The sequence below is a fragment of the Orbicella faveolata genome, unplaced genomic scaffold (assembly GCF_042242905.1).
Source record: "Orbicella faveolata isolate gen_17 unplaced genomic scaffold, um_ofav_v1 contig_34, whole genome shotgun sequence".
NCBI lineage: Eukaryota > Metazoa > Cnidaria > Anthozoa > Scleractinia > Merulinidae > Orbicella > Orbicella faveolata.
In genome coordinates, this window is record NW_028301563.1 from 32871816 (window position 1) to 32940000 (window position 68185).

Below are 68185 nucleotides of genomic sequence, written 5' to 3' on the forward strand. Positions count from 1 at the left end.
ATCTCTACCACTTCACAGGAGACTGTTGTCTGCAACTGCGACTTCTATTTTTATATTTTCTCAGAAAACTGTCCATAAATGGGCATTCTTAGGTCAAAGACTGTTCTGTCACAGCGTGCCTGTTATTCTTTGGGCTGCAATAATACTAAGAGGATTTCGGATCAATTTTGGAACGTTTCAATATCTTTTCAGGGTGTCAATCTCAGAGTGATTTTACTTAACCTGTAAAACAATTGCTACAAAATTAGATCATACTATTAGATTATAATTTCCTAGTTTCCTTTCCTAAATATTAGCTATATTTCACGGGTTAAATAAAATCACTCTAGCAAGAAAAATGTCAAAGAATTGAATTAAAATGCGTGACGATAAAAAAAATGCAGCAATGCAAGCTGATTAAAGAGGCGAGCGCTCATGGCACGGGTACAAAATTTAAAGAGCTTCTACAAAGAAAAAAATACGGCCTAACCTAGGGCATGATTTTAATCATTCATGAACTGACAAACTATAAAACTGCGAGAAAGAAGAAAAATAGAAAACCGTTCTTTTCTACCCTCCCTTAAACACTTCCTCAATACTATGTTAACTAGTCCACGTGAGTACCTAGTGCATCATCAAAATGCAACAAGCTAAGATAACCACAATTAATTAATAAGCACGGTGGAGTTTCATCGGACACCAGCCCCAACGTAGAGGCTTTCTGATTGTCTCAGATCCATACAAACACTCAATCTTTAACCTTGCATAGGTTCTTTCGTCACAGCTCAATTATTTAGTGGCCCCACTGAAGGTCACCGCTTACAGAAAGTTCGCTCGCTTATGTATTTAGTTAAATCCACGCAAACTACAGTCAAAATGAAATAGAACACACATCAAATGAATAAACAAACTCACAAATGATCAAATTAGCCAAGAAATACATCAATCAATTGAAATCCATCTCCTAATGTGATGACCTGGTGTCTTGAAACAATAATTAAGAACAACCGAAGAACTTAAGAAGGTCTAAGAACAGGAAGAACAACAAGCGAGTCTGATGACAGCAAAATAAATGACGACTCTGACGAAAATAACCCTTTTCAGATGATTTTATCATCTATGGAAGAAAATGATCGAAGAGAACGCCTTCGTAACTTTCAAATCTCTGGTCACTTTACGAGTTTTCCTCTTTAAAAAGATTAGCTGGAATTCGACATAATTTCCTCTATAACTGGGTTAAAATTAGATTGGCATGAAAACAATTCAAAATAGAAATGAACTGAAAATTTGCTGCAAAGCGTAAATTCGAAAAGCGAAAATAAAAACGTTAATCGATCAGAATTGAAATGCGTAAAGTTTAAACCGCAAAATTTGATAAACATAAATTTTGGTTTTTTGTGAAGTATCCGTGGGCACCGTGGATGACTGGGCAGAGGGGACATGGGGCAGGAAAAAAATGTATCTCTACCACTTCACAGGAGACTGCTGTATGCAACTGCGACTTCTATTTTATATTTTCCCAGAAAACTGTCCTTAATTAAATGGGCATTCCTAGTTCAAAGACTGTTCTGTCACAACGTGTCTGTTATTCTCTCGGCCGTAATAATACTAAGTGGATTCAGGATCAATAAGGTGTCAATCTCAGAGTGATTTTACCTAACCCGTGAAATAGTTGCTGCACAATTAGATGCTATTGAATACCAATTTCATGGTTTTCTTTTATTAGTTATGACTTTTTTGACTTACTGCTACAGTAGATGTTGTTTCACGGGTTAAATAAAATCACCCTCCTGCGGAAAAACTTTACAGAATGATTAAAATGCGTTACCATAAAAACAAAAGGGAAAAAAGCAGATTAAAGAGGCGAGCGCTCATGGCACGCTTTCTTACTGTTACAAAATTTAAAGAACTTCTACTTGCACAAGGAAACAAAAACCACCCGACACTTACAGAATGAATTTAATTATTCTTGAACTGAATAACTTTACGACAGCCGAGAAACAAGGAAATAGAAAACCGTTCTGTTAAACTCCCCTCGAACACTTCCGCAAAGCCTCTCCAGCCGCAAAAAAAAAAACACCTGATTATGTTCAGTAGTCCACGCGAGTACATAGTGCATCACCAAAGTACAATAAGCTAAGATAACAACAACTAAACACAGTCGAATCCCACTGCATACCATAACCCGTAAGTAGACGCTTCGCGATTGTCTCAGATACATACAAACACTGAATCTTTAACCTTGCATAAGCTCTCTCGTCACAGCTCAATTGTTTATTAGTGGCCCCACTGACGGTCACCAGTTACGGAAAGTTCGATTGCATATAAATAAAGTTAGTCCACATTTCTAGCAGAGTTGAAACTAGATTTTACAAAAAAGCTTTCAATGAATACAAAATACAAAATGCGTCAGAGGAAGGTAAAGGCAAATTCCGCCATTAGCTTCGATCTAGATTAAAAGAAAACGAGACTCGGTCAAAATGACAAAAAAAAAAAAAAAAAAACCAAAAACCTAAAATGAACAAACTGGCAAATCACCAAATTAGCTAAAAAAAAATACGTCAATCAATTGAGACCCAGCTTCTAATGTAATGACCTGGCATGTTCAAACAATAATTCAGAACAACCGAAGAACTTAAGAAGGTCTAAGAACAGGAAGAACTAAAGCGAGTCTTAACACAGCAAAATAAATGACGACTCTGACGAAAATATCTTGCGGCCCTTTTCAGATGATTTTATCATCTATACAAGAAAATGATGGAAGAGAACGCCTACGAAGCTTTCAAATCTCTTTACTTTATGAGTTTTCCTCTTTGAAAACATAAGCTGAAATCCGTCATAATCCCCTCTATAACGGGGTTGAAATACAATTTCCATGAAAACAATTCAAAATTGAAATGAACTGAAAAAGCATAAAATAGAAAAGCGAAAACCGAACATTAATCGATCAGAATTGAAATGTGTAAAGTTCAAACTGGAAAATTTGATTAACTTAATTTTGGATTCTTGTGGAGGATACGGGGGCACTGCTGGGAGCTGGGGAGAGGGGACATGGGGTGGGGTCGGTAGTTTTCATTCACAAAGCAACAGCGATAATGATCAGTACAGTGTTATTTAAAACAATTCTTGTATTGTAAATTGATGGAAATAAAATACGCTCCTCGGATAGGAGAAGTATCGTCAATTTCTAAGGAATCCGTCATATTTTTTTACACTGGTCATTTTCCTTCTGCCTGTCATCCTCAACCCGTCACTTATATGCGTCACCCCCAAGATAACTCATTTTTGTGAACGTGCTGTTTAAAATTTGTTAATATCCTATAATTCGACATGTCCTAACAGGTACATTCCAGTCACGCATTGCCCTTGTGATGACTATAATGTGCATGAGAGTGAAATTCCCTTTCAGTCGGAGCAAGATGTCGTCTGAGCACCAATACGCGATGCACTTCTTTCTCATTGTTTTGTTGGTTTGCCTGGGCGCTCCAGCCACTGAAGGTATGGTATCTACTCTCAGTTGCATTCTCTGAATGTAAACCTTAATTCAACTTCTCACGGCAAGCTCAGGCGTTTTTATGTCTTGTTGATCAGAGAAGAAGCGAACTGAAAGACGGGGGAGGGGCGCACAGATCAAGGAAATTGAGAATTAAATCTCTTCCTAAAGCAATCAACATGTCCATTCCTAGGATATCGGCTGCGCATTCAGTTAAAACTTTGTAAGTGCGATCATTTTAAAGAAAAAAATTTTACTTATTCCTTTACAGCACTCGGATTCAAGGCCGGAAAAGAAAACGTAACAACAAGCTCACCAGGGCTGTTCGGTTGTAAGAAGATTTACTTCCAAACGCCATTTTACGGCGGACAGCAAGTAACGGTTCTCGCCTCAGTTGGCCATACCATGAAGAACCAAACCCCTCGGAACGGCGCTGCAGTCTGGGTAGAAGATGTTAAAGCGAGTGAATTTACAATCTGTGTTCTCGAATATGCTAACGGTTCAAATAAGTCCATTGAGGTAAACTATCTTGCGTTTGAAACGAAACCCCATGGATCTCAAACTGGCACCACATCCTTAAACTCTTGGACAACTGGAACGGAATGCAAGAGGATCGATTTCCAGCAGGTTAGAATTTGTTTTGTTAAGTGATATAGAAAGTAAAGAGATATATAAAAATTTCATGAAAAAGGGAGCCTCGATTGCGGATATGTGGACGTAAGAAAGAAAAATACAAAATACAAAATATTAATATCGTCAGTTAACCCTAAAAAATGATGATTGCAGTATACCAGTTAATCTAATCAGTATGACAAAAGATGAAGAAATAGTGTGTAGAAATTGTAGATCAAAGAATTAAACCTGGCCATCCACTCAGAAATTCCTCAAAAATGCAAAAGAGACAAACAAAGAAATGCCAAAAAGTTGCCAAATATTGGCAGAAACTGCCTAAAACGGTTTGCCAGTCTTTTTTGTGTGCAGAATATGTCAAAAAGTTGCTAATATTTTTGAAAGGAATTAGTGCGAAGAGAGCTTTACTTTACGTAAGGAGGTTGTTTACAGCATCAAAAGCGCCGATCTTGGTTACCAAAGCGAGGTATTTAGCGTGAAATTACGACTCTAAAAACAGGCCCTAACACTGAAAAACGAGAGTTTGCGTGATTGTTCACTGGTGCGACAGAAGAAAAAAACAAAAAAACAAAAGTGACCTTTTAATCGTGTTGCAAAATCATTGCCGCAACCTACGGAGCTAGAAACAAGCACAAGTCTTTTTCAAAGTGAAAATGAAGTTTCTCCCTGCTTTGAACTGAAGTACAACTTTTTAGAGAGATATAAGAAGCCGCTTACGATTCCGAGTACCAGAAAACGACAAAATCATAACGGCTTGGACAAGAAAATGGCCGAATCCAACGAAGGAAATCCGCAAGGCAAAGTTCAGCAGCCGAAGCAGCTCCAGTGCCAATTGTGACATATGTAGAAGACGAAATGGTAGCTTTCAAGGCGAACATTACTTCACCAACTACTAAGAAAAGCACAGCTACAGTACAGCATTCATTTTGAGTATGTAGGCCATCCCATAAGGGTCACAGTGTTCCAGTTAAGAAACCATCATCAAATATCTTGTATAAGACGGTTCCTCTCGGCCGAAATACACTTGAAAAGAAGACGAAGGACATCGCCTCAACCCCGTCCCTGGATGGCAAATTCACAAACTCAAGCGGCCGTAAAACAGCCATACTCAAAGCCTACGCGACGACTTTCATCCGCTTAAAATCTCGGAGCTGAAAGGTCACGCTAACCCAGATTCAACTGCAAGTTACAGCGTCTGGAAAAACGACGAAGGATGTCAAACAAGCTGGCTGGGTTTGCATTTAGTGCTACTTCTTAACTGGGGCATCGTTTAACAACTCCCCAGTTAACATTTCTATCAACTTCCAATCTGGTACAACGGCAGTTCACGATCGGTAAGCTTTTCTGCTACGAGAAATACATTTCGACTTTATATTCTTGACTCGATGTTATTTCGAAGAACTTGAACACTGAAAATTTGGCTGGTATTGAAATTTTAATTTGAGTGTAAAATAGTTCTTACTTAAAACTGTTTGCTCAACGTTGTTGAATACCAGTCAATGCTTTCTGGTTTCACTTCACGATTTGTGCGATATCGGTTCCTCGCGTGAAATTTAACGTGGAAATCACGAGTCAGGTAATCAATCTTCTTTACTGAAACTTGTCAATCATCTGCCCTTTTCAAACGTGACTTGTGCAAACGCTGACCATTAAAATATAGCGTGATAGCTCAGCAGAAAGTATTGGAAACAAATAGCGTCAGGGGATAAATATCTAAATTCGGGATATTTCTCAATAACTGAAGAAACACACTAAAGAGTCGCCTCTCTTGATGAGAGCTTGCCTCAAGTAAAACAATTGTAATTCAAAAGTTGCCAAGCAACATAAGGCTAAGCCTAAACAGAAAACTGTTTCAATGCAATCGCAAAACTTGATGTTACTTTGTTGAAATTTGTTGAAATTAAGAAGGACTTATCAATTGAGACTAACTACAAAGATTGTTTTTCCTTATTAAACACAAATGTTCCTAATGCAAAAGATCAAAACCGATTAACAATAAGCTGATTAGTGGTTTTTGGACTTAAGCGTATTTTTCTCCTTTGAATAATTAAAATATCATCGGCGGGCTCTCATTGTGAAAACATTTACACTTTCTGCAGCGTGTAGCGGTTTGCGTGACTCATCTTTGAATATTAATTTGTTATTTGAGGCATTTTGTATTTTTACCATCTTAAACGTTCCGTCAGATTTTCAAAAGATATGTTGCAATCTCAAAATGTCTGTAAGTTGAAGAACCTTGGAGGGCTCAAGCAAGTATTAACTCATTCTCCCATTATCGGTCATTTTCTTTTCCCTGATCTGTTCATTCGGTCATTCACCCACTCACTCGCTTAATTTACTAATCTTAACTTCTCTCATTATTTCATTTCAGCGGTTTTCGACTCCACCAACCATATTTGTAACTGCTAGTCACCAAGTTCCCAAGAGACCTCAAGATGCCATGGCCGTGTGGGTGGAGGAGTTGCGCGTGGACAATTTCAAAATTTGTCTCAGAGAAGCAAAGATTTTCGATGGACCCCATAAAGGCGTAAAGATAGTGAGTAAATTTAAATTTCGTTTTCTGTCACTCGTCAGTCTAATGAGTTGGACTCTGCCAAAGATATGCACTTCATCAAAGTTGAATGAAAATCATGATGACCCCTGACTAAAGAGCAGCATTCTGAAATGTTTACATGCGTTACGATGTTACCAAATATATCAGAGGTCAACTTCCCATGTGACGTGCCCGATCGTCTTCCATTTTCAAGCTGTTCAAGATGAGTCTTTTTTGTACCAGCATAAAACATCAATCGTTGGCTTTCAAAAGAAAATAATACAAAAAAAATATGCTTTTGGTAACTCTTTGATAAACCTCTAGCTACTTGTAGAAATCATGTGGTAGAAACCGTTGACTGGAAGAAGCTGAATGCAAACACAAGGAGAGTTGCTTCTTTTGTAGATTTTTTCCTGAAAAAAGGCTAATTATCAACATCTTACTGGGTTTGCGTATCTTGCCGATAATTTCATGTACTCTTGTACGTTGGTTAAAACAGTCCTTAATTGTGCATGTTTTTGTTTCTTTAATAATTGACAGGTTTTAACTACAATATCTTTTATTTCTTCTGCAGAATTGGATGGCGTTTACAAATCTGAGTGTCGACAATTTTACCATAACCGATAGTCTCGTGTTTACCAATACAAACTCACCATCTGATCAGGATAACTACGCTTTCTGTCAAGTAAGAATAATTATTGCCAGCCCGCGGCATTATTGTTTCTTATCTAAATCCTCTTTATAATAGGGCATCAAAAGGGCAACAACAGCAATGCTATCATAACAATGGAGGAAGTTAAAATTGACTGTTAACATGGACCTATTTGAACTGTGGGCCCACAAAATCTGTCATAAATAGTTTCTGAGACCCAATTTCATTTTCGGTGATCAATTGATCAAACATACTTTTCCTCTTGTTCAAACAGATGACCTGTACCTCATTAAAACTTCTATTTGGGTTCATTCTTGTTTATCTGTACCTCTTTTGTTTCTAGGGCTAGGGGCATTGTTTGTGTTGTATACCTATTGTTTCGTTTGGCCAATCATGAAAACCCTTGTAAACAGTGCAGGTCGGCCCTGTTCAAATCAAACCCGCTTTGGTTTCAAATCTAAACATTAGAATCAGCGTATTATAAATACCAATACGAATTATTTATCAACCTTACCTCTACAAGAGACTCGCGGAAATACAGTCGATATTAAATTAATTTTGTCTTTTACATTGTAGACAGTGAACTTCACAAAACCATTTTATGCTCGTCCTGTTGTGTTAGTGACGCCAAAACGCACCGACAACAACAACAAAGCTAACCTTTCTGGGTCACGTTGTAACGCTGTCACCGGTTGGGTTGAGGTAAGGAATACCTGTTGTGATCTTTGTGTGATTTTCGCAAACACTCAGGTAATGGCACAAATATCCCAAGTTCCTCGGGACCCATGAACTTTATATGACATTGCGTAACAACGTAAATATAACAGTTTGTATGGGAACATATACATATAACAGCTCGAGATATAGAAACAATAAAAACAATTAGTTTAACTCTTCTGTTTGTTACTTGTGTTTCTATGCTACTTTGGGGCCGTTTCAAAGCGATTTCAGTAACTTTTAGTTTCACTGTAACTTTCGTTTATATGAGTTCTTTAAAACTAATCGGGCGGTATAGCAACTTGAACCAGGCCGGGTTTAACTCATCTTTGATTTTATTCAGTATACATCTACAACTGACGCACAAGTGTGTGTGAAGAATTACAACAGCGACTCCAACAATAAAGATGTTATCACTGTCGACTACATTGTCACTGGAGGTAGGCAAAAAGATTCCATCTGGAGATAGAAAAAACACTTGGTATATTTAGCATTCTCTTTCCTGTATCCATTTTCCCCCTCTTCAATGTTGCTCATTGGAGATATCTTTGTAAAAGCTTGCAAACCCACAGTGGGAGGGCAGAAGTGTGTATAACTATCAAGCAAGTGTGTACTAAAACAACATCAGATCGTTTCGTGACAATTGTTTATATCTCTTGCCAGACTTGGATCCTTGCATAGACGTGACATGTCATTATCACTGCCTGTGTAAAGCGTTTGGACCAAATGATGCTCGCTGCGTTGCTGTTGACAGTTGTCCATCCTACCAAGAACCAGTCTGCTCATCAAATGGCACAACATATGACAATGAGTGCTTGTTTCGACAGGAAATGTGCATTCAGCGACTGAATTTCTCTGTGCAACACCCTGGTAGTTGTGAAGGTTAGAAATTGTTTTACTCTGAAATTTCTGACGATGTCGAAGAAGATGATGATGATTACGATGAAAAAACCTGGGAAGTTAATTAAAATTTTTTTTGTACTGATTTATGTTTTGTACTGTTATTTTCTTGAAGGATTTCCTTTCCAGCGAGGTCGCCGTCACATGCCACACATTCCTTCACTCGGATATTCTCACTGTGAAGTAATTCGCCTCAAGCCTTATATGTTTTATCCTGACAAACCACTTGAAGTTCAGATCACTGTCAATCATATTGACACCAGTGACAAGTCATATGTACATGATGCCGCTGTGTCGTGGGTCGAAAATGTCAGTTATGATCGATTCACTGCATGTGTGATGGCGGCAGGCTACAATGAGCGGAAATCAAAAGCTAACGTGACAGTTGATTGGATGGCGTATCAAGGGGCTCCAGTGGGTGGTGTTGCCGGGGAAGTACGGATATCACAATGGTGGACTGGAACGACTTGTAAATCTGTCAATTTTCCATCGGTAGGTACTTTCTAGTTTCATTTTACAACTCAAGTTCACGAAGAATAAATTCGAATAGCTTACAGTCATCGGAGTTAGTTCAATATAATATGATTTCCTTTGGACCAATGGAGCTAAAATGTCACGTATCACTCAACCATGAAAGCATTAGCCATCCCTAGATTTCCAAATCTTCGCTAATGTTAAACAGCAGTAAGGCAACAAGAACAACAGTAGTAGCACGAGTAACATCAACAGTAACAGCTTGTGCGTTTTCTTCTATGCAGGGGAGGTTTTCAGTGATACCTTCAGTGTTTGTTACCGCAGTGCACTATCGTTTAGGACTCAAGCGTGACGCTGCCAGTGTGTGGATTGAAGACGTCACGCAATCCTCGTTTAAAGTTTGTTTGAGAGAGCTTCAGAACTACGCAGGATCTCACGACGATGTTTATACTGTAAGTGTCTACACCTTTTTTACGTACCAAGCATAAGGAACTAATAGATCCTTATCACTTACTTTAGCCTCTTAACACTGGTCTTTAGCATTGGCAGCTAATTCTCTAACATACTTTACCATCAGCATATCATACATCAAGAAAAAATATAATCTTGATTTAGATCTTTTCTTATGGTTAATTGTCTTGTTAACATTTATTTATTTTTCTCTTTTAGAAATGGCTGGCGTTTTCTTCTCTCCACAAGCCTCTTTTTACAGAACACAGTTCAGTCTATTTTGCTAACGCCCAACACCCACCTGCAGATTACAACAATGCCTATTGTAAGGTATACGTATACTTTTTTAAAAAATTTCAAGAGTTAGTGTACAGATCCTACAGAACAACGTCAATTTAAACAAAACTGACTCAGTAGGTTATTACAAAATTCCGGTTTGGTAGTGGTTAAAGCTAATGGTCAAAGTTGGATTACACTCCGCTTACCTAATGAGAGTTTTTCTTTAGGATATCCGCTTCACTGAAAAGTACAACAGCACCCCGAATGTGTTTGTTTCGGCGAACCATTCATCTAGCGGTGGAAATAAACAACCAGTACACAATGGAATAACTGCTTGGGTGGAGGTAATTCTGTTTCTTTACTTCTTTAGGCATTTCCATAGAAACTGCATTTTTGACAAGCCAGTCGAACCAAATCTCATCTATTTGACAGAGTTCTTGGTTTCTTTGAATTTTCTTAAACGTCGATACAGAATTAGTATCGTACCTTTTTACAGCCATTATTTTCCATCAAATTGAATGCCGGGAAAATCGTAAAATCCAAGATGGCGTCTCCAAGACGGCTGAAGTCATAATCGACAAAACGTTAATTTCATGTTGTACAGAAAGTTGAGGAATATCTGCTACAGGCAAATAATATGATATTGATATGTCTTACCAGGACAAAAACCCAAGGGAGGTATAAGTTTGCTTTTTCTCCCGATGAGTAAATAATATTCAGAATATTACCGGAAGCGAAGTGAAAATTATCTTTTGGACTAAAAGTTTAGAAGACCACTGATTATATTTGTTCTTTTTTTGCAGTACATCAATACAACCGATGTGCGAGTTTGTTTAAAAGAGTTGTATGACACAAAGTATGATCCACTGTCTATCTCATACACTGTCCTGTCAGGTACGGACAAAATAGTTCATTTTTAATTTTATTATTCTCTAGATCGGTAGTTTAGCTTTTTTGATATTCATATTTTATTAACTTCTATCTCCTACGCTTTTTAAAGGAGCTACGTCACAGTTTGCCCATGTTGAAAAGTTTAGGTTAAATATTTCAAATCCGTCGTTTGTAATCCGTGTTAACCTCCATTCTGGCCATCCTAGTTCCTTGATTGTTTATTATTACCTCTTTGAAGCCTGTATCTTAGTATACGACGATTTTCAGGTCTCTTTCAATTTAATGGTAATTTTTTACGTGGCCAAAAATAACTCAAGATACTGTGACTGTGGCCCTTTAAAAATAAGATCGTATCAGCCTAATTTTTTTCTAGTTTGATGGTCAGAAGTTGATTTCATAACAAACGAAGTCCAATGTTTCAGTCAGGAGTAAAGTGCCAAAACATGTGGAGGTTTCTCAGAAAAATGACAAGCAACGATTTCCTTTAAAAACACTCAAGACATTCTTAATGATTTCTCTTACTTTTTATGGATTTATTGTTGTTTATATCTACAGACATTTGCCAGCCAGGATGGACTTACTTTTGTGGTTATTGCTACTTTTCAAGCCCCGCATGCGCCACATGGTTGACTGCTGAGTCAAACTGTTCTGAGATGAACTCTGATCTGGTTACAGTGCACAACCAGGAGGAAAACGTATTTATTCAGCACCGTCATGCTGGCGATAGATCATGGATAGGGCTGAATGACCGCAGTGTTGAAGGCTCTTTTGTGTGGACAAACAAAGAAATTAGCAGTTTTAGGTTCTGGGCTCCAAAGCAACCAAACAACTGGAACAACGAAGACTGTGTGCACACTCTTGGCGTGAGGCATGGATATACTTGGAATGACGTGCCATGTGATAACTGCTTCAACTTTACTTGCTTTACAGGTGATAAATCTCTTGCTCAGTGCGGTTAAAATACATTGTAAACTACTAATAAAAAATGGTAAACTTCCCATAATTTAGTCAGGATAATCTTTCGCGCTCAAAAAGGTTCCATGGTTCATTTTCAAAATAATTTATTATAAACCAGTACTGTAAACACTATTCATGAATTTGATGACTATTTCATATTTTTTTTTTCCTAATTTAATTTTTGCAGATCTGGAGGAATGCTCCACCAACACTCATAACTGTGACGTGAATGCAGATTGTGTGAATACCGTGGGCTCATATTCCTGTAAGTGTAGAGCTGGATATACCGGAGACGGACAAACTTGCAATGGTAAGAAATCTACCAACCAACCATCAAACAAACAACATATTAATGTTGATACTGAATTTAATAACAATCTCACTTTATTTTCAACAACTATGAAATTTCTCTTGCATTGATAGGTTTAGAAACAACTGTAACCAACCGCACTTATGCAATAAGAAAGCTGATAGAAAAAAAGGTTCAACCCTGTAATAACTTTATTTTTTAAAAGTTTCGAAGACTGCGACAGTGGTTATAACAACGGTAATGTAAATCATCCAAAAGCAAAGAATGAGTCAAAACGAGTGGAAAGTAAAATTAATCGGTTTTTTTTTTCATTAAAATATTCTGTGCTTACCGTAAATTTTCGACGGATTGTTCTCAAGCTGTATGTTTCTTTTTCAGTTTCGGTGAAATGGTCAGACTAACGATAACTCAACGTTTATCCATTTTTACTCCTTTTCACCTTGTTTCAGACATAGACGAGTGCTCTTCAAACTCTCATAGCTGTGATGTGAATGGCGTTTGTAACAATACTCGTGGATCTTACACTTGCGCGTGCAAACCTGGATACTCAGGCGATGGCAAAAATTGCACTGGTAAGTTATATCTGCTTAACAAGAACTAAAACAATACTGCGAAATGAAATGACGCCACATGAAAATCAAGTTATACGCCTACGGTGTGGGACGAGTTTTCTTCTGGTCCTAAGTTTCGTGATTTTCAAGTTGCATTTTTTTCCACGCTTCGCAAACGAAATTTTACTCCATTGTCGAAATTACACAAATAAGCCTCACATGCAGAATCTTGTTGAAGCCATTTATTTAAAACGTCTCTTTAAACAAAACGATGAAATTGCCCATGGTACAAGGCAGGTGTGACGTCATGCGTAGTCACATGACTCTCGGACCATGTGCTGTGTTGATTAAAACATGGAGTTGTTATTCTTATAAAGACTGTTTGTCGTCTTTATTACCTCTTGTTTGCGCTCTCCACTAGCGTAAAATTACAGCAGGTGTAGCTGCTAAAACTTGACAAAAAAAGATCATCTGAAGGCACTACCAGCCACACTGGGGCAGGACGTAGTTGTTCCAGAGTGACTGGCTACTCGATTGCCGTTGGGGTAAAGTCTCTATACGAGCCACTCATGCTACCGGGCCAGAGCTTATCCCGGTTTCTGCGTAACAAGAAGCGACTAGGAATATTTCCATTCACCCCTCTACGGGACGCCAGTCCATCGCAGGATTAACCCCAACATTTAGTTCGCCGGCGGTACCCATTTAAACACCTTGGTGGAGAAGTTAAGTGTCTTGCCCAAGAACACAACGAAGTGTCTCCGGCCAGGTCTCGAATCCGGACCGCTCGATCCTGAGACGAGTTCATTACCCAGGCATGAGTCTACCGTGTCTTACCCTCCCTTACAACTTACCATGTAGTTCAACTTAAAACGCAGCAAATGCAACTTTCTCGACATTACAGAATTCACGGATACCCAGCACGAAAAACCAGTCTTTTACCATCCCAAAAATTAGTTCCCGCAACAACGAGCAAAATATATCGCAGATCCGAAAAATTAAACTCCCCCAAAAATGTCGTGCCACACGGTAACCAATTTGTAGTATGTAAAATATATTTATGATTTTGATTGAGCTTAGTCTCGTTTTGGATGTAACATAACAAAAGAGTGGATATTTATTTTGGCTCTATTCACGGAAAAAACCTCAAGGGTATAAACCATAGATCCCAAAAAATGACATTTCTCATGCGTTCTTTGGGAAACGGGTTCTTTTAATGTGCAAACATGTTCTATTGACCAGGAACATAAATATGGTTGCCACGACAAGGCTCTACAACAAGGATTATTTGCCTTGACAGGTTTCATTAATAAACATGGTAAACGTCTAATCACGACACGTACTATAAAAATTACAATAATTCATGTTTGTTTTCTTTCTTCTTCCCTGTCCATTATTACCCACAGATATCGATGAATGTGTCAGCGGTGTACACGACTGCCACCGTTCCGCTTCATGTACAAACACTGTAGGATCCTACACATGTACGTGCAACCATCCTTTATCAGGAGACGGAAAAACCTGCAGGTACACCGCGGCAGGTGAGTATTTCACGTTGATTGTGCCCAGGAGCCATAATCGGGGACGGAGACCGTAAGTCTCGGGATTCGCGCGCACCTATGATATGGGACAATTTTTCTATTTTTAGAAGAAATTGCGCCATCCTGACGTCATATATCCGCGCGGATTCACGCACATGTCGGGGGCTCTCGCGTGGATGTTGTCACGTTGCGTGATCAAATGGTGAGAGTTGAGAGATTCTCTTGCGTATTTTTCACAGCGATGGCAAGGAATAAGGCAGGGAATACGAGCCAGGGCGCTTATATGTAGTTTAATGCTCTGAGCTAACGGAAAAGGTGGGTTTTTCTGGGTCGAAAACAAGACTTCAATCTCGCGCTGGGAACGGAATAATAAGATCTGCTCACGCTAGTTGTAAGCTTACGCGTATGTTTTTGTGTTTGTTCTGACTTAAGAATATAGCAAGAAAACTCTCTACTCTGGTATCGAGTTAATTTGTGAGTTTCTCAGACAATGGTTCATCATAACCAAAAAATGTTTTGATGGTTTCTTATTGTTTCTGCTTGCATTGTTTGGTGAGTTTGCAAAAGTTTTTGAAAGGAAAGTCTGACGCGTACAATTAGCTCATTTGCATAGTGCAGCTCGTGCACTTTCAAGTCCGAGTCGGTGCTTTCAATTGTCAACAAATCTTGACAAAGATTTCTTTCGTTATCTTTTGTGCTGAGATGCTGTAACAAATTTCACGAACGCAAAAAAGGCTACTAACATCATGTGTGTTTCTTTAACATAAGCATAGTGAAGTTTTACGCTGCGAAAATGAAAATAGACAAGGAGTTTTGATATAAACTCGATCAACAAAATCGAAATCGTTATTCCAAGTTGATTAAAGAAAGCGTCATCGTAACTTTGCTGATTATTTCTGCTTTATTCACATATTTTCAGCTTAGCTTTTAATATGTTCTCAAACATTTATCAATCTTAAACATATTTAAAAACTATAGTTATTGTTTGAGTTCGATGTACGCTTTCACACGAAAGTGCGGCGGAAGTACAATTTGTCATGTTTACTGACTGTACAAAACACGCATCGGCGGGCGCTCTCATTCATCGACAACAGAGAATTTACTGGATTTTTGCACGAATAAAACTGAGCAGTGTCTACGGACGTAAAATTATTAGGCCTTGATGAAACATCAAGCGTTGCTTACAATTCAAAACAAACTCAAACTAGCAATTATTTTGTTTTACTTTTCGGTCGCGATAGACTGACAAATTCCTCGCAAGCGTGTGGCAAGAGGAGCTAGGAAACTATGAAGTCCTGAAACTCTGCTATATCTAAATATATCCAGCTAGTTTTTTACTGTGTAATGGAAAAGCTGTTAATCTTCAACATATGTGAAATTTAAAGTGGAGTAATGTATAGCTCATGTAAAAGAAGCATCCGTCGGAATACAACTTGGTCAGCGATATATATAAGCTCACAGCGGAACATACCTAAATTCGACACTGCCTTACTTCACTCAGACTGGAGCAGCTTACGACGAAAATACTTAAGCAAAATTCCAACAGACGTAAACGGGTTGAGTTGTGGGCCAAAAACGTGAACAATTTCGGGAATTTCGGACGCCATTTCCCCCGCGCGACATCCGCAAAAATCCTCGCAGCATGTACGCGCGTGTGCCGTAGGCGATGGCGCAATTTGTTCTAAAAATAGAATTATTGTCCCATATCATGGGGACAACCCCAATACTAGAAGTGGCGCGCGCTTACGGTCTCCGTCCCCGATTATGGCTCCTGTTGTGCCTCAATTCAGGTTGCAGTGGTTAGAATTAAGTTCAACTTGTCCACCAAAAATTATGTCAAAAAACAAAAAAAGACACTGAGATTTCGCCTTCACTAATTCATCTCAGCTGTCGATGTTGCAAATTCGACCCGCTCAGGGACCAATCAGATTTCTCCTTTCCATCTTGGATCAGTTTGTCATATTGCAACGACTGTTAATGTTGCAATTAAAAGGAAACGCGACCCAGAAATGTTGTTTGCCACCTCCTCGCTACTACAGACACGCTTTGACATTAACATTAACCACACTTAGAAAAGACAGGGGTGGGGTGTGGAGTGGAGAGAGTCCACGTGGACATTAAGGATTAAAAAAAAATTTCAAAATTTAAATATTTACAAAAGCTGTCAAATTTCGTGACTTTATCTGCCGCTGGTTTTTCCATTGAGAATTCTGAGGTCGGCGCTGAGCATTAGTGATGATATTACGTTTTCCTGATAAATATCATACGAATATTTTTCTGTTCAGGATTTAAAATGATCTATTAAGAGTATTGATCACTGCGACCCAAAATTTAGAACGAGATATTCCAGATAAAAAAAAATATTTTAAGTTGCACGGTGACATATAACGACCACATACAAAATATGTTTCCGAACAAACAGTACATCTAGTTTAGTTAGCGTCACATTTATGGTGCAAGCAATGATGGTCACTTTATAACTGGTGAAGATGACAGTGTTATTTATTCAGTTAGCAAAACTAACTTTCAACATGGTCCACTAAAACAAATGCTAGGTACAAAATGGATCCAAAGAACGTTCTTATATGTTATTTTTGCAGCGGGTCTTAAATATTCCAGCATTGTGGGAAACAGCCAGAATTTTTTGACATGGCTGGAGAAATGGTTAAAGCCTGTGACTCGCCAATCTTCTTACTGGAATCGCTGTTACCAGGCAACTGTAAATGGCTGGTCATCCTATACCTTCCACTCAAAGTGTGACGGCAAAGGTCCATCTGTCACAATCATCCGTGTTGGAAAATATATATTTGGAGGATACACAAGTCTGTCATGGAGTAAGTGACATAATCCATTTCATGTTATCACAGGCCACCCACGCTCAAGCTGTGAGTCAGCCATGATCATATAACACAATAGCGGTCACGTAGAAATATGGGAAAAGAGTTTGGAAACGAATTTAAAAAAAGCAACATTTACAATATGGTTTGGGATGGTTAAGTGCTAGAAAATTCTTAACAAAGTGCCTTATCCTACTTCCATGGTGTATTACTTGCTGTGTTTACGCGCCTCTTTTCTGATTCGTGACGGTTTTAGGGAGATATCGGGATGGAAGAACTTTATAGGAAGCGGTACAACCGCTTCGAATCATTAAGCAGGGAAACAAAGAAGGGTAATACCAAAGAATGGCAAATAAGTCAATAATACTAAGAATTTCCTGGATAACTCATCGAGGTAAGCAGGCCGATAGAAACACTAGCATTTTATACGGCATGGTGTTCCTGGCTAACTTACAGCTTTACAGCTCGACATTAATTTTGTGAAATTTATAAAATAGGGCATGGAAATTATGTTCAGTCTGGTATGGGGGAGCAGTTTTCAGTCTCCCACCGGGCTTGCTTATCCGAGATTTGAAGTCATTAAAACCTTCAGGAGACGTTTAAAATACAGGAACCAGAGAACTTAAGATTAACACTACAAGAAATAATGACGAGCTACGGATAATAGTAAAATTTTGCGAGCCAATCAAATTAACGTTGTCGATAATGCGTCATTAAGAAACAGTCCAATGTAAACATCATTAATGTTGGACTTCTTTTTCCATTGTGTATTTCAAATTAGGTTACAGTTGTGGATATCGCTACGATTCAGCAGCCTTTCTCTTCTCATTGGTTAACAAGCCTGGTTTGCAGCCACTAAAGCTAGATCAAACAGGAACGTATAGTTATACTAGAAGCTATTCCATCCACAGCTGCTCTTCCTATGGACCAACATTTGGAGGAGGATTCGATATTCACATTGCCAACAACGCTGCATCAAACACCAACTCAAACTCAAACCTTGGACACACCTACAGCCCGCCAGCTGGTTACAGCTATGGATCCTCCTTCACACGATCATTCCTGGCGGGTAGGTACACCTTCACGCCTGACCAAGTCGAAGTCTTCTATGAAACTACCTGAAGAAATCGCGGAGCTTGCAGTCTTAGTTTTACACACCCTGTACAGAACAACTAAACCTTTGCAATTATTCAAGTATATATAGAAACTGTTGGTAAATTATAGAAGCGCAATATAATCAGAAAATTTCAATATCGCCGATGATATCTCAATCAATAGGTTAATACAAAATCGAGTAGTTACGTATCCTTAGTCGAAGATAAACAGTTTACTTTGAGCGGCTTACTTGTTTGGTAATTGCCATTAAAGGATGGTTTCATGGCTCCGTGTTATAACAAGCTATAACGTTAGCCGAGCTACTGACTTCTGCGAGAACTGAATTTCCTTTCAGACTTTCCCCTCAGTCACAATAACACGGTGATAGCAGTAATGTTTCTCATTAGAATTTCTTACTCTATGTTTTAATTAATACCTTTATTGTTTATCCACCAATCGAATAAAAGTAGATAACGTGTGTGTGTGTGTCCAGAGTAAGACGTTAGCCGCCGAATGAAAAAGTTTAACGGTTAACTGACTAAACTGAATTCGAAGTTTTGCTTGATAAATCCGCTGACATCTTGATAAAATTTGGGCATCAGTCTTTCTGGTTTCACAAATTATAGTCTGTAGTTGCTGAACTACATGTGGCTCAGTAAAAAAAGTGAACAAGGTAGTAGTTTATAGTCACGCTATAACTTATACACGCGCTGAACCGTGAAATTATCCCTTAAGAAGGAGAATCTTGATGCTGAGTTTCAATTGATTGAATTCCACGAACATCATACCAGGATAAGTTGCAAGTTACAGGTCTCCAGCTGGTTTTGATTTCTTATTTTATTCAAGTAAAGGGGATTTAGAAAAAGGATATTGAGAAAGTATGATAGAGTAAGCATTTTTTTGTTTTTTTTTTGTTTGTAGTAATTATGAATTGTCTTTTAAGAGTGCTAACGTAGAAAATAAATACGTGTCAGGCACACCGTTATAAACGCTTGTAACAATAAAATAGAGCAGGGTGAAAATAATGCGTTGTTTTGTGTTTGTGTTCGTTCTCATCTAGGCGAAAAGAAATCTTTTTTATCACTATTATTGAGAATTGTCAAAGTCTAATTGCCTCTGCTAAACCTGCCTTTAGGGAAATCATGGTAGTTGTGTTTCATTGCCTCTGTGAAACCCGCCTTTAGGCAAATCGTAGTAGTTGTATTTAAAGTTTGCAATGAAGTCTTGAACTTGTTTCGGTACAACATATGGAAACAACTCTTCAGACGGTGATCAGAGTGATCACTGTGTCAACAATCGCTGAGATAGACCTCAATTCTATCTCAGCGATCGTAGCGCGACGGTTGACCATGTAATTTATCACCAAGTGTTCTTAACTTTTATAGCAAGTAAAAGTTTAAAACTTTATTTTATTTTAAATTTTGCATCAAAACTTGCCTACGACTTAACAACGATTTCAAATTGACTTGTTTAGTTCTCGACGTCGTGCGTCAGAAATTTAAAGCCGTTAACAAATGAAAGTGATGTTAACAACTTCCACAAAAGGCTTTTCTTGGCGTCATGACACTAAACTTTGGACACTGTCGCCTTCTACGGGAGGAAACCGCTCGTACGAGCTTACTTGCCGTCGATTTAAAAACAACAACAACAACAACAATAAAACGATCGACACCAAGCGGGGTTATAGCACGAGCAATGACGAACAGAAGACAACGAAAATTCAGTAAAGAAAAACAACCGGATCTTATTACAAAAGATCTTGGAGAAATATAAATAGCCAGCTTAACAGTTCGCCCGCCAGGATGTCGTGAGAAGAACTGCCTTAGCTTACCGGGAAATGCTCGAAGATTCTCTTTGCCCATTTAATAACAGTTCAAAATTCAATTGAGACATAATAACCAAAAGCCTTCTGGTTCGGTCTATGCTTTATCATATCGCTGAACACGCGTTACAGCGAGCAAATGATTTCTCTAGTAAGTCGATCCCTTGTCACTTTGTTATCGAGGTTTCAATCAAGTTAAAAATTACATGTGTTCGTAAGCTAAACAACTCCTTAAACTATGCAGTCGACGTCATAAAGTGCTTTCTTTTCTTTCACTAAGCTTCGAAAATATGTGCTCTATTTCTGGCTTTTAAAATAAGTAATGTCTTCCAAAATGTATCTCTACCACTTCACAGGAGACTGTTGTCTGCAACTGCGACTACTATTTTTATATTTTCTCAGAAAACTGTCCATAAATGGCCATTCTTAGCTCAAAGACTGTTCTGTCACAGCGTGCCTGTTATTCTTTGGGCTGCAATAATACTAAGAGGATTTCGGATCAATTTTGGAACGTTTCAATATCTTTTCAGGGTGTCAATCTCAGAGTGATTTTACTTAACCTGTAAAACAGTTGCTACAAAATTAGATCATACTATTAGATTATAATTTCCTAGTTTCCTTTCCTAAATATTAGCTATATTTCACGGGTTAAATAAAATCACTCTAGCAAGAAAAATGTCAAAGAATTGAATTAAAATGCGTGACGATAAAAAAAATGCAGCAATGCAAGCTGATTAAAGAGGCGAGCGCTCATGGCACGGGTACAAAATTTAAAGAGCTTCTACAAAGAAAAAAATACGGCCTAACCTAGGGCATGATTTTAATCATTCATGAACTGACAAACTATAAAACTGCGAGAAAGAAGAAAAATAGAAAACCGTTCTTTTCTACCCTCCCTTAAACACTTCCTCAATACTATGTTAACTAGTCCACGTGAGTACCTAGTGCATCATCAAAATGCAACAAGCTAAGATAACCACAATTAATTAATAAACACAGTGGAGTTTCATCGGACACCAGCCCCAACGTAGAGGCTTTCTGATTGTCTCAGATCCATACAAACACTCAATCTTTAACCTTGCATAGGTTCTTTCGTCACAGCTCAATTATTTAGTGGCCCCACTGAAGGTCACCGCTTACAGAAAGTTCGCTCGCTTATGTATTTAGTTAAATCCACGCAAACTACAGTCAAAATGAAATAGAACACACATCAAATGAATAAACAAACTCACAAATGATCAAATTAGCCAAGAAATACATCAATCAATTGAAATCCATCTCCTAATGTGATGACCTGGTGTCTTGAAACAATAATTAAGAACAACCGAAGAACTTAAGAAGGTCTAAGAACAGGAAGAACAACAAGCGAGTCTGATGACAGCAAAATAAATGACGACTCTGACGAAAATAACCCTTTTCAGATGATTTTATCATCTATGGAAGAAAATGATCGAAGAGAACGCCTTCGTAACTTTCAAATCTCTAGTCACTTTACGAGTTTTCCTCTTTAAAAAGATTAGCTGGAATTCGACATAATTTCCTCTATAACTGGGTTAAAATTAGATTGGCATGAAAACAATTCAAAATAGAAATGAACTGAAAATTTGCTGCAAAGCGTAAATTCGAAAAGCGAAAATAAAAACGTTAATCGATCAGAATTGAAATGCGTAAAGTTTAAACCGCAAAATTTGATAAACATAAATTTTGGTTTCTTGTGAAGTATCCGTGGGCACCGTGGATGACTGGGCAGAGGGGACATGGGGCAGGAAAAAAATGTATCTCTACCACTTCACAGGAGACTGCTGTATGCAACTGCGACTTCTATTTTATATTTTCCCAGAAAACTGTCCTTAATTAAATGGGCATTCCTAGTTCAAAGACTGTTCTGTCACAACGTGTCTGTTATTCTCTCGGCCGTAATAATACTAAGTGGATTCAGGATCAATAAGGTGTCAATCTCAGAGTGATTTTACCTAACCCGTGAAATAGTTGCTGCACAATTAGATGCTATTGAATACCAATTTCATGGTTTTCTTTTATTAGTTATGACTTTTTTGACTTACTGCTACAGTAGATGTTGTTTCACGGGTTAAATAAAATCACCCTCCTGCGGAAAAACTTTATAGAATGATTAAAATGCGTTACCATAAAAACAAAAGGGAAAAAAGCAGATTAAAGAGGCGAGCGCTCATGGCACGCTTTCTTACTGTTACAAAATTTAAAGAACTTCTACTTGCACAAGGAAACAAAAACCACCCGACACTTACAGAATGAATTTAATTATTCTTGAACTGAATAACTTTACAACAGCCGAGAAACAAGGAAATAGAAAACCGTTCTGTTAAACTCCCCTCGAACACTTCCGCAAAGCCTCTCCAGCCGCAAAAAAAAACACCTGATTATGTTCAGTAGTCCACGCGAGTACATAGTGCATCACCAAAGTACAATAAGCTAAGATAACAACAACTAAACACAGTCGAATCCCACTGCATACCATAACCCGTAAGTAGACGCTTCGCGATTGTCTCAGATACATACAAACACTGAATCTTTAACCTTGCATAAGCTCTCTCGTCACAGCTCAATTGTTTATTAGTGGCCCCACTGACGGTCACCAGTTACGGAAAGTTCGATTGCATATAAATAAAGTTAGTCCACATTTCTAGCAGAGTTGAAACTAGATTTTACAAAAAAGCTTTCAATGAATACAAAATACAAAATGCGTCAGAGGAAGGTAAAGGCAAATTCCGCCATTAGCTTCGATCTAGATTAAAAGAAAACGAGACTCGGTCAAAATGACAAAAAAAAAAAAAAAAAAAAACCAAAAACCTAAAATGAACAAACTGGCAAATCACCAAATTAGCTAAAAAAAAATACGTCAATCAATTGAGACCCAGCTTCTAATGTAATGACCTGGCATGTTCAAACAATAATTCAGAACAACCGAAGAACTTAAGAAGGTCTAAGAACAGGAAGAACTAAAGCGAGTCTTAACACAGCAAAATAAATGACGACTCTGACGAAAATATCTTGCGGCCCTTTTCAGATGATTTTATCATCTATACAAGAAAATGATGGAAGAGAACGCCTACGAAGCTTTCAAATCTCTTTACTTTATGAGTTTTCCTCTTTGAAAACATAAGCTGAAATCCGTCATAATCCCCTCTATAACGGGGTTGAAATACAATTTCCATGAAAACAATTCAAAATTGAAATGAACTGAAAAAGCATAAAATAGAAAAGCGAAAACCGAACATTAATCGATCAGAATTGAAATGTGTAAAGTTCAAACTGGAAAATTTGATTAACTTAATTTTGGATTCTTGTGGAGGATACGGGGGCACTGCTGGGAGCTGGGGAGAGGGGACATGGGGTGGGGTCGGTAGTTTTCATTCACAAAGCAACAGCGATAATGATCAGTACAGTGTTATTTAAAACAATTCTTGTATTGTAAATTGATGGAAATAAAATACGCTCCTCGGATAGGAGAAGTATCGTCAATTTCTAAGGAATCCGTCATATTTTCTTACACTGGTCATTTTCCTTCTGCCTGTCATCCTCAACCCGTCACTTATATGCGTCACCCCCAAGATAACTCATTTTTGTGAACGTGCTGTTTAAAATTTGTTAATATCCTATAATTCGACATGTCCTAACAGGTACATTCCAGTCACGCATTGCCCTTGTGATGACTATAATGTGCATGAGAGTGAAATTCCCTTTCAGTCGGAGCAAGATGTCGTCTGAGCACCAATACGCGATGCACTTCTTTCTCATTGTTTTGTTGGTTTGCCTGGGCGCTCCAGCCACTGAAGGTATGGTATCTACTCTCAGTTGCATTCTCTGAATGTAAACCTTAATTCAACTTCTCACGGCAAGCTCAGGCGTTTTTATGTCTTGTTGATCAGAGAAGAAGCGAACTGAAAGACGGGGGAGGGGCGCACAGATCAAGGAAATTGAGAATTAAATCTCTTCCTAAAGCAATCAACATGTCCATTCCTAGGATATCGGCTGCGCATTCAGTTAAAACTTTGTAAGTGCGATCATTTTAAAGAAAAAAATTTTACTTATTCCTTTACAGCACTCGGATTCAAGGCCGGAAAAGAAAACGTAACAACAAGCTCACCAGGGCTGTTCGGTTGTAAGAAGATTTACTTCCAAACGCCATTTTACGGCGGACAGCAAGTAACGGTTCTCGCCTCAGTTGGCCATACCATGAAGAACCAAACCCCTCGGAACGGCGCTGCAGTCTGGGTAGAAGATGTTAAAGCGAGTGAATTTACAATCTGTGTTCTCGAATATGCTAACGGTTCAAATAAGTCCATTGAGGTAAACTATCTTGCGTTTGAAACGAAACCCCATGGATCTCAAACTGGCACCACATCCTTAAACTCTTGGACAACTGGAACGGAATGCAAGAGGATCGATTTCCAGCAGGTTAGAATTTGTTTTGTTAAGTGATATAGAAAGTAAAGAGATATATAAAAATTTCATGAAAAAGGGAGCCTCGATTGCGGATATGTGGACGTAAGAAAGAAAAATACAAAATACAAAATATTAATATCGTCAGTTAACCCTAAAAAATGATGATTGCAGTATACCAGTTAATCTAATCAGTATGACAAAAGATGAAGAAATAGTGTGTAGAAATTGTAGATCAAAGAATTAAACCTGGCCATCCACTCAGAAATTCCTCAAAAATGCAAAAGAGACAAACAAAGAAATGCCAAAAAGTTGCCAAATATTGGCAGAAACTGCCTAAAACGGTTTGCCAGTCTTTTTTGTGTGCAGAATATGTCAAAAAGTTGCTAATATTTTTGAAAGGAATTAGTGCGAAGAGAGCTTTACTTTACGTAAGGAGGTTGTTTACAGCATCAAAAGCGCCGATCTTGGTTACCAAAGCGAGGTATTTAGCGTGAAATTACGACTCTAAAAACAGGCCCTAACACTGAAAAACGAGAGTTTGCGTGATTGTTCACTGGTGCGACAGAAGAAAAAAACAAAAAAACAAAAGTGACCTTTTAATCGTGTTGCAAAATCATTGCCGCAACCTACGGAGCTAGAAACAAGCACAAGTCTTTTTCAAAGTGAAAATGAAGTTTCTCCCTGCTTTGAACTGAAGTACAACTTTTTAGAGAGATATAAGAAGCCGCTTACGATTCCGAGTACCAGAAAACGACAAAATCATAACGGCTTGGACAAGAAAATGGCCGAATCCAACGAAGGAAATCCGCAAGGCAAAGTTCAGCAGCCGAAGCAGCTCCAGTGCCAATTGTGACATATGTAGAAGACGAAATGGTAGCTTTCAAGGCGAACATTACTTCACCAACTACTAAGAAAAGCACAGCTACAGTACAGCATTCATTTTGAGTATGTAGGCCATCCCATAAGGGTCACAGTGTTCCAGTTAAGAAACCATCATCAAATATCTTGTATAAGACGGTTCCTCTCGGCCGAAATACACTTGAAAAGAAGACGAAGGACATCGCCTCAACCCCGTCCCTGGATGGCAAATTCACAAACTCAAGCGGCCGTAAAACAGCCATACTCAAAGCCTACGCGACGACTTTCATCCGCTTAAAATCTCGGAGCTGAAAGGTCACGCTAACCCAGATTCAACTGCAAGTTACAGCGTCTGGAAAAACGACGAAGGATGTCAAACAAGCTGGCTGGGTTTGCATTTAGTGCTACTTCTTAACTGGGGCATCGTTTAACAACTCCCCAGTTAACATTTCTATCAACTTCCAATCTGGTACAACGGCAGTTCACGATCGGTAAGCTTTTCTGCTACGAGAAATACATTTCGACTTTATATTCTTGACTCGATGTTATTTCGAAGAACTTGAACACTGAAAATTTGGCTGGTATTGAAATTTTAATTTGAGTGTAAAATAGTTCTTACTTAAAACTGTTTGCTCAACGTTGTTGAATACCAGTCAATGCTTTCTGGTTTCACTTCACGATTTGTGCGATATCGGTTCCTCGCGTGAAATTTAACGTGGAAATCACGAGTCAGGTAATCAATCTTCTTTACTGAAACTTGTCAATCATCTGCCCTTTTCAAACGTGACTTGTGCAAACGCTGACCATTAAAATATAGCGTGATAGCTCAGCAGAAAGTATTGGAAACAAATAGCGTCAGGGGATAAATATCTAAATTCGGGATATTTCTCAATAACTGAAGAAACACACTAAAGAGTCGCCTCTCTTGATGAGAGCTTGCCTCAAGTAAAACAATTGTAATTCAAAAGTTGCCAAGCAACATAAGGCTAAGCCTAAACAGAAAACTGTTTCAATGCAATCGCAAAACTTGATGTTACTTTGTTGAAATTTGTTGAAATTAAGAAGGACTTATCAATTGAGACTAACTACAAAGATTGTTTTTCCTTATTAAACACAAATGTTCCTAATGCAAAAGATCAAAACCGATTAACAATAAGCTGATTAGTGGTTTTTGGACTTAAGCGTATTTTTCTCCTTTGAATAATTAAAATATCATCGGCGGGCTCTCATTGTGAAAACATTTACACTTTCTGCAGCGTGTAGCGGTTTGCGTGACTCATCTTTGAATATTAATTTGTTATTTGAGGCATTTTGTATTTTTACCATCTTAAACGTTCCGTCAGATTTTCAAAAGATATGTTGCAATCTCAAAATGTCTGTAAGTTGAAGAACCTTGGAGGGCTCAAGCAAGTATTAACTCATTCTCCCATTATCGGTCATTTTCTTTTCCCTGATCTGTTCATTCGGTCATTCACCCACTCACTCGCTTAATTTACTAATCTTAACTTCTCTCATTATTTCATTTCAGCGGTTTTCGACTCCACCAACCATATTTGTAACTGCTAGTCACCAAGTTCCCAAGAGACCTCAAGATGCCATGGCCGTGTGGGTGGAGGAGTTGCGCGTGGACAATTTCAAAATTTGTCTCAGAGAAGCAAAGATTTTCGATGGACCCCATAAAGGCGTAAAGATAGTGAGTAAATTTAAATTTCGTTTTCTGTCACTCGTCAGTCTAATGAGTTGGACTCTGCCAAAGATATGCACTTCATCAAAGTTGAATGAAAATCATGATGACCCCTGACTAAAGAGCAGCATTCTGAAATGTTTACATGCGTTACGATGTTACCAAATATATCAGAGGTCAACTTCCCATGTGACGTGCCCGATCGTCTTCCATTTTCAAGCTGTTCAAGATGAGTCTTTTTTGTACCAGCATAAAACATCAATCGTTGGCTTTCAAAAGAAAATAATACAAAAAAAATATGCTTTTGGTAACTCTTTGATAAACCTCTAGCTACTTGTAGAAATCATGTGGTAGAAACCGTTGACTGGAAGAAGCTGAATGCAAACACAAGGAGAGTTGCTTCTTTTGTAGATTTTTTCCTGAAAAAAGGCTAATTATCAACATCTTACTGGGTTTGCGTATCTTGCCGATAATTTCATGTACTCTTGTACGTTGGTTAAAACAGTCCTTAATTGTGCATGTTTTTGTTTCTTTAATAATTGACAGGTTTTAACTACAATATCTTTTATTTCTTCTGCAGAATTGGATGGCGTTTACAAATCTGAGTGTCGACAATTTTACCATAACCGATAGTCTCGTGTTTACCAATACAAACTCACCATCTGATCAGGATAACTACGCTTTCTGTCAAGTAAGAATAATTATTGCCAGCCCGCGGCATTATTGTTTCTTATCTAAATCCTCTTTATAAAAGGGCATCAAAAGGGCAACAACAGCAATGCTATCATAACAATGGAGGAAGTTAAAATTGACTGTTAACATGGACCTATTTGAACTGTGGGCCCACAAAATCTGTCATAAATAGTTTCTGAGACCCAATTTCATTTTCGGTGATCAATTGATCAAACATACTTTTCCTCTTGTTCAAACAGATGACCTGTACCTCATTAAAACTTCTATTTGGGTTCATTCTTGTTTATCTGTACCTCTTTTGTTTCTAGGGCTAGGGGCATTGTTTGTGTTGTATACCTATTGTTTCGTTTGGCCAATCATGAAAACCCTTGTAAACAGTGCAGGTCGGCCCTGTTCAAATCAAACCCGCTTTGGTTTCAAATCTAAACATTAGAATCAGCGTATTATAAATACCAATACGAATTATTTATCAACCTTACCTCTACAAGAGACTCGCGGAAATACAGTCGATATTAAATTAATTTTGTCTTTTACATTGTAGACAGTGAACTTCACAAAACCATTTTATGCTCGTCCTGTTGTGTTAGTGACGCCAAAACGCACCGACAACAACAACAAAGCTAACCTTTCTGGGTCACGTTGTAACGCTGTCACCGGTTGGGTTGAGGTAAGGAATACCTGTTGTGATCTTTGTGTGATTTTCGCAAACACTCAGGTAATGGCACAAATATCCCAAGTTCCTCGGGACCCATGAACTTTATATGACATTGCGTAACAACGTAAATATAACAGTTTGTATGGGAACATATACATATAACAGCTCGAGATATAGAAACAATAAAAACAATTAGTTTAACTCTTCTGTTTGTTACTTGTGTTTCTATGCTACTTTGGGGCCGTTTCAAAGCGATTTCAGTAACTTTTAGTTTCACTGTAACTTTCGTTTATATGAGTTCTTTAAAACTAATCGGGCGGTATAGCAACTTGAACCAGGCCGGGTTTAACTCATCTTTGATTTTATTCAGTATACATCTACAACTGACGCACAAGTGTGTGTGAAGAATTACAACAGCGACTCCAACAATAAAGATGTTATCACTGTCGACTACATTGTCACTGGAGGTAGGCAAAAAGATTCCATCTGGAGATAGAAAAAACACTTGGTATATTTAGCATTCTCTTTCCTGTATCCATTTTCCCCCTCTTCAATGTTGCTCATTGGAGATATCTTTGTAAAAGCTTGCAAACCCACAGTGGGAGGGCAGAAGTGTGTATAACTATCAAGCAAGTGTGTACTAAAACAACATCAGATCGTTTCGTGACAATTGTTTATATCTCTTGCCAGACTTGGATCCTTGCATAGACGTGACATGTCATTATCACTGCCTGTGTAAAGCGTTTGGACCAAATGATGCTCGCTGCGTTGCTGTTGACAGTTGTCCATCCTACCAAGAACCAGTCTGCTCATCAAATGGCACAACATATGACAATGAGTGCTTGTTTCGACAGGAAATGTGCATTCAGCGACTGAATTTCTCTGTGCAACACCCTGGTAGTTGTGAAGGTTAGAAATTGTTTTACTCTGAAATTTCTGACGATGTCGAAGAAGATGATGATGATTACGATGAAAAAACCTGGGAAGTTAATTAAAATTTTTTTTGTACTGATTTATGTTTTGTACTGTTATTTTCTTGAAGGATTTCCTTTCCAGCGAGGTCGCCGTCACATGCCACACATTCCTTCACTCGGATATTCTCACTGTGAAGTAATTCGCCTCAAGCCTTATATGTTTTATCCTGACAAACCAGTTGAAGTTCAGATCACTGTCAATCATATTGACACCAGTGACAAGTCATATGTACATGATGCCGCTGTGTCGTGGGTCGAAAATGTCAGTTATGATCGATTCACTGCATGTGTGATGGCGGCAGGCTACAATGAGCGGAAATCAAAAGCTAACGTGACAGTTGATTGGATGGCGTATCAAGGGGCTCCAGTGGGTGGTGTTGCCGGGGAAGTACGGATATCACAATGGTGGACTGGAACGACTTGTAAATCTGTCAATTTTCCATCGGTAGGTACTTTCTAGTTTCATTTTACAACTCAAGTTCACGAAGAATAAATTCGAATAGCTTACAGTCATCGGAGTTAGTTCAATATAATATGATTTCCTTTGGACCAATGGAGCTAAAATGTCACGTATCACTCAACCATGAAAGCATTAGCCATCCCTAGATTTCCAAATCTTCGCTAATGTTAAACAGCAGTAAGGCAACAAGAACAACAGTAGTAGCACGAGTAACATCAACAGTAACAGCTTGTGCGTTTTCTTCTATGCAGGGGAGGTTTTCAGTGATACCTTCAGTGTTTGTTACCGCAGTGCACTATCGTTTAGGACTCAAGCGTGACGCTGCCAGTGTGTGGATTGAAGACGTCACGCAATCCTCGTTTAAAGTTTGTTTGAGAGAGCTTCAGAACTACGCAGGATCTCACGACGATGTTTATACTGTAAGTGTCTACACCTTTTTTACGTACCAAGCATAAGGAACTAATAGATCCTTATCACTTACTTTAGCCTCTTAACACTGGTCTTTAGCATTGGCAGCTAATTCTCTAACATACTTTACCATCAGCATATCATACATCAAGAAAAAATATAATCTTGATTTAGATCTTTTCTTATGGTTAATTGTCTTGTTAACATTTATTTATTTTTCTCTTTTAGAAATGGCTGGCGTTTTCTTCTCTCCACAAGCCTCTTTTTACAGAACACAGTTCAGTCTATTTTGCTAACGCCCAACACCCACCTGCAGATTACAACAATGCCTATTGTAAGGTATACGTATACTTTTTTAAAAAATTTCAAGAGTTAGTGTACAGATCCTACAGAACAACGTCAATTTAAACAAAACTGACTCAGTAGGTTATTACAAAATTCCGGTTTGGTAGTGGTTAAAGCTAATGGTCAAAGTTGGATTACACTCCGCTTACCTAATGAGAGTTTTTCTTTAGGATATCCGCTTCACTGAAAAGTACAACAGCACCCCGAATGTGTTTGTTTCGGCGAACCATTCATCTAGCGGTGGAAATAAACAACCAGTACACAATGGAATAACTGCTTGGGTGGAGGTAATTCTGTTTCTTTACTTCTTTAGGCATTTCCATAGAAACTGCATTTTTGACAAGCCAGTCGAACCAAATCTCATCTATTTGACAGAGTTCTTGGTTTCTTTGAATTTTCTTAAACGTCGATACAGAATTAGTATCGTACCTTTTTACAGCCATTATTTTCCATCAAATTGAATGCCGGGAAAATCGTAAAATCCAAGATGGCGTCTCCAAGACGGCTGAAGTCATAATCGACAAAACGTTAATTTCATGTTGTACAGAAAGTTGAGGAATATCTGCTACAGGCAAATAATATGATATTGATATGTCTTACCAGGACAAAAACCCAAGGGAGGTATAAGTTTGCTTTTTCTCCCGATGAGTAAATAATATTCAGAATATTACCGGAAGCGAAGTGAAAATTATCTTTTGGACTAAAAGTTTAGAAGACCACTGATTACATTTGTTCTTTTTTTGCAGTACATCAATACAACCGATGTGCGAGTTTGTTTAAAAGAGTTGTATGACACAAAGTATGATCCACTGTCTATCTCATACACTGTCCTGTCAGGTACGGACAAAATAGTTCATTTTTAATTTTATTATTCTCTAGATCGGTAGTTTAGCTTTTTTGATATTCATATTTTATTAACTTCTATCTCCTACGCTTTTTAAAGGAGCTACGTCACAGTTTGCCCATGTTGAAAAGTTTAGGTTAAATATTTCAAATCCGTCGTTTGTAATCCGTGTTAACCTCCATTCTGGCCATCCTAGTTCCTTGATTGTTTATTATTACCTCTTTGAAGCCTGTATCTTAGTATACGATGATTTTCAGGTCTCTTTCAATTTAATGATAATTTTTTACGTGGCCAAAAATAACTCAAGATACTGTGACTGTGCCCCTTTAAAAATAAGATCGTATCAGCCTAATTTTTTTCTAGTTTGATGGTCAGAAGTTAATTTCATAACAAATGAAGTCCAATGTTTCAGTCAGGAGAAAAGTGCCAAAACATGTGGAGGTTTCTCAGAAAAATGACAAGCAACGATTTCCTTTAAAAACACTCAAGGCATTCCTAATGATTTCTCTTACTTTTTATTGATTTATTTTTGTTTATATCTACAGACATTTGCCAGCCAGGATGGACTTACTTTGGTGGTTATTGCTACTTTTCAAGCCCCGCATGCGCCACATGGTTGACTGCTGAGTCAAACTGTTCTGAGATGAACTCTGATCTGGTTACAGTGCACAACCAGGAGGAAAACGTATTTATTCAGCACCGTCATGCTGGCGATAGATCATGGATAGGGCTGAATGACCGCAGTGTTGAAGGTTCTTTTGTGTGGACAAATAAAGAAATTAGCAGTTTTAGGTTCTGGGCTCCAAAGCAACCAAACAACTGGAACAATGAAGACTGTGTGCACACTCTTGGCGTGAGGCATGGATATACTTGGAATGACGTGCCATACGATAACTGCTTCAACTTTACTTGTTTTACAGGTGATAAATCTCTACTAATGAAAATATTGTAGAGTCGCCAAACTTTAGCTAGGATCATCTTGCGCACTCAAACCGGATCTATGGTTAATTCTCAAAATAATTCGTTTTAATGTTATTTATGTTATATCTATTTCAATTTTGTTTTCAAATGTAATTTTTGCAGACCTGGAGGAGTGCATTACCAACACTCATAACTGTGACGTGAATGCAGATTGTGTGAATACCGTGGGCTCATATTCCTGTAAGTGTAGAGCTGGATATACCGGAGACGGAAAAACTTGTAATGGTAAGAAACAAACAAACAAACAACTTCTTCCCCTCCCCCCTAGCTTAAAAAACTAGACATAAATACATTTGATGTGGATGCTAAAGGTAATGACACACAATTTATTTTCAACAACTATGAAATTTGTCCTGCATTGACGGGTTAAGAAAAAACTGTAACCAACCGCTCTTGTGCAATGAGAATAGTGCTTGAGAAAAGTTCAAGCCCGTAATAACTATATTTTTTTAACAATTTCGAAGCCGACGCCAGTGGCTTAGAACCTGGGTAATATAAATTGTTTAAAAGCAGAGCATCAGTCAGAGAGTGTGGAAAGTAAAATAAATCTATCATGTTCATTAAAAGATACTGTGCTTACCGTAAACTTTCGACGGACTGTCCTCAAGCTGTTTGCTTCTTTGGTGAAATGGTCAGACTAACGTTAACGATAACTCAACGTTTACCCATATTTACTCCTTTAATCTTGTTTCAGACATAGACGAGTGCTCTTCAAACTCTCATAGCTGTGATGTGAATGCTGTTTGTAACAATACTCGTGGATCTTACACTTGCGCATGTAAACTTGGATATTCAGGCGATGGCAAAAATTGTACTGGTAAGTTATTTTCACTTAACAAGAAATGCAAAATAACAACAACATAGCGAAATGAGTTTACACGTACTATCAAATTTATCATAAAGTACTAATATCAATGCCAACAACAAGTCCTTACTTGAGAACAAAAAGTGCTTTTTGGTGAACATGTAGAACAAAATTTATGTTTGTTTACTAACTTTGCCGTGTTTCTCATTACGCCAGTCATCGATGAGTGCGTCAGCGGCGCACACGACTGCCACCGTTTAGCTACATGTACAAACACCGTAGGATCCTACACATGTACGTGTAACCAACCTTACACAGGAGATGGGAAAACTTGCAAGTACTCTGCGCCAGGTGAGTATTTCATGCTAATTGTGCTTCAATTCAGGCTGAAGACGTTAGAATTAAGCTCAAGTTGTCCAGCAGATATGATGTCAAAAATTAAAACAAACAAAAACCGTGAGAATTTGTCTTAATTACAAACACCTTTCTTCTGTGAAATGCTTCGAGCAAAAGCAATTCGCCAAAACTACTTCGTGAATGGTGCATCTTAACGGTCAGTAGTGTAACCCTCGGACCGTTCAGCGACCAATCAGAATTCTCCTTTCCATCTTTGATCAGTTTGCCATATTGCAAGGACTGTTATTGTTGGAAATAAAAAAAAGGACACGACTCAGTAATGTTGTTTGCTATCTCCTCGCTACTACAGACACGCTTTGACATTAACATAACCACACTTAGAAAGGATAGGGGTGGGGTGTGGAGCTGAAACCGCCTACGTGGACTTTAACCATTAAAGGCTTTTCTTTCAAAATTTCAATATTTAAAAAAGCTGTCAAATTTCGTGACTTTATCTGCCGCTGATTTTTCCATTGAGAATTTTGACGTCGGCGCTGAGCATTGGTAATGATATTACGTTTTTCTGATAAATATCATACGAATATTTTCCTGTTCAGGATTTTAAATCATCTATTAAGAGTATTGATCACTGCGACCCAAAATTTAAAACAAGATATTCCAGGAAAAAAAAAAAATGAAGTTGCACGGTGGAATATAACCACCACATATAAAATATCTTTCCGAAAAAACAGTGCATCCAGTTTAGTTAGCGTCACATTTAGGGTCCAAGCAATGATGGTCATCTTATAACTGGTGAAGATGGCAGTGTTATTTATTCTTAGCAAAACCAACTTTCAACATAGTCCACCAAAACAAGTGCTAAGTACAAAGTTGATCCAAAGAACGTTCTTATACGTTATTTTTGCAGCGGGTCTTAAATATTCCAGGATTGTGGGAAACAGCCAGAATTTTTTGACATGGCTGGATAAATGGTTGAAGCCTGTGACTCGCCAATCCTCTTACTGGAATCGCTGTTACCAGGCAACCGTAAATGGCTGGTCTGGCTATACCTTCCATTCAAACTGTGACGCCAAAGGTCCAACTGTCACAATCATCCATGTTGGAAAATATATTTTTGGAGGATACACAAGTGTCTCGTGGAGTAAGTGACATGATCAATTTCATCTGATCACAGACAACCCAAGCGCAAGCTGTGAGTCAGCCATGATTATATTTCGCAGTAGCGGTCACGGAGAAATATGGGAAAAGAGTTTTAAAAAGAATTAAAAAAAGAAATATTTACAATATGATGTGGGATAGTTAAGTGCTAGAGAAAATTATTAACAAAATGCCTTATCTTACTTCCATGGTGTATTACTTGCTGTGTTTACGTGCCTCTTTTCTGATTCGTGACGGTTTTAGAGAGATATCGAGATGGAAGAACTTTATAGGAAGCGGTACAACCGCTTCGAATCATTAAGCAAGGAAACAAAAAAGGTTAATACCAAAGAAAGGCAAATAAGTCAATGATATTAAGAATTTTCTGGATAACTCATCGAGATAAACAGGCCGATAGAAACACTTGCATTTTTATATGGCATGGTGTTCCTGGCTAACTGACAGCTTTAAAGCTCGATATTAATTTTATGAAATTTATAAAACAGGGCGTGGAGATCATGTTCAGTCTGAAACTGGGGCAGCTGTTTCCAGTCTCGCACCGGGCTTGCTTACCCCAGAATTGAAATTATTAAAAACTTAGGAGACAATTAACATAAAGGAACCGGAGAACTTAAGATTAACACTACAAGAAATAATACCGAGCTAGGAATAATAGTAAAATTTTGCGGGCCAATCAAATTAACGTTGTCGGTAATACGTCATTACTAAACTGTCCAAAGTGTCAGTAAACATCATTAATGTTGGACTTCTTTTTCCATTGTGTATTTCAAATTAGGTTACAGTTGTGGATATCGCTACGATTCAGCAGCCTTTCTCTTCTCATTGGTTAACAAGCCTGGTTGGCAGCCACTAAAGCTAGATCAAACAGGAAAGTATAGTTATCGGAGAAGCCAGTCCATCTACAGCTGCTCTAATTCTGGGCCAAGATTTGGAGGAGGACACGATATTAAAATTGCAAACAACGCCGCATCAAACACCAACTCATTTTCAAACCTTGGACACACCTACAGCCCGCCAGCTGGCAACAGCTATGGATCCTCCTTCACACGATCATTCCTGGCGGGTAGTTACACCTTCCGACCTGACGAAGTCGAAGTCTTCTATGAAACTACCTGAAGAAATCGCGGAGCTTGCAGTCTTAGTTTTACACACCCTGTACAGAACAACTAAACCTTTGCAATTATTCAAGTATATATAGAAACTGTTGGTAAATTATAGAAGCGCAATATAATCAGAAAATTTCAATATCGCCGATGATATCTCAATCAATAGGTTAGTACAAAATCGAGTAGTCACGTATCCTTAGTCGAAGATAAACAGTTTACTTTGAGCGGCTTACTTGTTTGGTAATAGCCATTAAAGGATGGTTTCATGGCTCCGTGTTATAACAAGCTATAATGTTAGCCGAGCTAATGACTTCTGCGAGAACTGAATTTCCTGTCAGACTTTCCCCTCAGTCACAGTAACACGGTGATAGCAGTAATGTTTCTCATTAGAATTTCTTACTCTCTGTTTTAATTAATACCTTTATTGTTTATCCACCAATCGAATAAAAGTAGATAACGTGTGTGTGTGTCCAGAGCAAGACCTTAGCCGCCGAATGAAAAAATTTAACGTTTAACTGACTAAACTGAATTCGAAGTTTTGCTTGATAAATCCGCTGACATCTTGATAAAATTTGGACATCAGTCTTTCTGGTTTCACAAATTATAGTATGTAGTTGCTGAACTACATGTGGCTCAGTAAAAAAAATGAACAAGGTAGTAGTTTATAGTCACGCTATAACTTGTACATGCGCTGAACCGTGAAATTATCCCTTAAGAAGGAGAATCTTGATGCTGAGTTTCAATTGATTGAATTCCACGAGCATCATACCAGGATAAGTTGCAAGTTACAGGTCTCCAGCTGGTTTTGATTTCTTATTTTATTCAAGTAAAGGATTTAGAAAAAGGATATTGAGAAAGTATAATAGAGTAAGGATTTTTTGCGTGTTTTTTTTTTGTTTGTAGTAATTATGAATTGTCTTTTGAGAGTGCTAACGTAGAAAATAAATACGTGTCAGGCACACCGTTATAAAAGCTTGTAACAATAAAATAGAGCAGGGTGAAAATAACGCGTTGTTTTGTGTTTGTGTTCGTTCTTATCTAGGCGAAAAGAAATCTTTTTTATCACTGTTATTAAGAATTGTCAAAGTCTAATTGCCTCTGCTAAACCTGCCTTTAGGGAAATCATGGTAGTCGTATCTAATTGCCTCTGTGAAATCCGCCTTTAGGGAAATCGTAGTAGTTGTATTGAAAGTTTGCAATGAAGTCTTGAACTTGTTTCGGTACAACATATGGAAACAACTCTTCAGACGGTGATCAGAGTGATCACTGTGTCAACAATCGCTGAGATAGACCTCAATTCTATCTCAGCGATCGTAGCGCGACGGTTGGCCATGTAATTTATCACCAAGTGTCCTTAACTTTTATAGCAAGTAAAAGTTTAAAACTTTATTTTATTTTAAATTTTGCATCAAAACTTGCCTACGACTTAACAACGATTTCAAATTGACTTGTTTAGCTCTCGACGTCGTGCGTCAGAAATTTAAAGCCGTTAACAAATGAAAGTGATGTTAACAACTTCCACAAAAGGTTTTTCTTGGAGTCATGACACTAAACTTTGGACACTGTCGCCTTCCACGGGAGGAAACCGCTCGTACGAGCTTACTTGCCGTCGATTTAAAAACAACAACAACAACAACAATAAAACGATCGACACCAAACGGGGTTATAGCACGAGCAATGACAAACAGAAGACAACGAAAATTCAGTAAAGAAAAACAACCGGATCTTATTACAGAAGATCTTGGAGAAATATAAATAGCCAGCTTAACAGTTCTCCCGGCAGGATGTCGTGAGAAGAACTGCCTTAGCTTACCGGGAAATGCTCGAAGATTCTCTTTGCCCATTTAATAACAGTTCAAAATTCAATTGAGACATAATAACCAAAAGCCTTCTGGTTCGGTCTATGCTTTATCATATCGCTGAACACGCGTTACAGCGAGCAAATGATTTCTCTAGTAAGTCGATCCCTTGTCACTTTGTTATCGAGGTTTCAATCAAGTTAAAAATTACATGTGTTCGTAAGCTAAACAACTCCTTAAACTATGCAGTCGACGTCATAAAGTGCTTTCTTTTCTTTCACTCAGCTTCGAAAATATGTGCTCTATTTCTGGCTTTTAAAATAAGTAATGTCTTCCAAAATGTATCTCTACCACTTCACAGGAGACTGTTGTCTGCAACTGCGACTTCTATTTTTATATTTTCTCAGAAAACTGTCCATAAATGGGCATTCTTAGGTCAAAGACTGTTCTGTCACAGCGTGCCTGTTATTCTTTGGGCTGCAATAATACTAAGAGGATTTCGGATCAATTTTGGAACGTTTCAATATCTTTTCAGGGTGTCAATCTCAGAGTGATTTTACTTAACCTGTAAAACAGTTGCTACAAAATTAGATCATACTATTAGATTATAATTTCCTAGTTTCCTTTCCTAAATATTAGCTATATTTCACGGGTTAAATAAAATCACTCTAGCAAGAAAAATGTCAAAGAATTGAATTAAAATGAGTGACGATAAAAAATGCAGCAATGCAAGCTGATTAAAGAGGCGAGCGCTCATGGCACGGGTACAAAATTTAAAGAGCTTCTACAAAGAAAAAAATACGGCCTAACCTAGGGCATGATTTTAATCATTCATGAACTGACAAACTATAAAACTGCGAGAAAGAAGAAAAATAGAAAACCGTTCTTTTCTACCCTCCCTTAAACACTTCCTCAATACTATGTTAACTAGTCCACGTGAGTACCTAGTGCATCATCAAAATGCAACAAGCTAAGATAACCACAATTAATTAATAAACACGGTGGAGTTTCATCGGACACCAGCCCCAACGTAGAGGCTTTCTGATTGTCTCAGATCCATACAAACACTCAATCTTTAACCTTGCATAGGTTCTTTCGTCACAGCTCAATTATTTAGTGGCCCCACTGAAGGTCACCGCTTACAGAAAGTTCGCTCGCTTATGTATTTAGTTAAATCCACGCAAACTACAGTCAAAATGAAATAGAACACACATCAAATGAATAAACAAACTCACAAATGATCAAATTAGCCAAGAAATACATCAATCAATTGAAATCCATCTCCTAATGTGATGACCTGGTGTCTTGAAACAATAATTAAGAACAACCGAAGAACTTAAGAAGGTCTAAGAACAGGAAGAACAACAAGCGAGTCTGATGACAGCAAAATAAATGACGACTCTGACGAAAATAACCCTTTTCAGATGATTTTATCATCTATGGAAGAAAATGATCGAAGAGAACGCCTTCGTAACTTTCAAATCTCTAGTCACTTTACGAGTTTTCCTCTTTAAAAAGATTAGCTGGAATTCGACATAATTTCCTCTATAACTGGGTTAAAATTAGATTGGCATGAAAACAATTCAAAATAGAAATGAACTGAAAATTTGCTGCAAAGCGTAAATTCGAAAAGCGAAAATAAAAACGTTAATCGATCAGAATTGAAATGCGTAAAGTTTAAACCGCAAAATTTGATAAACATAAATTTTGGTTTTTTGTGAAGTATCCGTGGGCACCGTGGATGACTGGGCAGAGGGGACATGGGGCAGGAAAAAAATGTATCTCTACCACTTCACAGGAGACTGCTGTATGCAACTGCGACTTCTATTTTATATTTTCCCAGAAAACTGTCCTTAATTAAATGGGCATTCCTAGTTCAAAGACTGTTCTGTCACAACGTGTCTGTTATTCTCTCGGCCGTAATAATACTAAGTGGATTCAGGATCAATAAGGTGTCAATCTCAGAGTGATTTTACCTAACCCGTGAAATAGTTGCTGCACAATTAGATGCTATTGAATACCAATTTCATGGTTTTCTTTTATTAGTTATGACTTTTTTGACTTACTGCTACAGTAGATGTTGTTTCACGGGTTAAATAAAATCACCCTCCTGCGGAAAAACTTTATAGAATGATTAAAATGCGTTACCATAAAAACAAAAGGGAAAAAAGCAGATTAAAGAGGCGAGCGCTCATGGCACGCTTTCTTACTGTTACAAAATTTAAAGAACTTCCACGTGCACAAAGAAACAAAAACCACCCGACACTTACAGAATGAATTTAATTATTCTTGAACTGAATAACTTTACGACAGCCGAGAAACAAGGAAATAGAAAACCGTTCTGTTAAACTCCCCTCGAACACTTCCGCAAAGCCTCTCCAGCCGCAAAAAAAACACCTGATTATGTTCAGTAGTCCACGCGAGTACATAGTGCATCACCAAAGTACAATAAGCTAAGATAACAACAACTAAACACAGTCGAATCCCACTGCATACCATAACCCGTAAGTAGACGCTTCGCGATTGTCTCAGATACATACAAACACTGAATCTTTAACCTTGCATAAGCTCTCTCGTCACAGCTCAATTGTTTATTAGTGGCCCCACTGACGGTCACCAGTTACGGAAAGTTCGATTGCATATAAATAAAGTTAGTCCACATTTCTAGCAGACTGAGTTGAAACTAAATTTTACAAAAAAGCTTTCAATGAATACAAAATACAAAATGCGTCAGAGGAAGGTAAAGGCAAATTCAGCCATTAGCTTCGATCTAAATTAAAAGAAAACGAGACTCGGTCAAAATGACAAAAAAAAAAAAAAAAAAAAAAAACCTAAAACCTAAAATGAACAAACTGGCAAATCACCAAATTAGCTAAAAAAAAATACGTCAATCAATTGAGACCCAGCTTCTAATGTAATGGCCTGGCGTGTTCAAACAATAATTCAGAACAACCGAAGAACTTAAGAAGGTCTAAGAACAGGAAGAACAAAAGCGAGTCTTAACACAGCAAAATAAATGACGACTCTGACGAAAATATCTTGCGGCCCTTTTCAGATGATTTTATCATCTATACAAGAAAATGATGGAAGAGAACGCCTACGAAGCTTTCAAATCTCTTTACTTTATGAGTTTTCCTCTTTGAAAACATAAGCTGAAATCCGTCATAATCCCCTCTATAACGGGGTTGAAATACAATTTCCATGAAAACAGTTCAAAATTGAAATGAACTGAAAAAGCATAAAATAGAAAAGCGAAAACCGAACATTAATCGATCAGAATTGAAATGTGTAAAGTTCAAACTGGAAAATTTGATTAACTTAATTTTGGATTCTTGTGGAGGATACGGGGGCACTGCTGGGAGCTGGGGAGAGGGGACATGGGGTGGGGTCGGTAGTTTTCATTCACAAAGCAACAGCGATAATGATCAGTACAGTGTTATTTAAAACAATTCTTGTATTGTAAATTGATGGAAATAAAATACGCTCCTCGGATAGGAGAAGTATCGTCAATTTCTAAGGAATCCGTCATATTTTCTTACACTGGTCATTTTCCTTCTGCCTGTCATCCTCAACCCGTCACTTATATGCGTCACCCCCAAGATAACTCATTTTTGTGAACGTGCTGTTTAAAATTTGTTAATATCCTATAATTCGACAAGTCCTAACAGGTACATTCCAGTCACGCATTGCCCTTGTGATGACTATAATGTGCATGAGAGTGAAATTCCCTTTCAGTCGGAGCAAGATGTCGTCTGAGCACCAATACGCGATGCACTTCTTTCTCATTTTTTTGTTGGTTTGCCTGGGCGCTCCAGCCACTGAAGGTATGGTATCTACTCTCAGTTGCATTCTCTGAATGTAAACCTTAATTCAACTTCTCAAGGCAAGCTCAGGCGTTTTTATGTCTTGTTGATCAGAGAAGAAGCGAACTGAAAGATGGGGGAGGGGCGCACAGATCAAGGTTATTGAGAATTAAATCTCTTCCTAAAGCAATCAACATGTCCATTCCTAGGATATCGGCTGCGCATTCAGTTAAAACTTTGTAAGTGCGATCATTTTAAAGAAAAAAATTTTACTTATTCCTTTACAGCACTCGGATTCAAGGCCGGAAAAGAAAACGTAACAACAAGCTCACCAGGGCTGTTCGGTTGTAAGAAGATTTACTTCCAAACGCCATTTTACGGCGGACAGCAAGTAACGGTTCTCGCCTCAGTTGGCCATACCGTGAGGAGCCAAACCCCTCGGAACGGCGCTGCAGTCTGGGTAGAAGATGTTAAAGCGAGTGAATTTACAATCTGTGTTCTCGAATATGCTAACGGTTCAAATAAGTCCATTGAGGTAAACTATCTTGCGTTTGAAACGAAACCCCATGGATCTCAAACTGGCACCACATCCTTAAACTCTTGGACAACTGGAACGGAATGCAAGAGGATCGATTTCCAGCAGGTTAGAATTTGTTTTGTTAAGTGATATAGAAAGTAAAGAGATATATAAAAATTTCATGAAAAAGGGAGCCTCGATTGCGGATATGTGGACGTAAGAAAGAAAAATACAAAATACAAAATATTAATATCGTCAGTTAACCCTAAAAAATGATGATTGCAGTATACCAGTTAATCTAATCAGTATGACAAAAGATGAAGAAATAGTGTGTAGAAATTGTAGATCAAAGAATTAAACCTGGCCATCCACTCAGAAATTCCTCAAAAATGCAAAAGAGACAAACAAGGAAATGCCAAAAAGTTGCCAGATATTGGCAGAAACTGCCTAAAACGGTTTGCCAGTCTTTTTTGTGTGCTAAATTTGTCAAAAAGTTGCTAATATTTTTGAAAGGAATTAGTGCGGAAAAGAGCTTTACTTTATGTAACGAGGTTATTTAAAGCATCAAAAGCGCCGGTCTTGGTTACCAAGGCGAGGTATTTAGCGTGAAATTACGACTCTAAAAACAGGCCCTAACACTGAAAAACGAGAGTTTGCGTGATTGTTTACTGGTGCGACAGAAAAAAAAAACAAAAAAGCAAAAGTGACCTTTTAATCGTGTTGGAAAATCATTGCCGCAACCTACGGAGCTAGAAACAAGCACAAGTCTTTTTCAAAGTGAAAATGAAGTTTCTCCCTTCTTTGAACTGAAGTACAACTTTTTAGAGAGATATAAGAAGCTGCTTACGATTCCGAGTACCAGAAAACGACAAAATCATAACGGCTTGGACAAGAAAATGGCCGAATCCAACGAAGGAAATCCGCAAGGCAAAGTTCAGCAGCCGAAGCAGCTCCAGTGCCAATTGTGACATATGTAGAAGACGAAATGGCAGCTTTCAAGGCGAACATTACTTCACCAACTACTAAGAAAAGCACAGCTACAGTACAGCATTCATTTTGAGTATGTAGGCCATCCCATAAGGGTCACAGTGTTCCAGTTAAGAATCCATCATCAAATATCTTGTATAAGACGGTTCCTCTCGGCCGAAATACACTTGAAAAGTAGACGAAGGACATCGCCTCAACCCCGTCCCTGGATGGCAAATTCACAAACTCAAGCGGCCGTAAAACAGTGATACTCAAAGCCTACACGACGACTTTCATCCGCTTAAAATCTCGGAGCTGAAAGGTCACGCTAACCCAGATTCAACTGCAAGTTACAGCGTCTGGAAAAACGACGAAGGATGTCAAACAAGCTGGCTGGATTTGCATTTAGTGCTACTTCTTAACTGGGGCATCGTTTAACAACTCCCCAGTTAACATTTCTATCAACTTCCAATCTGGTACAACGGCAGTTCACGATCGGTAAGCTTTTCTGCTACGAGAAATACATTTCGACTTTATATTCTTGACTCGATGTTATTTCGAAGAACTTGGACACTGAAAATTTGGCTGGTATTGAAATTTTAATTTGAGTGTAAAATAGTTCTTACTTAAAACTGTTTGCTCAACGTTGTTGAATACCAGTCAATGCTTTCTGGTTTCACTGCGGGATTTGTGCGATATCCGTTCCTCGCGTGAAATTTAACGTTGAAATCACGAGTCAGGTAATCAGTCTTCTTTACTGAAACTTGTCAATCATCTGCCCTTTTCAAACGTGACTTGTGCAAACGCTGACCATTAAAATATAGCGTGATAGCTCAGCAGAAAGTATTGGAAACAAATAGCGTCAGGGGATAAATATCTAAATTCGGGATATTTCTCAATAACTGAAGAAACACACTAAAGAGTCGCCTCTCTTGATGAGAGCATGCCTCAAGTAAAACAATTGTAATTCAAAAGTTGCCAAGCAACATAAGGCTAAGCCTAAACAGAAAACTGTTTCAATGCAATCGCAAAACTTGATGTTACTTTGTTGAAATTTGTTAAAATTAAGAAGGACTTATCAATTGAGACTAACTACAAAGATTGTTTTTCCTTATTAAACACAAATGTTCCTAATGCAAAAGATCAAAACCGATTAACAATAAGCTGATTAGTGGTTTTTGGACTTAAGCGTATTTTTCTCCTTTGAATAATTAAAATATCATCGGCGGGCTGTCATTGTGAAAACATTCGCACTTTCTGCAGCGTGTAGCGGGTTGCGTGACTCACCTTTGAATATTAATTTGTTATTTGAGGCATTTTGTATTTTTACCATCTTAAACGTTCCGTCAGATTTTCAAAAGATATGTTGCAATCTCAAAATGTCTGTAAGTTGAAGAACCTTGGAGGGCTCAAGCAAGTATTAACTCATTCTCCCATTATCGGTCATTTTCTTTTCCCTGATCTGTTCATTCGGTCATTCACCCACTCACTCGCTTAATTTACTAATCTTAACTTCTCTCATTATTTCATTTCAGCGGTTTTCGACTCCACCAACCATATTTGTAACTGCTAGTCACCAAGTTCCCAAGAGACCTCAAGATGCCATGGCCGTGTGGGTGGAGGAGTTGCGCGTGGACAATTTCAAAATTTGTCTCAGAGAAGCAAAGATTTTCGATGGACCCCATAAAGGCGTAAAGATAGTGAGTAAATTTAAATTTCGTTTTCTGTCACTCGTCAGTCTAATGAGTTGGACTCTGCCAAAGATATGCACTTCATCAAAGTTGAATGAAAATCATGATGACCCCTGACTAAAGAGCAGCATTCTGAAATGTTACATGCGTTACGATGTTACCAAATATACCAGAGGTCAACTTCCCATGTGACGTGCCCGATCGTCTTCCATTTTCAAGCTGTTCAAGATGAGTCTTTTTTGTACCAGCATAAAACATCAATCGTTGGCTTTCAAAAGAAAATAATACAAAAAAAATATGCTTTTGGTAGCTCTTTGATAAACCTCTAGCTACTTGTAGAAATCATGTGGTAGAAACCGTTCACTGGAAGAAGCTGAATGCAAACACCAGGAGAGTTGCTTCTTTTATAGATTTTTTCTTGAAAAAAGGCTAATTATCAACATCTTACTGGGTTTGCGTATCTTGCCGATAATTTCATGTACTCTTGTACGTTGGTTAAAACAGTCCTTAATTGTGCATGTTTTTGTTTCTTTAATAATTGACAGGTTTTAACTACAATATCTTTTATTTCTTTTGCAGAATTGGATGGCGTTTACAAATCTGAGTGTTGACAATTTTACCATAACCGACAGTCTCGTGTTTACCAGTACAAACTCACCATCTGATCAGGATAACTACGCTTTCTGTCAAGTAAGAATAATTATTGCCAGCCCGCCGCATTATTGTTTCTTATCTAAATCCTCTTTATAATAGGGCATCAAAAGGGCAACAACAGCAATGCTATCATAACAATGGAGGAAGTTAAAATTGACTGTTAACATGGACCTATTTGAACTGTGGGCCCACCAAATCTGTCATAAATAGTTTCTGAGACCCAATTTCATTTTCGGTGATCAATTGATCAAACATACTTTTCCTCTTGTTCAAACAGATGACCTGTACCTCATTAAAACTTCTATTTGGGTTCATTCTTGTTAATCTGTACCTCTTTTGTTTCTAGGGCTAGGGGCATTGTTTGTGGTGTATACCTATTGTTTCGTTTGGCCAATCATGAAGACCCTTGAAAACGGTGCAGGTCGGCCCTGTTCATATCAAACCCGCTTTGATTTCAAATCTAAACATTAGAATCAGCGTATTATAAATACCAATACGGATTATTTATCAACCTTACCTCCACAAGAGACTCGCGGAAATACAGTCGATATTAAATTATTTTTTTCTTTTACATTGTAGACAGTGAACTTCACAAAACCATTTTATGCTCGTCCTGTTGTGTTAGTGACGCCAAAACGCACTGACAACAACAACAAAGCTAACCTTTCTGGGTCACGTTGTAACGCTGTCACCGGTTGGGTTGAGGTAAGGAATACCTGTTGTGATCTTTGTGTGATTTTCGCAAACACTCAGGTAATGGCACAAATATCCCAAGTTCCTCGGGACCCATGAACTTTATATGACATTACGTAACAACGTAAATATAATAGTTTGTATGGGAACATATACATATAACAGCTCGAGATATAGAAACAATAAAAACAATTAGTTTAACTCTTCTGTTTGTTACTTGTGTCTCTATGCTGCTTTGGGGCCGTTTCAAAGCGATTTCAGTAACTTTTAGTTTCACTGTAACTCGTTTATATGAGTTCTTTAAAACTAATCGGGCGGTATAGCAACTTGAACCAGGCCGGGTTTAATTCATCTTTGATTTTATTCAGCATACATCTACAACTGATGCGCAAGTGTGTGTGAAGAATTACAACAGCGACTCCAACAATAAAGATGTTATCATTGTCGACTACATGGTCACTGGAGGTAGGCAAAAAGATTCCATCTGGAGATAGAAAAAACACTTGGTATATTTAGCATTCTCTTTCCTGTATGCATTTTCCTCCTCTGCGATGTTGCTCATTGGAGTTATCTTTGTAAAAGCTTGCAAACCCACACTGGGAGGGCGGAAGTGTGTATAACTACCAAGCAAGTGTGTACTAAAACAACATCAGATCGTTTCGTGACAATTGTTTATATGTCTTGCCAGACTTGGATCCTTGCATCGACGTGACATGTCATTATCACTGCCTGTGTAAAGCGTTTGGACCAAATGATGCTCGCTGCGTTGCTGTTGACAGTTGTCCATCATACCAAGAACCAGTCTGCTCATCAAATGGCACAACATACGACAATGAGTGCTTGTTTCGACAGGAAATGTGCATTCAGCGACTGAATTTCTCTGTGCAACACCCTGGTAGTTGTGAAGGTTAGAAATTGTTTTACTCTGAAATTTTCGACGATGTCGAAGAAGATGATGATGATTACGATGAAAAAACCTGGGAAGTTAATTAAACTTTTGTTTGTACTGATTTATGTTTTGTACCGTTATTTTTTTAAAGGATTTCCTTTCCAGCGAGGTCGCCATCACATGCCACACATTCGTTCACTCGGATATTCTCATTGTGAAGTAATTCGCCTCAAGCCTTATGCGTTTTATCCTGACAAACCACTTGAAGTCCAGATCACTGTCAATCATATTGACACCAGTGACAAGTCATATGTACATGATGCCGCTGTATCGTGGGTTGAGAGTGTCAGTTATGATCGATTCACTGCGTGTGTGATGGCGGCAGGCTACAATGAGCGGAAATCAAAAGCTAACGTGACAGTTGATTGGATGGCGTACCAAGGGGCTCCAGTGGGTGGTGTTGCCGGGGAAGAACGGATATCACAATGGTGGACTGGAACGACTTGCAAATCTGTCAATTTTCCATCGGTAAGTACTTTCTCGTTTCATTTTACAACTCAAGTTCCCGAAGAATAATTTTGAATAGTTTACAGTTATCGGATTTATTTCAATGTGATATGATATCCTTTGGACTAATGGACCTAAAATGTCAGCTATCACTTAGCCATTAGCGCATTAGCCATCCCTAGATTCTCAAATCTTCGCTAATGTTAAACAGCAGTAAGGTAACAACAACAACGGTAGTAGCATGAGTAAGAGGAACATCAACAGTAACAACTTGTGCTTTGTTTGTTTTCTATGCAGGGAAAGTTTTCAGTGATACCTTCAGTGTTTGTTACCGCAGCGCACTATCGTGCAGGACTCAAGCGCGACGCTGCGAGTGTGTGGATTGAAGACGTCACGCAATCCTCGTTTAAAATTTGTTTGAGAGAGCTTCAGAACTACGCAGGATCTCACGACGATGTTTATACTGTAAGTGTCTATACCTTTCCTTATGTACCAACCATAAGGTACTGAGAGATCCTTATCACTTACTTTAGCCTCTTAACACTGGTCTTTAGCATTGCTAGCTAAGTCTCTAACATACTTTAACATCGGCACATATTAAGATGAAATAGAATCTTTATTTAGACGTTTGCTGATGGTTATCTCACTTAATTTTTCGATAAAATACTATTTCCATCTCAATTTTCTAGTTAACATTTATTTATTTTTCTCTTTTAGAAATGCTTGGCATTTTCTACCCTACACAAGCCTCTTTTTACAGAACATAGTTCAGTCTATTTTGCCAATGCTCAACATCCACCTGCAGATTACAACAATGCCTATTGCAAGGTTGGTATCTTTTTCGTCTTACTAGAGAGCTTGCCTAGAATTAATTTTTTTAAAAAAATTTAAGAGTTAGTGTAGAGATCCTACAGAACAGCCTCAATTTAAACAATACTCACTAAGTAGGTTATTATAAAATTCAGTTTGTTAGTGGTCAAAGTTGAATAACACCCCGCTTACTTAATGAGAGTTTTTCTTTAGGATATCCGCTTTACTGAAAAGTACAACAGCACCCCGAATGTGTTCGTTTCCGCGAACCATTCGTCTAGCGGTGGAAATCGACAACCAGTACACAATGGAATAACTGCTTGGGTGGAGGTAATTCTGTTTCTTCACTTTATTAGGCATTTCCATTTAAACTGCATTTTTGACACGCCAGTCGAACCAAATCTCGTCTATTTGGAAGAGTTCTTGGTTTCTTCCAATTTTCTCAGGAGGAACATCAATGCAGAATTAGTTTCGTACCCTTTTACATCCGTTATTTTCCATCAAATTAAATGCGGGGAAAATCGTAAAATACAAGATGGCGTCTCCAAGACAGCCAAAAAAGTTGAGAGATACCTACTAGATGCAAATGATATGATATTGATATGTCTTACTAGAACGAAAACCCAAGGGAGGTATGAGTTTGCTTTTTCTTCCGAAGATTTAATAATATTTCAGAATATCTCCGTGAGCGTTGTGAAAATTATATTTTCGACTTCAGTTTAGAAGACCACTGATTATTATTTTTTTTTTTTTTCAGTACATCAATACGACCGGTTTGCGAGTTTGTTTAAAAGAGTTGTACGACACAAAGTATGATCCACTGTCTATCTCATACACTGTCCTTTCAGGTACGGACGAAATAATTGATCGTTAATTTTACCAATGTCTTGATCAGTAGTTTAGCTCATTTAGTATTCATATTTTAGTAACTTTTCTCACTTACGCTGTTAAAAAAAAGATTTTATCAGGCCATTTCTTGAATTTGATTGTTAAAAGTTAATTTCATAACAAATGACGTCCAATGTTTCAGTCAGGAGTAAAAATACCAAAACATTTGAAGGTTTTTCAGAAACATGACAAGCAACTATTTCCTTTAATAACTTTCACTTAAGACGTTCTTAATGATTTCTCTTACTTTTTATGGATTTATTGTTGTTTATATCTGCAGACATTTGCCAGCCAGGATGGACTTACTTTGGTGGTTATTGCTACTTTTCAAGCCACGCATGCGCCACATGGTTGACTGCTGAGTCAAACTGTTCTGATATGAACTCTGATCTGGTTACAGTGCACAACCAGGAGGAAAACGTATTTATTCAGCACCGTCATGCTGGCGATAGATCATGGATAGGGCTGAATGACCGCAGTGTTGAAGGCTCTTTTGTGTGGACAAACAAAGAAATTAGCAGTTTTAGGTTCTGGGCTCCAAAGCAACCAAACAACTGGAACAACGAAGACTGTGTGCACACTCTTGGCGTGAGGCATGGATACACTTGGAATGACGTGCCATGCGATAACTGCTTCAACTTTACTTGCTTTACAGGTGATAAATCTCTTGCTTAATGCGGTTAAAATACATTGTAATCTACTAATAAAAAATAATAAACTCCCCACAATTTCTTTCGCGCTCGAAAAGGTTCCATGATTCATTTTTAAGATAGTTTGTTACAAACCAGTACTGTAAACATTATTCATGTATTTGATGACTCTCATTTTTTTCGAAATTTAATTTTTGCAGATCTAGAGGAATGCTCCACCAACACTCATAACTGTGACGTGAAAGCAGATTGTGTAAATACCGTGGGCTCATATTCCTGTAAGTGTAGAGTTGGATATACCGGAGATGGACAAACTTGCAATGGTAAGAAATCTACCAACCAACCATCAAACAAACAACATATTAATGTTGATACTGAATTTAATAACAATCTCACTTTATTTTCAACAACTATGAAATTTCTCTTGCATTGATAGGCTTAGAAAAAACTGTAACCAACCGCACTTGTGCAATAAGAAAGCTGATAGAAAAAAAGGTTCAACCCTGTAATAACTTTATTTTTTAACAGTTTCGAAGACTGCGCCAGTGGTTTATAACAACGGTAATGTAAATCATCCAAAAGCAAAGAATGAGTCAAAAGGAGTGGAAAGTAAAATTAATCGGTTTTTTTTTTTTCATTAAAATATTCTGTGCTTACTGTAAATTTTCGACGGATTGTTCTCAAGCTGTATGTTTCTTTTTCAGTTTCGGTGAAATGGTCAGACTAACGATAACTCAACGTTTATCCATATTTACTCCTTTTCACCTTGTTTCAGACATAGACGAGTGCTCTTCAAACTCTCATAGCTGTGATGTGAATGACGTTTGTAACAATACTCGTGGATCTTACACTTGCGCGTGCAAACCTGGATACTCAGGAGATGGCAAAAATTGCACTGGTAAGTTATATCTGCTTAACAAGAACTGAAGGCACTACCAGCCAAAGTTGGGCAGGGCGTAATTGTTCCACAGTGACTGGTTACTTGATTACCGTGAAGGTACAGTCTGTATACGAGCCAAGTGGGTCATGCCACTAGGCCAGAGCTTATCCTGGTTTCTGCGTAGCGAGAAGCGATTACGGATATTTCTATTCCCCCCTCTATGGGACGCTAGTCCATCGTAGGGTTAACCCCAACATTCAGTTCGCCGGTGCCCATTTAAACACCTTGGTGGAGCGAGTTAAGTGTCTTGCCCATGAACAAAACGCGGTGTCTCCGGCCAGATGTCAAATCCGGGCCGCTCGATCCTGAAGACGAGGTGCATTGACCATGCATGAGTCTACCGCACCTTACCGCGCCTTACCGCGCCTTACCGCGTCTTACCGCGCCTTACAGCTTACCGTAAAGTGCAACAAAAAACGCAGCAAATGCCACTTTCTGAAAATAACAAAATTTGATACCCAGCACGAAGAACCAGTCTTTCACAATCCCAAAATTAGTTCCCGCAAAAAACAAAAAATATCGCCCATCCGAAAAATTAAACTCCCGCAAAAATGTCTCGCCACACGTAACAAATTTCTAGTATGTAAAATATATTTATGATTTTGAGTGAGCTCAGTCTCGTTTTGGATGTAACAGAAAAAAAAGAGTGTATATTTATTTTGGTTCTATTCACGGAAAAAAAAACCTCAAGGGTATAAACCAGAAATCCTAATAATGACATTTCGCATACTTTCTTTGGACAACGGGTTCTTTTGATATGCAAACATGTTCTATTGACCGGGCACAGCAGTATGGCTATCGTGACAACGCTCTACAACAAGGATCGTTTCTCTTGAGAGGTTTTATTGATAAACATGGTAAACCTCTAATCACGACACGTGTTATCAAATTTACGATTAAGTACTACTAAAGTACTACCAACGAAAACTCCTTACTTCGGAACATAAAACACTTTTTGCGACAAAGTACAAGATAATTTATGTCTGTTTTCTTTCTTCTTCCCTGTTCATTATTACCCACAGATATCGATGAGTGCGTCAGCGGTGTACACGACTGCCACCGTTCAGCTTCATGTACAAACACTGTAGGATCCTACACATGTACGTGTAACCATCCTTTATCAGGAGACGGAAAAACCTGCAGGTACACCGCGGCAGGTGAGTGTTTCACGTTGATTGTGCTTCAATTCAGGTAGCAGTGGTTTAGAATTAAGTTCAACTTGTCCACCAAATATGATGTCAACAAAACAAACAAAAACTGAGATTTCTTGGTCATTGCTTTCTTTTTGGGATGGTTTAAACAAAACCAATTCTCCAAAACTAACTCATGAATGATGCATCTCAGCCGCCGATGTTGCAAATTCGAACCACTCAAGGAACCAATCAGAATTCTCCTTTACAATTTTGATCAGTTTGCCATATTGGATGACTGTTACTGTTGCAACTAAAAGAGAACACGACTCAGTAATGTTGTTTGCTACCTTCTCGCTACTACAGACAAGCTTTTACATTAACATTAACCACACTTAGAAAGGACAGTAATGGGGTGTAAAGCTGAAACCGCCTACGTGGACTTTAACTATTAGAAGCTTTTTCAATTCAATATTTAAAAAAGCTGTCAAATTTCGTGACATTATCTGCCGCTGGTTTTTTTATTGAGAACTCTAACGTCAGCGCTGAGCATTGGTAATGATATAACGTTTTCCTGATAAATACTATCCGAACATTTTCCTGTTTGGGATTTTAAATCATCTATTAAGAGTATTGATCACTGCGACCCAAAATTTAGAAGGAGATACTCCAGATAAAAAAAAATATTTTAAGTTGCCGGTGGAATATAACGACCTCATGTAAAATATCTTTCCGAACAGACAGTACATCCAGTTTAGTTAGCGTCACATTTACGGTGCAAGCAATGATGGTCATCTTATAACTGGTGAAGATGACGGTGTTATTTATTCTTAGCAAAACCAACTTTCAAAATAGTCCACCAAAATAACTGCTAGGTACAAAATGGATCCAAAGAACGTTCTTATGTTATTTTTGCAGCGGGTCTTAAATATTCCAGTGTTGTGGGAAACAGCCAGAATTTTTTGACATGGCTGGATAAATGGTTAAAGCCTGTGACTCGCCAATCCTCTTACTGGAATCGCTGTTACCAGGCAACTGTAAATGGCTGGTCTTCCTCTACCTTCCATTCAAACTGTGACGGCAAAGGTCCAACTGTCACAATCATCCGTGTTGGAAAATATATTTTTGGAGGATACACAAGTGTCTCGTGGAGTAAGTGACATGATCAATTTCATCTGATCACAGACAACCCAAGCTCAAGCTGTGAGTCAGCCATGATTATATTTCGCAGTAGCGGTCACGGAGAAATATGGGAAAAGAGTTTTAAAAAGAATTAAAAAAAGAAATATTTACAATATGATGTGGGATAGTTAAGTGCTAGAGAAAATTATTAAGAAAATGCCTTATCTTACTTCCATGGTGTATTACTTGCTGTGTTTACGTGCCTCTTTTCTGATTCGTGACGGTTTTAGAGAGATATCGGGATGGAAGAACTTTATAGGAAGCGGTACAACCGCTTCGAATCATTAAGCAAGGAAACAAAAAAGGTTAATACCAAAGAAAGGCAAATAAGTCAATGATATTAAGAATTTTCTGGATAACTCATCGAGATCAACAGGCCGATAGAAACACTTGCATTTTTATATGGCATGGTGTTCCTGGCTAACTGAGAGCTTTAAAGTTCGATATTAATTTTATGAAATTTATAAAACAGGGCGTGGAGATCATGTTCAGTCTGGAACTGGGGCAGCTGTTCCCAGTCTCGCACCGGGCTTGCTTACCCCAGAATTGAAATTATTAAAAACTTAGGAGACAATTAACATAAAGGAACCGGAGAACTTAAGATTAACACTACAAGAAATAATGCCGAGCTAGGAATAATAGTAAAATTTTGCGGGCCAATCAAATTAACCTTGTCGGTAATACATCGTTACTAAACTGTCCAAAGTGTCAGTAAACATCATTGATGTTGGACTTTTTTTTCCATTGTGTACTTCAAATTAGGTTACAGTTGTTCCTGGCACTACGATTCAGCAGCCTTTCTCTTCTCATTGGTTAACAAGCCTGGTTGGCAGCCACTAAAGCTGGATCAAACAGGAGCGTATAGTAATCGGAGAGGATATTCCATCTACAGCTGCTCTTCCTATGGACCAACATTTGGAGGAGGATTCGATATTCACATTGCCAACAACGCTGCATCAAACACCAACTCATACGCCTATAACCTTGGAAACACCTACAGCCCGCCACCTGGCAACAGCTATGGATCCTCCTTTGCTCAATCATTCCTGGCGGGTAGTGGCAACTTCCGACCTGACGAAGTCGAAGTCTTCTATGAAACTACCTGAAGAAATCGCGGAGCTTGCAGTCTTCTGCAGTCTAAATTATAGAAGCGCAATATAATCAGAAAATTTCAATATCGCCGATGATATCTCAATCAATAGGTTAGTACAAAATCGAGTAGTCACGTATCCATAGTCGAAGATAAACAGCTTACTTTGAGCGGCTTACTTGTTTGGTAATTGCCATTAAAGGATGGTTTCATGGCTCCGTGTTATAACAAGCTATAACGTTTGCCGAGCTACTGACTTCTGCGAGAACTGAATTTCCTGTCAGACTTTCCCCTCAGTCACAGTAACACGGTGATAACAGTAATGTTTCTCATTAGAATTTCTTACTCTATGTTTTAATTAATACCTTTTTGTTTATCCACCAATCGAATAAAAGTAGATAACGTGTGTGTGTGTCCAGAGTAAGACCTTAGCCGCCGAATGAAAAAATTTAACGTTTAACTGACTAAACTGAATTCGAAGTTTTGCTTGATAAATCCGCTGACATCTTGATAAAATTTGGGCATCAGTCTTTCTGGTTTCACAAATTATAGTCTGTAGTTGCTGAACTACATGTGGCTCAGTAAAAACAATGAACAAGGTAGTAGTTTATAGTCACGCTATGACTTGCATTGTACACGCACTGAACCGTGAAATTATCCCTTAAGAAGGAGAATCTTGATGCCGAGTTTCAATTGATTGAATTCCACGAACATCATACCAGGATAAGTTGCAAGTTACATGATTCCAGCTGGTTTCGATTTCTTATCTTATTCAAGTAAAAGGGATTTAGAAAAAGGATATTGAGAAAGTATGATAGAGTATGCATTTTTTCGTTTTTTTTTTGTTTGTAGTAATTATGAATTGTCTTTTGAGAGTGCCAACGTAGAAAATAAATACGTGTCAGGCACACCGTTATAAAAGCTTGTAACAATAAAATAGAGCAGGGTGAAAATAACGCGTTGTTTTGTGTTTGTGTTCGTTCTTATCTAGCCGAAAAGAAATCTTTTTTATCACTGTGATTGAGAATTGTCAACGTCTAATTGCCTCTGCTAAACCTGCCTTTAGGGAAATCATGGTAGTCGTATCTAATTGCCTCTGTGAAAGCCGCCTTTAGGGAAATCGTAGTAGTTGTATTTAAAGTTTGCAATGAAGTCTTGAACTTGTTTCGGTACAACATATGGAAACAACTCTTCAGACGGTGATCAGAGTGATCACCGTGCCAACAATCGCTGAGATAGACCTCAATTCTATCTCAGCGATCGTAGCGCGACGGTTGACAATGTAATTTATCACCAAGTGTTCTTAACTTTTATAGCAAGTAAAAGTTTAAAACTTTCTTTTATTTAAATTTTGCATCAAAACTTGCTTAGGACTTAACAACGATTTCAAATTGACTCGTTTTGCTCTCGACGTCGTGCGTCAGAAATTTAAAGCCGTTAACAAATGAAAGTGATGTTAACAACTACCACAAAAGGCTTTTCTTGGAGTCATGACACTCAACTTTGGACACTGTCGCCTTCCACGGGAGGAGACCGCTCGTACGAGCTTACTTGCCGTCGATTTAAAAAAAAAAACAACAACAACAACAATAAAACGATCGACAGCAAGCGGGGCTATAGCACGAGCAATGACGAACAGAAGACAACGAAAATTCAGTAAAGAAAAACAACCGGATCTTATTACAAAAGATCTTGGAGAAATATAAATAGCCTGCTTGAACAGTTCGCCCGGCAGGAAGTCGTGAGAAGAACTGCCTTAGCTTACCGGGAAATGCTCGAAGATTCTCTTTGCCCATTTAATAACAGTTCAAAATTCAATTGAGACATAATAACCAAAAGCCTTCTGGTTCGGTCTATGCTTTATCATATCGCTGAACACGCGTTACAGGGAGCAAGTGATTTCTCTAGTAAGTCGATCCCTTGTCACTTTATTATCGAGGTTTCAATCAAGTTAAAAATTACATGTGTTCGTAAGCTAAACAACTCCTTAAACTATGCAGTCCGATGTCATAAAGTGCTTTCTTTTCTTTCACTGAGCTTCGAAAATATGTGTTCTATTTCTGGCTTTTAAAATAAGTAATGTCTTAAAAAATGTATCTCTACCACTTCACAGCTGGAGACTGTTGTCTGCAACTGCGACTACTATTTTCATATTTTCTCAGAAAACTGTCCATAAATAGGCATTCTTAGGTCAAAGACTGCTCTGTCACAGCGTGTCTGTTATCCTTTGGGCTGCAATAATACTAAGAGGATTTCGGATCAATTTTGGAACGTTTCAATATCTTTTCAGGGTGCCAATCTCAGAGTGATTTTACTTAACCCGTAAAACAGTTGCTACAAAATTAGATCATACTATTAGATTATAATTTCCTAGTTTTCTTGCGTTCATTTTGACTTTTTGAACTAAATATTAGCTATATTTTACGGGTTAAATAAAATCAATCTAGCAAGAAAAATGTCAAAGAATTGAATTAAAATGCGTGACGATAAAAAATGCAGCAATGCAAGCTGATTAAAGAGGCGAGCGCTCATGGCACGGGTACAAAATTTAAAGAGCTTCTACAAAGAAAAAAATACAGCCTAACCTAGAGCATGAATTTAATCATTCATGAACTGACAAACTATAAAACTGCAAAAAAGAAGAAAATAGAAAACCATTCTTTTCTACCCCTTAAACACTTCCCCAATACTATGTTAACTAGTCCACGTGAGTACCTAGTGCATCATCAAAATGCAACAAGCTAAGATAACCACAATTAAACACGGTGGAATTTCATCGGACACCAGCCCCAAAGTAGAGGCTTCCTGATTGTCTCAGATCCATACAAACACTCAATCTTTAACCTTGCATAAGTTCTCTCGTCACAGCTCAATTATTTAGTGGCCCCACTGAAGGTCACCGCTTACAGAAAGTTCGCTCGCTTATTTATTTAGTTAAATCCACGCAAACTACAGTCAAAATGAAATAGAACACACATCAAATGAATAAACAAACTCATAAATGATCAAATTAGCCAAGAAATACATCAATCAATTGAAATCCATCTCCTAATGTGATGACCTGGTGTCTTGAAACAATAATTAAGAATAACCAAAGAACTTCAGAAGGTCTACGAACAGGAAGAACAACAAGCGAGTCTGATGACAGCAAAATAATGACGACTCTGACGAAAATAAACCTGTTCAGATGATTTTATCATCTATGGAAGAAAATGATAGAAGAGAACGCCTTCGCAACTTTCAAATCTCCAGTTACTTTACGAGTTTTCCTCTTTGAAAAGATAAGCTAAAATTCGACATAATTTCTTCTATAACGGGGTTGAAATTAAATTGGCATGAAGACAATTCAAAATAGAAATGAACTGAAAATTTGCTGCAAAGCGTAAATTGGAAAAGCGAAAATAAGAACGTTAATCGATCAGAATTGAAATGTGTAAAGTTTAAACTGGAAAATTTGATAAACTTAATTTTGGTTTCTTGTGAAATATACGTGGGCACCGTGGAGGACTGGGCAGAGGGGACATGATTAAAGAGGTGAACGCTCATGGCACGCTTCCTTACGAGTACAAAATTTAAAGAGCTTCTACAAAGAAAGAAATACGGCCTAACCTAGAGCATGAATATAATTATTCATGAACTGACAAACTATAAAACTGCGAGAAATAAGAAAATAGAAAACCGTTCTTTTCTACTCCCCTTAAGCACTTCCCCAATACTATGTTAAGTAGTCCACGTGAGTACCTAACGCATCATTAAAATGTAACAAGCTAACGTAACCACAATTAAACACGGTGGAATTTCATCGGATACCAGCCTGAAAGTAGAGGCCTCGTGATTGATCTATACAAACACTGAATCTTTAACCTTGCATAAGCTCTGTCGTCACAGCTCAATTGTTTAGTGGCCCCACTGAAGGTCACCGCTTACAGAAAGTTCGCTTGCATATATATTAAGTTAAATCCACGCAATATCTGGCAGAGTCAAAACTAGATTACTTTGTATTTTTAGATTTTGTTTCCTTGTTTCTGTTTGCCTGTGTCTCGTTTCTTGTACCCGTACACAAACTCCTTCCGTCTCCCCATCTTCCATTATTCTTCCCATCTTACCCTAGAGCACTCAGCTCCCAATAATGACAATATGTCACGAACATATAAACAGCCCTGCAGCCTATAGACTAAACGCGATTTTACACAGGAAGCTACAACAAAATAAGCGTACAGGAAGGCAATGGGAAATTCCGCCATCAGCTTCGAGCCAAAGTAAAAGAAACAACTATAGTCAAAATGAATAAAACACACATTAACTGAACAAACTGGCAAATGATCAAATTAGCTAAGAAATACATCAATCAATTGAAATCCATCCCCTAATGTGATGACCTGGTGTCTTGAAAAAAATAATTAAGAACTACCGAAGAACTTAAAAAGGTCTAAGAACAGGAAGATCAACAAGCGAGTCTTTGACAGCAAACTAAATGACGACTCTGACGAAAATAACCCTTTTCAGATGATTTTATCATCTATGGAAGAAAATGATCGAAGAGAACGCCTTCGTAACTTTCAAATCTCTAGTCACTTTACGAGTTTTCCTCTTTAAAAAGATTAGCTAGAATTCGACATAATTTCCTCTATAACTGGGTTAAAATTAGATTGGCATGAAAACAATTCAATTCAAAATGGAAATGAACTGAAAATTTGCTGCAAAGCGTAAATTCGAAAAGTGAAAATAAAAACGTTAATCGATCAGAATTGAAATGCGTAAAGTTTAAACCGGAAAATTTGATAAACATAAATTTTGGTTTCTTGTGAAGTATACGTGGGCACCGTGGATGACTGGGCAGAGGGGACATGGGGTAGAAAAAAAATGTATCTCTACCACTTCACAGGAGACTGCTCTATGCAACTGCGACTTCTATTTTATATTTTCCCAGAAGACTGTCCTTAATTAAATGGGCATTCTTAGTTCAAAGACTGTTCTGTCACAACGTGTCTGTTATTCTCTCGGCCGTAATAATACCAAGTGGATTCAGGATCAATAAGGTGTCAATCTCAGAGTGATTTTACCTAACCCGTGGAATAGTTGCTACACAATTAGATGCTATTGAATACCAATTTCATGGTTTTCTTTTATTAGTTATGACTTTTTTGACTTACTGCTACAGTAGATGTTGTTTCATGGGTTAAATAAAATCACCCTCCTGCGGAAAAATTTTACAGAATGATTAAAATGCGTTACCATAAAAACAAAAGGGAAAAAAGCGGATTAAAGAGGCGAGCGCTCATGGCACGCTTTCTTACTGTTACAAAATTTAAAGAACTTCCACGTACACAAAGAAACAAAAACCACCCGACACTTACAGAATGAATTTAAGTATTCTTGAACTGAATAACTGTACAACAGCCGAGAAACAAGGAAATAGAAAACCGTTCTCTTAAACTCCCCTCGAACAATTCAGCAAAGCCTCTCCAGCCGCAAAAAAAACACCTGATTATGTTCAGTAGTCCACGCGAGTACATAGTGCATCACCAAAGTACAATAAGCTAAGATAACAACGACTAAACACAGTCGAATCCCATTGCATACCATAACCCGTAAGTAGACCCTTCGCGATTGTCTCAGATACATACAAAAACACTGAATCTTTAACCTTGCATAAGCTCTCTCGTCACAGCTCAATTGTTTATTAGTGGCCCCACTGAAGGTCACCAGTTACGGAAAGTTTGATTGCATATAAATAAAGTTAGTCCACATTTCTATCAGAGTTGAAACTAGATTTTACAAAAAAGCTTTCAATGAATACAAAATACAAAATGCGTCAGAGGAAGGTAATGGCAAATTCCGCCATTAGCTTCGATCTAAATTAAAAGAAAACGAGACTCGGGCAAAATGAAAAAAAAAAAAAAAAAAAACCTAAAACCTAAAATGAACAAACTGGCAAATCACCAAATTAGCTAAAAAAATACGTCAATCAATTGAGACCCATCTTCTAATGTAATGACCTGGCGTGTTCAAACAATAATTCAGAACAACCGAAGAACTTAAGAAGGTCTAAGAACAGGAAGAACAAAAGCGAGTCTTAACACAGCAAAATAAATGACGACTCTGACGAAAATATCTTGCGGCCCATTTCACATGATTTTATCATCTATACAAGAAAATGATGGAAGAGAACGCCTACGAAGCTTTCAAATCTCTTTACTTTATGAGTTTTCCTCTTTGAAAAGATAAGCTCATATCCGACATAATCCCCTCTATAACTGGGTTGAAATCAAATTTCCATGAAAACAATTCAAAATTGAAATCAACTGAAAAAGCATAAAATAGAAAGGCGAAAACCGAACAGTAATCGATCAGAATTGAAATGTGTAAAGGTCAAACTGGAAAATTTGATTAACTTAATTTTGGATTCTTGTGGAGGATAAGGGGGCACTGCTGGAGACTGGGGAGAGGGGACATGGGGTGGGGTCGGTAGTTTTCATTCACAAAGCAACAGCGATAATGATCAGTACAGTGTTATTTAAAACAATTCTTGTATTGTAAATTGATGGAAATAAACTACGCTCCTCGGATAGGAGAAGTATCGTCAATTTCTAAGGAATCCGTCTTATTTTTTTACACTGGTCATTTTCCTCTGCCTGTCATCCTCAACCCGTCACTTATATGCGTCACCCCCAAGATAACTCATTTTTGTGAACGTGCTGTTTAAAATTTGTTAATATCCTATAATTCGACACGTCCTAACAGGTACATTCCAGTCACGCATTGCCCTTGTGATGATTATAATGTGCATGAGAGTGAAATTCCCTTTCAGTCGGAGCAAGATGTCGTCTGAGCACCAATACGCGATGCACTTCTTTCTCATTGTTTTGTTGGTTTGCCTGGACGCTCCAGCCACTGAAGGTATGGTATCTACTCTCAGTTGCATTCGCTGAATGTAAACCTTAATTCAACTTCTCACGGCAAGCTCAGGCGTTTTTATGTCTTGTTGATCAGAGAAGAAGCGAACTGAAAGATGGGGGAGGAGCGCACAGATCAAGGAAATTGAGAATTAAATCTCTTCCTAAAGCAATCAACATGTCCATTCCTAGGATATCGGCTGCGCATTCAGTTAAAACTTTGTAGGTGCGATCACTTTAAAGAAAAAATTTTTACTTATTCCTTTACAGCACTCGGATTCAAGGCCGGAAAAGAAAACGTAACAACAAGCTCACCAGGGCTGTCCGGTTGTAAGAAGATTTACTTCCAAACGCCATTTTACGGCGGACAGCAAGTAACGGTTCTCGCCACAGTTGGCCATACCGTGAAGAGCCAAACCCCTCGGAACGGCGCTGCAGTCTGGGTAGAAGATGTTAAAGCGAGTGAATTTACAATCTGTGTTCTCGAATATGCCAACGGTTCAAATAAGTCCATTGAGGTAAACTATCTTGCGTTTGAAACGAAACCCCATGGATCTCAAACTGGCACCACATCCTTAAACTCTTGGACAACTGGAACGGAATGCAAGAGGATCGATTTCCAGCAGGTTAGAATTTGTTTTGTTAAGTGGTATAGAAAGTAAAGAGATATAAAAATTTCATGAAAAAGGGAGCCTCGATTGCGGATATGTGGACGTAAGAAAGAAAAATACAAAATACAAAATATTAATATCGTCAGTTAACCCTAAAAAATGATGATTGCAGTATACCAGTTAATCTAATCAGTATGACAAAAGATGAAGAAATAGTGTGTAGAAATTGTAGATCAAAGAATTAAACCTGGCCATCCACTCAGAAGTTCCTCAAAAATGCAAAAAAGAAAACAAAGAAATGCCAAAAAGTTGCCAAATATTGGCAGAAACTGCCTAAAACGGTTTGCCAGTCTTTTTTGTGTGCAGAATTTGTCAAAAAGTTGCTAATATTTTTGAAAGGAATTAGGGCGAAAAGAGCTTTACTTTACGTAAGGAGGTTGTTTACAGCATCAAAAGCGCCGATCTTGGTTACCAAGACGAGGTATTTAGAGTGAAATTACGACTCTAAAAACGGGTCCTAAAAACGAGAGTTTTTGTATCTGAGAGTTTTTGTATGTATCTGAGTGCGTGATTATTCGCTGGTGCGACAAAAAAAAAAAAAACAACAACAAAAACAAAAGTGACCTTTTAATCATGTTGCAAAATCATTACCGCAATCTACGGAGCTAAAAACAAGCAAGTCTTTTTCAAAGTGAAAATGAACTTTCTCCCTACTTTGAACTGAAGTACAAGTTTTTAGAGAGATATAGGAAGCCGCTTACGATTCCGAGTACGAGAAAACGACGAAATCATAAAGGCTTGGACAAGAAAATGCAGAAGCAAACGAAGGAAATCCGCAAGGCAAAGTTCAGCAGTCGGAGAAGCTCCAGTGCCAGTTGTGACATATGTAGAAGACGAAATGGCAGCTTTCAAGGCGAACATTACCTCACCAACTACTAAGAAAAGCGCAGCTACAGTACAGCATTCATTTTGCGAGTATGTAGGCCATCCCATAAAGGTCACAATGTTCCAGTTAAGAAACCATTATCAAATATCTTGTATACGACGGTTCCTCTCGGCTGAAATACACTTAAAAAGTAGACGAAGGACATCGCCTCAACTGCGTCCTTGGATGGCAAATTCACAAACTCAAGCGGCCGTAGAACAGTCATACTCAAAGCCTACGCGACGACTTTCATCCGCTTAAAATCTCGGAGCTAAAAGGTCACGCTAACCCAGATTCAACTGCAAGTTACAGCCTCTGGAAAAACGACGAAGGATGTCAAACAAGCTGGCTGGGTTTGCCTTTAGTGCTACTTCTTAACTGGGGCATCGTTCAACAACTCCTCAGTTAATATTTCTATCAACTTGCAATATGGTACAACGGCAGTTCTCGATCGGTAAGCTTTTCTGCTACGAGAAATACATTTCGACTTTTTATTCTTGACTCGATGTTCTTTAGAAGAACTTGAACACTGAAAATTTGGCTGGTATTCAAGTTTTAATTTAAGTGTAAGATAGTTCTTACTTAAAACTGTTTGCTCAACGTTGTTGAATACCAGTCACTGCTTTCTGGCTTCACTTCGAGACTTGTGCGATATCGGTTCCTCGCGTGAAATTTAACGTGGAAATCACGAGTCAGGTAATCAATCTTCTTTACTGAAACTTGTCAATCATCTGCCCTTTTCAAACGTGACTTGTGCAAACGCTGACCATTAAAATATAGCGTGATAGCTCAGCAGAAAGTATTGGAAACAAATAGCGTCAGGGGATAAATATCTAAATTCGGGATATTTCTCAATAACTGAAGAAACACACTAAAGAGCCGCCTCTCTTGATGAGAGTTTGCCTCAAGTAAACCAATTGTAATTCAAAAGTTGCCAAACAACGTAAGGCTAAGCCTAAACAGAAAACTGTTTCAATGCAATCGAAAAACATGATGTTACTATGTTGAAATTTGTTGAAATTAAGAAGCGCTTATCAATTGAGACTAACTACAAAGATTATTTTTCCTCATCGAACACAAATGTTCCTAATGCGAAAGATCAAAACCGATAACAGTAAGCTGATTAGTGGTTTTTGGACTTAAGCGTATTTTTCTTCTTTTGAATATTTAAAATATTCTCGGCGGGCTCTCATTAAGAAAACATTTACACTTTCTGCAGCGTGTAGCGGGTTGCGTGACTCACTTTTGAATGTTAATTTGTTATTGGAGGCATTTTGTATTTTTACCATCTCAAACGTTCCGTCAGTTTTTCAAAAGATCTGTTGCAATCTCAAAATGTCTGTAAGTTGAAGAACCTTTGAAGGCTCAAGCAAGTATTCTCCCATTATCGGTCATTTTCTTTTCCCTGATCTGTTCATTCGGTCATTCACCCACTCACTCCCTTAATTTACTAATCTTAACTCCTCTCATTATTTCATTTCAGCGGTTTTCGACTCCTCCAACCATATTTGTAACTGCTAGTCACCAAGTTCCCAAGAGACCTCAAGATGCCATGGCCGTGTGGGTGGAGGAGTTGCGCGTGGACAATTTCAAAATTTGTCTCAGAGAAGCAAAGATTTTCGATGGACCCCATAAAGGCATAAGGATAGTGAGTAAATTGAAATTTCGTTTTCTGTCTTTCGGCAGTCGAATGAACTAGACTCTGGCAAAGATATGCACTTCGTCAAAGATGAATGAAAACCATGATGATCCCTGACTAAAGAACGGTATTCTAAAATATTTACATGCGTTACAATGTTACAAATATATCAGAGGTCAACTTCCCATGTGACGTGCCCGATCATCTTCCATTTTCAAGTTGTTCAAGATGAATCTTTTTTGTACCAGTATAAAGCATCAATCGTTGGATTTCAAAAGAAAATAATACAAAGAAAGTATGTTTTTGGTAGCTCTTTGATAAACCTCTAGCTACTTGTACCAATCATATGGCAGAAACCGTTGACTGGAAGCAGCTGAATGCATAGACAAGGAGAGTTGCTTCTTTTATAACTTTTTTTCTGAAAAAAGGCTTATTATCTACATCCTACTGGGTTTGAGCCGAGTAGCTTGCCAATAGTTTAATGTACTCTTATACGTTGGTTAAAACAGTCCTTAATTGTGTATGTTTTTATTTCTTTAATAATTGAGAGGTTTTAACTACAATATCTTTTATTTCTTCTGCAGAATTGGATGGCGTTTACAAATCTGAGTGTTGACAATTTCACCATAACCGACAGTCTCGTGTTTACCAATACAAACTCACCATCTGATCAGGATAACTACGCTTTCTGTCAAGTAAGAATAATTATCGCCAGCCCGCGGCATTATTGTTTCTTATCTAAATCCTCTTTATAATAGGGCATCAAAAGGGCAACAACAGCAATGCTTTCATTACAATGGAGGAAGTTAAAATTGACTGTTAACATGGAACTATTTGAGCTGTGGGCCCACAAAATCTGTCATAAATAGTTTCTAAGACCCAATTTTATCTTCGGTGACCAATTGGTCAAACATACTTTTCCTCTTGTTCAAATCAAAGCCGCTGTGTATTGGAATCTAAACATTGGAATCAGCGCATTATAAATACCAATATGAATTATTTATCAACCTTAACTCTAAAAGAGACACGCAGAAATACAGTCGATATTAAATTATTGTTTTCCTTTACATTGCAGACAGTGAACTTCACAAAACCATTTTATGCTCGTCCTGTTGTGTTAGTGACGCCAAAACGCACGGACAACAACAACAACAATGGTTACCTTTCTGGGTCACGTTGTAACGCTGTCACCGCTTGGGTCGAGGTAAGGAATACTTCTTGTGACCTTTGCGTGAGTTTAGCAAACACTCATCCGGTAATGGCACAAATATCCCAAGTTCCTCGGGACCAGTAAATATTATATGACATAGCGTAACAACGTAAATATAACAGTTTGTATGGGAATGTAACAATCGCATATAACAGCTTCAGATATGGAAACAAAATTCAATAAAAACATTTACTTTAACTCTTTTGTTTGTTACTTGTGTTTCTATGCTGTTTTGGGGCCGTTTCAAAGCGATTTCAGCAAGGTTTTGTTTCACTCTAACTTCTGTTTATATGCAGTTTTTTTTTTTTTTAATACTATTCCGGCGGTATAACAACATGAACCAGGCCGGGTTTAATTCATCTTTGGTTTTATTCAGCATACATCTACAACTGATGCACAAGTGTGTGTGAAGAATTACAACAGCAACGCCAACAATAAAGATGTTATCACTGTCGACAACATGGTCACTGGAGGTAGGCAAAAAGATTCCATCTGGAGATTGAAAAAACACTTGGTATATTTAGCATTCTCTTTCCTGTATCCATTTTCCCCCTCTACGATGTTGCTCATTGCAGTAATCTTTGTAAAAGCTTGCAAACCCACACTGGGAGGGCAGAAGTGTAGATACAATGTAACTATCAAGCAAGTGTGTACTAGAAGATCAAATCGTTTCTTCACAATTGTTCTGATTGTTTATATGTCTTGCCAGACTTGGATCCTTGCATCGACGTGCATGTCATTATCATTGCTTGTGTAAAGCGTTTGGACCAAATGATGCTCGCTGCGTTGCTGTTGACAGTTGTCCATCCTACCAAGAACCAGTCTGCTCATCCAATGGCACAACATACGACAATGAGTGCTTGTTTCGACAGGAAATGTGCATTCAGCGACTGAATTTCTCTGTGCAACACCCTGGTAGTTGTGAAGGTTAGAAATTGTTTTACTCTGAAATTTCTGACGATGTCGAAGAAGATGATGATGATTACGATGAAAAAACCTGGAAAGTTTAAATTGTTTGTACTGATTGGTGTTTTGTACTGTTATTTTCTTAAAGGTTTTCCTTTCCAGCGAGGTCGCCGTCACATGCCACACATTCCTTCACTCGGATATTCTCATTGTGAAGTAATTCGCCTCAAGCCTTATGTGTTTTATCCTGACAAACCACTTGAAGTTCAGATCACTGTCAATCATATTGACACCAGTGACAAGTCATACGTACATGATGCCGCTGTGTCGTGGGTTGAGAATGTCGGTTATGATCGATTCACTGCGTGTGTGATGGCGGCAGGCTACAATGAGCGAAAATCAAAAGCTAACGTGACAGTTGATTGGATGACGTACCAAGGGGCTCCAGCGGGTGGTGTTGCCGGGGAAGAACGGATATCACAATGGTGGACTGGAACGACTTGTAAATCTGTCAATTTTCCATCGGTAAGTACTTTCTCGTTTCATTTTACAACTCAAGTTCACGAAGAATAATTTTGAATAGTTTACAGTTATCGGATTTCGTTCAATATAATATGATTTCCTTTGGACTAATGGCACTAAAGTGTCACCTAACACTCAGCCATTAGAGCACTAACCCGCACTGTTTCCAAATCCTCGTTTCTGTTAAACAGCACTAGGGCAACAGCAACAACAACATCAGTAGGCTGAACGTGAACGGTAACAGCTTGTTTTTTTGTTTTCTATGCAGGGAAAGTTTTCAGTGATACCTTCAGTGTTTGTTACCGCAGTGCACTATCGTGCAGGACTCAAGCGTGACGCTGCCAGTGTGTGGATTGAAGACATCACGCAATCCTCCTTTAAAGTTTGTTTGAGAGAGCTTCAGAACTACGCAGGATCTCACGACGATGTTTATACTGTAAGTATCTGTACCTTTTTTTATGTACCAACCATAAGGTACTGAGAGATCTTTATCACTTACTTTAGCCACTTAACACTGGTCTTTTGCATTGGCAGCTAGGTCTCTAGCATACTTCACCATGGAGACATATAATTAAGAAATAGAATCTTGATTTAGACGTTTGCTTATGGATATCTCACTTAATACTATTTCCATCTCAATTTTCTAGTTAACATTTATTTATTTTTCTCTTTTAGAAATGGTTGGCGTTTTCTTCGCTCCACAAGCCTCTTTTTACAGAACATAGTTCAGTCTATTTTGCTAACGCCCAACATCCACCTGCAGATTACAACAATGCCTATTGCAAGGTTGGTATCTTTTTCGTCTTACAAGAGAGCTTGCCTAGAATTAATTTTTTAAAAAATTTAAGAGTTAGTGTACAGACCCACAGAACAGCGCCAATTTAAACAATACTCACTCAGTAAGTTATTATAAAATTCAGTTTGCTAGTGGTCAAAGTTGAATAACACCCCGCTTACTTAATGAGAGTTTTTCTCTAGGATATCCGCTTTACTGAAAAGTACAACAGCACCCCAAATGTGTTTGTTTCCGCGAACCATTCGTCTAGCGGTGGAAATCGACAACCAGTACACAATGGAATAACTGCTTGGGTAGAGGTAATTCTGTTTCTTCACTTTATTAAGCATTTCCATTTAAACTGCATTTTTGTCACGCCAGTCGAACCAAATCTCGTCTGTTTGAAAGAGTTCTTGGCTTCTTCCAATTTTCTCAGGGGGAACATCAATGCAGAATTAGTTTCGTACCCTTTTACATCCGTTATTTTCCATCAAATTAAATGCGGGGAAAATCGTAAAATACAAGATGGCGTCTCCAAGACAGCCAAGAAAGTTGAGAGATACCTACTAGATGCAAATGATATGATATTGATATGTCTTACTAGAACGAAAACCCCACGGGAGGTACATCG

At 38.1% G+C, this 68185-nt stretch overlaps 3 protein-coding genes and 1 pseudogene across 4 annotated transcripts in view; all 4 read left to right on the forward strand.

The window, feature by feature from the left end:
- Positions 1-3350: 3350 nt before the first annotated feature.
- Positions 3351-19311, forward strand: LOC149105838 (uncharacterized). Its single transcript, XM_089271547.1, has 18 exons — positions 3351-3477; positions 3744-4099; positions 6474-6638; positions 7210-7320; positions 7864-7989; positions 8348-8444; positions 8668-8886; positions 9020-9396; positions 9663-9830; positions 10048-10158; positions 10335-10451; positions 10911-11001; positions 11554-11928; positions 12143-12265; positions 12715-12837; positions 14220-14354; positions 16955-17188; positions 17973-19311. The coding sequence occupies exons 1-18, from the start codon at positions 3351-3353 to the stop codon at positions 18311-18313; spliced, it is 3396 nt and encodes a 1131-aa protein (XP_089127673.1). The 3' UTR covers positions 18314-19311.
- Positions 19312-23796: 4485 nt separating this feature from the next.
- Positions 23797-36868, forward strand: LOC149105839 (uncharacterized). The gene is made up of 18 exons (XM_089271543.1): positions 23797-23923; positions 24190-24545; positions 26920-27084; positions 27656-27766; positions 28310-28435; positions 28794-28890; positions 29114-29332; positions 29466-29842; positions 30109-30276; positions 30494-30604; positions 30781-30897; positions 31357-31447; positions 32000-32374; positions 32538-32660; positions 33130-33252; positions 33457-33591; positions 34505-34738; positions 35531-36868. The coding sequence occupies exons 1-18, from the start codon at positions 23797-23799 to the stop codon at positions 35869-35871; spliced, it is 3396 nt and encodes a 1131-aa protein (XP_089127669.1). The 3' UTR covers positions 35872-36868.
- Positions 36869-41357: 4489 nt separating this feature from the next.
- LOC149105840 (uncharacterized) lies at positions 41358-55026 on the forward strand. Its single transcript, XM_089271542.1, has 18 exons — positions 41358-41484; positions 41751-42106; positions 44482-44646; positions 45217-45327; positions 45871-45996; positions 46353-46449; positions 46673-46891; positions 47025-47401; positions 47678-47845; positions 48098-48208; positions 48404-48520; positions 48948-49038; positions 49359-49733; positions 49929-50051; positions 50504-50626; positions 51691-51825; positions 52717-52950; positions 53743-55026. The coding sequence occupies exons 1-18, from the start codon at positions 41358-41360 to the stop codon at positions 54084-54086; spliced, it is 3399 nt and encodes a 1132-aa protein (XP_089127668.1). The 3' UTR covers positions 54087-55026.
- Positions 55027-60885: 5859 nt separating this feature from the next.
- Positions 60886-68185, forward strand: part of LOC149105841 (uncharacterized) — a 13619-nt pseudogene continuing 6319 nt past the window's right edge. The window contains exons 1-11 of the transcript XR_016201487.1: positions 60886-60970; positions 61237-61592; positions 63986-64150; positions 64726-64836; positions 65217-65345; positions 65728-65824; positions 66061-66278; positions 66406-66782; positions 67048-67215; positions 67455-67565; positions 67758-67874. The product of XR_016201487.1 is annotated as an uncharacterized LOC149105841 (transcript). The remainder of the gene's footprint in view (positions 60971-61236; positions 61593-63985; positions 64151-64725; positions 64837-65216; positions 65346-65727; positions 65825-66060; positions 66279-66405; positions 66783-67047; positions 67216-67454; positions 67566-67757; positions 67875-68185) is intronic.

What these genes read in the sequence shown, in the direction of transcription:
- LOC149105838 (XM_089271547.1), top strand. Translation starts at nt 3,351, where the DNA reads ATGACTATAATGTGCATGAGAGTGAAATTCCCTTTCAGTCGGAGCAAG. An exon ending in AGAGGATCGATTTCCAGCAG is followed by an intron (nt 4,100 to 6,473) that starts GTTAGAATTTGT and finishes ATTTCATTTCAG; the next exon opens with CGGTTTTCGACTCCACCAAC. An exon ending in CTGCAGGTACACCGCGGCAG is followed by an intron (nt 14,355 to 16,954) that starts GTGAGTATTTCA and finishes TTATTTTTGCAG; the next exon opens with CGGGTCTTAAATATTCCAGC.
- LOC149105839 (XM_089271543.1), top strand. Translation starts at nt 23,797, where the DNA reads ATGACTATAATGTGCATGAGAGTGAAATTCCCTTTCAGTCGGAGCAAG. An exon ending in CGACTACATTGTCACTGGAG is followed by an intron (nt 28,891 to 29,113) that starts GTAGGCAAAAAG and finishes ATCTCTTGCCAG; the next exon opens with ACTTGGATCCTTGCATAGAC. An exon ending in CTCACGACGATGTTTATACT is followed by an intron (nt 30,277 to 30,493) that starts GTAAGTGTCTAC and finishes TTTCTCTTTTAG; the next exon opens with AAATGGCTGGCGTTTTCTTC.
- LOC149105840 (XM_089271542.1), top strand. Translation starts at nt 41,358, where the DNA reads ATGACTATAATGTGCATGAGAGTGAAATTCCCTTTCAGTCGGAGCAAG. An exon ending in GAATAACTGCTTGGGTGGAG is followed by an intron (nt 48,521 to 48,947) that starts GTAATTCTGTTT and finishes TTTTTTTTTCAG; the next exon opens with TACATCAATACGACCGGTTT. An exon ending in AGATGGCAAAAATTGCACTG is followed by an intron (nt 50,627 to 51,690) that starts GTAAGTTATATC and finishes TATTACCCACAG; the next exon opens with ATATCGATGAGTGCGTCAGC.